At 45.3% G+C, this 72089-nt stretch overlaps 1 protein-coding gene across 1 annotated transcript; it reads left to right on the top strand.

Annotated features, from left to right (window-relative positions):
* The first annotated feature begins 26710 nt into the window (after window positions 1–26710).
* LOC142251358 (endoplasmic reticulum membrane adapter protein XK-like) lies at window positions 26711–55352 on the top strand. Its single transcript, XM_075324069.1, has 3 exons — window positions 26711–27179; window positions 45745–46007; window positions 49852–55352. Exons 1-3 carry the CDS (start codon window positions 26866–26868, stop codon window positions 50571–50573), a joined length of 1299 nt encoding a protein of 432 aa, XP_075180184.1. The 5' UTR covers window positions 26711–26865; the 3' UTR covers window positions 50574–55352.
* The last annotated feature ends 16737 nt before the right edge of the window (window positions 55353–72089 follow it).

Below are 72089 nucleotides of genomic sequence, written 5' to 3'. Positions count from 1 at the left end.
GTCAAAAGTTCAAAACATCGTTACCTTTTTGCTTGTCAGTGTACCTGGCTGTGGATCTGATGCTATGGTAGCTCTGACTAATTTTGGTCTATGGCTCTTTTTATGACTGGGAGAAGAAATCCCAGTACAAACAAGTTTGTGCATTCATAGGCTTCGTTAAACAATAGATGACAATAGATGACTTTACACCTTTGTTAAACAGAAGTTGAGGTTTTTACAAGGTGTTGTAAATTATACAGAGAGGGCAGGACTCAATTTCTTCAGAATAACTGAACAAATAGTGACACATTAAGTACACAAAGTTACTTGGCTCTGCTGATGAAGTGCAATTTATCCAATGGATTGTGTTTCTTAAAACCTTTGATGTATCCAAGAAATTGAGCTGCCCAAACACTAAAAAAAATAATAGCTGTTAGTCAAATGAATGAGTATGATACAAGCTACAGTATATGCTAGCAGGAAATCTTAAGTTTCTTTCAAATTAATTGATGCAAAAATAAATGCACCCCACATCAAAATCTACTACATCTAATATTTTGTATGACCTCCATGATTTTAAAGGACAGCATCAAGTCTTCTAGTCATGAAATAAACAAGTTGGTGACATATTGCAACATCTATCTTTTTTCATTCTTGAAGAACAAGCTTTTTTAGAGCCTGGATGCTGGATAAAGAGGGATGACAACCTTTCTCTTCCGAAGTTCCCATAGATGTTCGGTTGGGTTTAGACCAGGAGACACTTGGCCACTGAATGACTTTCACAGTGTTCGTCTTCAGAAATGCAACAAATGTGTGTTTTAGATCATTGTCATGTTGGAAAAGTGCACGTCTACCAAGGGCACGGAGTGATGGAGCATCTTCTCTTTCAATATAGAGCAGAATATCTGTGAATTCATACCATAAATGAAATGTAGCTCTCCAAACACAGCTCTCATGCAGCCACACATAATGACACTGCCGCCACCATGTTTCATTGTAGGCAAAATGTATTTTTCATTGTACTTCGTTCTCACCTTTATGATGCCATAGAGTTTTGAAGACATCAGTTCCAAAACCATTAATCTTGGTCTCATCACTCCAGAGTATAAAGTCCCAGCAGTCTTCCTATTTTCCGGGCTCTGGAAAATTATAGGTATGCTTTTTATGCATGGGCTAGGAGAAGCTCATGGACAACATCCATGTATGTCATTCCTCTGCAGTGTATTGTCACGCACGGACTTGGGGAAGGTCCAGAAAGGGGCAAAACACACAACACACAGGGGTTTCACCATGACAAACAAGGGGTACACCGAGGGCACTTTAATAACAGTGAGCCCTAGCGTTACTTAGGGGGATGATGGACACCTCCTCCACTTACCTGTAACTGTACCCTGTACTCCTAGCCAGTCCCTATACAGGTTCCTCACCTGTCATCGAGCAGGAACCTGAAGCTCTGAGAGATCCTGCAGTAAGCCCTGGCTAGAGAGTGGGAAGGTAAGGATCACTAGTCCCACCGCTGCACTAAAACAACACACCAGGGAAGGAAGATAGACTCCAACGTCTTAGCTACAGTCAGACACCAGTACTGCAGCCTACACCACAACAGACAGAAATTGTTCCACTAGCTCTTTCCACCTCCAAGCCGTCTCAGAATGAGGATTCAGTATAACCGCGCCCTCTACAGGGAGAAGAGGGTATACATAGGGACTGGTCCAAACCGGAAACACCTGGGAAAGTAATGAGACTGCTTGCTGGCAAGGAATACTGACATTAATCTTAATATTGAGTCTAGCATGGAAATGACTCTCAAGCCCTGAATCTGTCACTAGTCTCATAATGCAGAGAGACAGTCGTGACACGTACACCGTATGCTGTGATGGGAAACACTCGCCCCGGTTTGGCTTTCTATTTCTTTAGATAACTGCAGTGAACTTGCACGTTGATTTTTTTTCAATCCTTCTCATAAGAAGATGCTCCTCTTTGGATGGTAAATTCCGTGGTCAGCCTGGACGTCTCTGTGAGGTGGTTGCAGCTCCATCTTTGGTCCATTTTTGGATCACTGTTGCTACAGTATTCTGACTAATAAATAAAGGCTTGCTGATCTTCTTGTAGACTTCCTCCTATCTTTTGTAAAGAAATGGTTCTCTTTCTCTTTGACATTTTTCTTCCATGTCGTACCATTGTGTTGCCTGTTTAAATAGGGACAGCTTTAAAGGGAACCTTTTGTCATTTTTAGAAGATAAGCACATTGATTCCTGTAAGCCCCGACAGCAGTGCACCAGCGGTGAGAAATCATGTTTTGAAGTTCTGTATATAGGCAACTAGAAGTGCATTAAAGGCCCCTTTACACACTGAGACTTTCTAGCGATCCCAACCTGGCCGGGATCGCTACAAAGTCTCTGGTGAGTCTCTGGTGAGCTGTCAAACAGGCAAACCTGGCCAACGACGCAACAGCGATCCGGACCTGCAGAACGACCTAGCTGGTCATTGGGGACGTTGTAAAGCAGCTTTTTGAAAGAGAAGTCGCTAACGAAGTCGCTGTAAAGGCCCCTTTACACACTGAGACTTTCTAGCGATCATGCTGCACAGCGGGAAACAAAGGACCAAAGAATGGTCCTGAGAGATGTGTAGTGATCAGCAACTTCACAGCAGGGGTCAGGTCGCTGATGTGTTTCACACACTGCAATGTCGCTGGGGAGGTCGCTATTACGTCACAAAACCGGTGACGTTACAGCGATGTCATTTGCGATGTTGCAGTGTGTAAAGGGGCCTTAAGGCTTGTTGATGCACTTACAGCTCCTCAGCCTACGCTGTATTCCTTCCCTAGTGATCTTCTCCTCTGTCTGATTGACAGGTTGTTGGTGCGAATATATGAATGGAATTACAGAATAACGCACCACTCCAGGGTTTTTATTTCACCACTGGCATGGCACTTTAAATCTAAGGGCGGCTTTGCACGTTGCGACATTGCACGTGCGATGTCGTTGGGGCAAATCGAAAGTGACGCACATCCGGCGTCGCAGTCGATATCGCAACGTGTAAAACCTTTTTGATACGATGAACGAGCGCAAAAGCGTCGTTATCGTATCATCGCTGCAGCCTCCGACATTTCCATAATGCCGGTGCAGCGACAGGTACGATGTTGTTCCTAGCTCCTGCGGCAGCACACATCGCTGTTTGTGAAGCCGCAGGAGCGAGGAACTTCACCTTACCTGCCGCCGGCTGCAATGAGAAGGACGGAGGTGGGCGGGATGTTTACATCCTGCTCATCTCCGCCCCTCCACTTCAATTGGCCGCCTGCCGTGTGACGTCGCAGTGACGCCGCACGACCCGCCCCCTTAGGAAGGAGGCGGGTCGCCGGCCAGAGGGACGTCGCACGGCAGGTATGTGCGTGTGAAACTGCCGTAGCGATAATAATCGCTACGGCAGCTTTCACTAGATATTGCACATGCGACGGGGGCGGGACTATCGCTGCAGCATCGGTAACACATTGTTACCGATGTCGCAGCGTGCAAAGCCTGCCTTAGTCTCCTGCCCCCTGTGTTATACTCATTCTCCGGCATTTTCTTCTTCTATCACCACTCTTCATGTCGTTCACGTGTGATTTGTGACCTGCCAGCTGCTCCAGTGTTTCAGGAGGTCACAACGCAATACAAGTCTATGAGAGCCTCATTCTGGCTTTCATAGATTTGTACTGAGTAGAGATGAATGAAACCCGCAGAAGTTCAGGTTCTGTGGGTTAAGCTGGAATTAAGATAAAGTTCTATTCTGGACCTGAACTTAACCCAAACCTAATTGGAAATCACCGATTGGGCAGTTCAGCTCTTCACCGACATACAGCCAGCCATTAATAAAGCACTTTGAGGGGAGGAAGGGCGTTTTTTTTTGTACACACTACATCCAATTGGTAGGTTGTCACAGCACGAGAATTTAGAGTTTTGCCAATAGCAGATTAATTATTACACATCTGCAATACAAAAGTAAAAAACACTATAAAAACATGACAGTAGATATAATAGTCTTAACTAAACATTTTCTCATACACAAAAATGCAGGATTAGTGTGCATGGGCCGCCCAGCACCAGATATATCATGTGACATGATGCCTTACGGAGATCATGTGATAGGTTATGTGATGAACACACAAGTGCTCTGGTACAAATCTGCAGACATAAAGAGCCAGAAAAACTGAATTGTGCTTTACAGAACAGTAGAAGAGATACTGTATAATGCAGACCACAGCTTGCAGCTTCACCTTGGCTGGTAATCCAAAACAGAGGGCACTCCACACTGTTATTTTAAATTAAATTAAATAAATACTTTAAAACAAAAAATGTGGGGTCCCCCTCAAATTGGATCACCAGGCAAGGTAAAGCAGACAGCTGTGGTCTGGTATTCTCAGACTAGGGAGGTCCATGGTTAGTGGACCGTCCCCAGCCTAAAAATAGCAGACCGCATGTTACGGGGGAACCGGCAGATTAGGACCAGGGGGTATATATCCCAATCGCCGGTCGGGGCCAACCGTGCTCCAGATGGCGATGGAGCTGCTGGCACCCTGTGGGCTAGGCGGAAACTATAGAGCTGATGACTCAGAGATAACCCAGGAGACCTGGGATTTGGTCACGTGTGTAGGAACACGTCAAACCGGACGACAACCCAGTTAACGTTTCGGTGGAGTGGGTGCTACTCCGACCACGTGTGTAGGGAACACGTCAGGCCGGATGGTAACCAGTTAGCGTTGTCCGAGAAGACCGCTGCGACAGCGCCCTGTCGGCCACATGTGTAAGGCACGTCAGGCCGAGCGGTCCTTCGATTAGCGTTTCTGGTCACCACTCGACTGGCCACGTGTGTAAAGGACACGTTAGACCAGGTAGTCGCACCAGTAGCATTTGACTGGGAAGCCGAGAAGAGAAATAGGGTTCACGCACCCAATCCAGGAACACCCTGTTAACTCCACATAAGTTCTGGAATACGCTGTCCGTGTGCGTAGAGGGCACACTCGGACAGGTGACGCAGCAGGTATGCTGTCCGTGTGTGTAGCGGACATAACCGGACAAGTAACGCAACAGGTATGCTGTCCGTGTGCGTAGGAGGCACAAACAGACAGGTGACACAGCAGCCGCAGTCCAGTTAACGCCACTGGACTGCTGTAGCACAACTGGAACGGCAGCAAGGAAGCACGGCGCCTGTCCCTGATGTGCTGAGCCACGAATCTTGGCGTGACAGGCACCATTCGCCTAGCCCTACCTACCGCTTCCAACAAAGCTTATGCCACCATGAACTCTAAATGAAGACTGCGCACCTCCATGTTGTCTCCAGCCCCTTTTATAACCTGGGTTCACCCCAAACCTAGGGTGGAACCACCAAGGTCCAATAGCAGAAGAGTGCCATGTCAGCAGCGACGTCACCAGCGGCCTATCCGGAACCGCCACGTCATTGATGACCTCATGGCAGCCACGCCCCAAACACTTCACCAGTCATCGTCTGACGACCAATGGTGAGGTGCCAGATCATAGGGGCGGGCCTCTGCGAGCCAGTCCAGAGTGGCCACATCATCAGGACACCTGACACCCTCTGCCCTATCAGGGCCTGCCACCTCACGGACATGCTCAGTGAGGTCCTTACCGGACCTAGCCTCTAATGCACTAAGTGCCTGAGCATGCTCAGTAGCCTGAACAACAGACTCAGAAATCAGACTATCTGCCTGAGCATGCTCAGTAGGAACATCCCAGAACTTAGACACAGCACGAAGTCCAAATACCTGTGCAAAGAGGCTGTTAGGATTAATTGTGGGAGCATGCTCAGTAGCCTGAACTGAGGACTTAGTCTCAGAAATGACACAATCAGGTTGAGCATGCTCAGTAGGCAAAACACCAGACTTAGACTCTGGCTGGGGTAAATCGGCGCACGCATGCGCACTAGCCGCCTCTCCCTACTTAGACGTGGTGGAAGGAGCAGCCAACTGGATGACCCGAGGCACGGCCAAGAACGGCAGCTGGCGCCTGGGCACAACAGGAACCGCAGCAGGCTGCTTGCGGCTATGGCGGTGCCGGTTTGTAACACCGCAGCCACCCCAGAAGTGGCACATCCATTAGATGCGCCAATCCTGGCGCATCGCACCAGCTCATTACGTTGCCCTGTTGCAGTGGCAAACTGGTTAATATATGGGGTTGATATCAGCTGAGTAATGTCACCTGGCATCAAGCCCTGGCATTAGTGATGTCACAGCGTCTATCAGATACTAACCCATTCAGTAATAAATAAGTAATGAAAAAAATAGATGACAATAAACTCCCCAACACATTCCCTTTTTCACCAATTTATTGGAAAGAAAAAATAAATCCGGGTCCAGCGTAATCCAATAAGAGGGTCCCACGACATTTCATACCATACTCACTGTCCCAGTCAAAGAAGAACAGAATATTCCCCATTGGCTGGGAGAGCAGTGCAGTGACATGAACTAACATCATTAGGTCAGGCCAGGTCACTGCAGGGCATGATGAGTGCCGACATCATGAGGTTAGCTATGTACATTACTTGTGGTGATGAACGCTGCTGAACTCATGACATTAGTGCTCATCATTGAGTTCTATGGCCACCGCGTTCTCACGCGAACTGTCCCGTAAGCCCGTGACGTCACTGCTAGTCAAAGTCTCCGCCCACAAGACTTGATGTGAGAAAGAGGCAGGCATTGAAGTCAGTGACAAGTGCTGAAGACGTGAGTTCAGCGGAGATCATCACCACAGGTAATGAACTTAGCTAACCTCATGACGGCAGCGCTTGTCATCCCCGAAGCTGCTTGCACACTGCTGTGAGCTGCATCGGAGCTGGCAGGGGCACCTTACGGAAGCAACGCGGAAGTACTCGCTATTCGGAATGAATTCTGGAGTATTACAAGGTACTCGTTACGAGTATAGCGATTACGAATATTTCGGTACTTGCTCATCTCTAGGAATCCCCCTTGTTTAGCGGCTGAAAATCAGCCACGAAACAATGTGAGTGGGAACTAGAGCATGCCGCATGAGTGCTAGAATATTCAATTGAGTACCAAGCAGTGTCGAGCATACTCGTCCATCATTAATATTAACCCGTACAGTAAACGCCATAACTAACAAATAATAATGCGAGAATTAAGATTTTTTTTGGCCATCTGCAACTATAAAAAGAAGATAAGATCTTATCTATTCCAAAACAGATTACAGATCTGGAAAATCATATTCTCAGGTCATATTTTACTGCAGAATTAAGGCTGCACAAACTAAACCCAAAAAACAACGGCGGCATCACATTGCGTTTTTCTCAGTTTCTTCCCATTTGCTCATTTTTTTTCCTATTTCTAAGTACATTATATGTAGTGATGGGCGGATAGTGAAAAATTTGTGTTTGGATGATTTGTGCCAAATACCTAGTACTATTCCAAACTCAAATTTCTATCTGAATAGTTTCTTTCCGCTCACCTATTCAGTGTCCCTATTAGGCTGCATCCACACATCAGTTTTTTGGCATCGGGCATGATCCGGTGAAAAAACTGATGCGACAGACCCGGCAAAAAAACAGATCAGTTGCATCAGTTTTTTCCAACAGTTCCTTCAATTTTTTGACGGATCCGTTGTGTTACTGAGCATGCGCAGTTCAAAAAACCGGATCTGGCTGCCGTATCCGTTTTTTTTGCCGCATTACAACGGATTCGGCGTCCATAGGTTTCCATTATAAAACACGCCATAGGGCGCCAAATCCTGCGTGATACGGTTTTTCGCCGGAGACAAAAAACATTCCCCTCAGCATTCCATCTGGCCGCCAGACAAGCAAATTTTAAGCCAGATGGAACGCAAGGCCATCTGGCACAATCCGGCGCTAATTGAAGTCTATGGGGGAAAAACTGTTTTTTTAGGTTTTTGCGTGATTTTGCCTGATGGCAAAAAACTGATATGTGAAAGCAGCCTTAAGGCCGCTTTACATGCAACGATATTGCTAGCGATGTGGCACGCCCAGATCGTTGCTACGATTTGCCGAGATCGCTCATAGGTCGTTTTGTAGCGGTCACACGTACCCATCTCACAAATGACGCTACATCGTTCAGCGATATATTGTTTGACCAAGGCGGTCATGAGGACACTGTCACACAGCATTCCTCCCAACGATTCCGGCAACGACAGAGGTGTATAATTGCCCATAGCATACACCCTGGCGTGACACCAATCAGAGCAGAGGAGGCGTGGAGCATTGCTCGTAACGACATGCCCGTGTCGCTGATGACGGACGCACTAATGATGTTGTTCATCGTTGGCAGGGTGTCAAATGTTGCAATATGTCTGCTGCGTTCGCAACGACGAACAATATTTTTAAAATGAACAACGTGTCAACGATCAACGATTTTTGCTAGTTTTACGATCGTTATGAGTCGCTCGTAGGTGTCACACGCAACGACGAAGGAAGTGCGTCACGAAAACCGTGACCCAAACGATAAATCGTAGCGTGTAACGGGGACTTAACTGGCTGTGAATCCACTTGATAGTGGGCAGTGCAGAGAAAACAAGACACCGGGCAATCCAAGGTCCTTACTCATAGAATTGCTATGACTAAGGACCTCACGATCTGAAACGCGTCAGCGGTGTGTATTGGTGCCAGTACCTTGTTCTACTTTATGGGCCCTGTTTTTAATGATTTTTTGAAATAAAGGAATTGATTTTATCTAGACGAGTGCTGAATCTCCTTTTGCATACTAGTACTATTCCAGTATTCGTCAGAAATAAAAAGCTAATGCAAGTCAATGGGGAACCCGAGCATATTTCTGTGACATTTTTAAGAACAATGCTTGGGTTCCCCATTGATTTACATTAGGTTCGTTATTCGTGACACATACTGGAATAGCACTTTGTAATCAGAGCGAATAATTCAAACACGAATATTTCACTATTCGCCCATCCCTAATTATATGGTAAAATGAACAAACGTCAATCAAAATGACAACTCCTGCATAAAATAAGTCCTCAAAAATGTTATGGATCCTGAATAAGGGGAGGCAAAAAAAAAAGCCCAAAAAATAAAAAATGAAAAATTTTGAAAAATTAAAATTTATTGTGTCCTAAAGGGGTTAATGGAGAATTAAGGCTCCTCGATCTAGAGAAGATGAAAGCATTTACCACGAACTGTAAACGCCTGTTCTTTGGGAGTTGGCACATAACTTCTTCTTCACGTGAACAAACAGAACAGCCTTCATCGTATCGGTGCCAAGAACCATCCCAAGTCACAATTGCTAACGCAGGCTATAAGAATAGTTTTGCAGCGGAGCAATCTCATGCCGGGTAGTAAAGGGTTACATACGATGACAAGCTGCGCCTGTAGCTATATTAGGAAGCGGAGCTATCTACAGTATGTGGAGTGTCTGGAAAGTGAGACCTAAGAATATAAACTCCGGCACAGGCAACGGTCAAACATTAAACACACTACGAGTATGGCCGAATTCACATTAGCCGAAAAAAAGGACAACTTTTGTCCCATAAACAAAGGCAGGGATTACCTAAAATGAATTTTGGGCGCAAACTTTATATAAAACAAGTTTTAAAAAAATGGGAACTTTTGTTACTGGTGTCGAAAAAGCTAAGATTGTAAGGCTAAAGCTGGATAGTGAGTGACCTGACATCACATAAGAATACACAAACTCTGCGGAAGTGGTAGAAAACTAGAGTCACAAGGGAAATATCATATGAAACAAACTGTCACCTAGTCCTGATATAAATCAGTATGTTGTCAGATGTAGCTGACATGGTTTTACTTAAAGGGAACCAGTCACCAGATTTGTCCCCTAAAAGCTGCGGCCACCAAGAGTGAGCCCTTATATACAGTATTCTAGAATGCTGTATATAAGAGCCCAGACAGCCCTGTATAATGTAAAAAAAACACCTGGAGGGCAATCCGGTCTGACGGGCATCGTTGCTCGCGGGTCCGGTGCCTCCTGTCTGCTGCAGTCGCCGCCTTCCTTCTTCCCAGCCCCATGTGGATGATGAACCTGTTACTAGAATTTTCCCTTATAAACTGCCACCACCCCCTATAAGCTCTTATATACAGCATTCTAGAATACTGAGTGTATATAAGAGCCTGGGCCATGCTGTATTACTTAAAAAGCACCTTCATTTTTCTCTCCTGGGGGGAGATAGGGTCCAATGAGTGTCACTGCTCACGGGTCCGGTGCCTCCTCTATGCTGCTACCGCTGTCCTCCTTCTTCGCAGGCCCGTGTGGATGACGCATCCTACGTCATCCATACAAGCCAGCATTGTGGTCCTGCGCAGGCGCATTGTGATCTACCCTGCTGAGAGCAGCTCAAAGTACTGTAATGTACAGGCATGAGGTAAGGCCAAAGACCGCCGGCGCATGCTCACTACAATACTTTAAGTGCAAAGTGCACCTGTGCAATACCAAAATGCTTGCCTGTGTGGATGACGTAGGACGCATCATCCACACGGGCCTGCGAAGGAGGACAGAGGTCGCAGCAGAGAGGAGGCACTGAACCCGTGAGCATGAGCAGTGACACTCATCGGACCCTACCTCCCCACAGGTGAGTGTTTTTTACATTATACAGCGCGGCCCGCGCTCTTATTCTAAAATGCTGTATATAAGAGCTTACTGGGGGTGGCAGCAGCTTATAAGGGAAAATTCTGGTAACTGGTTCCCTTTAAAGATATCTTTCACATTGATTACATGATTGCTTGGTTCTCAATCTCTACATCAGGGTTCCCCAACTCCACTCTTCAAGGCACACCAACAGTGCATGTTTTCAGGATTTCCTTAGCATTGCATGGGTGTTGCAATAGATTAAATTATCACCTGTGCAATACTAAGAAAATTCTGAAAACATGCACTGTTGGTGGGTCTTGAGGACTGGCGTTGGAGAGCCCTCCTCTACATGCACCATGTATATTAGCCATAGGGTACGGTTCCACTTGCGTATGTCTCGTGCGAGTCTCGCATCAAATCACTCGGCACGGCCTCACACTCTCCGGACAGGAGCATGTCGGCTGCATGTATTTCTATGCAGCTGAGGCGCTCCTGTCAGGAGAGCGTCAGGCCGTGCCGAGTGATGCGATGCGAGACTCGCACGAGTCATATGCATGTGGAACCGTACCCATATGTTAAGGATATATCTGTGCATAGTATGTCAACCATGTACAGTTGTGGCCAAAAGTTTTGAGATTGGCAAAAATAATTTTGCCTGAAGTACAAGGATTGGGGCAAATTATTTTCTCTGATGAAGCCTTGACATCTGGAGGAATGATTGTCCTGAGAAGAGAAGGTGAGCACTACCATGAGACCTGGGTCATGTCAACAGTAAAGCATCCTGAGACCATTATTGTGTGGGGGCTTTCTCACCATTTTGCCAAAGAACATTGACATGAATAAAGAATGGGATCTAATCATCCTCCAACTCCAACTTCTCCCAACCATCCAGGAGCGATTTGGTGATGAATAAGGCAAAAGTGATAACTAAGTAGCTTGATGAACAAATCAGTTTTAATTTTGGGTCCATGGCCTGCAAATTCCCCAGATCTCAATCCAATTGAGAACCTGTGGTCAAGCTTAAAAAACCGGGGTGGACAAACAAAAATAGAAATTGTGATAAACTCTAAGGAGAAGAATGGGTATCAGTCAGGATTTGGAACACAAGCTCGTATCCAGCTGCCAGGGAAACGGAAATGTCGTGAGAAATAAGGGTCAACTCTATGCAAAGATTCAGTATTTACAAACTTGATCTATTTGAAATAAAAGTTTAAAAACTTATGAAGTGCTGATAACTGTACTCCAGTAACCATAAAAACATCTGTCTATATACTATGTATTACAGGTTCTCCTCCTGCACTTGTTCTTTCAGCCTTCCTCCAGCCAGACTGCACAGTTCTGTTGATTTCTGCAGCTCCGTAAAGTTCGGCTCTTCAAGAAATATAATCATATGGTATATACCCTTCAATGTCACCACTAATCTTGATCTGACAATCCATCTGTTTCATCCATAGGTTTGGTCTGCTTCCTTAATGCAATAGCCCATCAATTCATTGATCCTAATTCACACCTGTCTATTTCTCTCCATTTTAATATGTGTCAGCCACCCTTGCTGTGTAGCAAGCAATGCTGTCTCTTAATTTATCCCCTGCTATTCTCTGAACGGTTTCCTTGTGACTCCTCTCATGCTCACATCTGGTCTATTTCATGTCCAATTAAAGAAGTATAATTTTGGAGACACAGGTCTGTGATGACCAAGGCCTATGCTACTCCCAAAAGTGCGGGTCTATAAGCGCACAACAGAAATATACCACAAATGTCCCATAAGTGACCAGAAAGTAAGAGCTACGACTGCCGATTGTATCTACAACTTTACTTTCCCACTAAAGGCCCCGTCACACGCAGCAACATCGCTAGCGATATCACTAGCGATGCCACCCGCCCCCGTCGTTTGTGCGTCACGGGCGATTTGCTGCCCGTGGCGCACAATATCGTTCGGACCCGTCACACGGACTTACCTGCCTAGCAACGTCGCTGTAGCCGGCGAACCACCTCCTTTCTAAGGGGGCGGTTCATGCAGCGTCACAGCGGCGTCACTAAGAAGAGGGGCGGAGATGAGCGGCCGAAACATCCCGCCCACCTCCTTCCTTCCTCATTGCCGGCGACCGCAGGTAAGCTGTAGTTTGTTGTTCCTGAGGTGTCACACGTAGCGATGTGTGCTGCCTTGGGAACGTCGAACAACCTGCGACCTCAACAATCAACGATTTTTTGAAAATGAACGACGTGTCAACGATCAACAATAAGGTGAGTATTTTTGATTGTTAACAGACGCTCGGAGATGTTACACGCAACGACGTCGCTAACGATGCTGGATGTGCATCACGGAATTTGTGACCCCGGCGATATATCGTTAGAGACGTCGTTGCGTGTATCGGGGCCTTAATACTTTGACCATGCTTACTTATGCCCTAACAGATATTGCTCCGCTAATCATTACCCCCCTCCGCTATCTTCTCTATGTCTTAGCTTCCCTATTACCTCCCCCCCACCTGACCTCATCTGCTGACCTGCTCCTCAATCTCACATCCCTCCTGCAAAAGCACAAAACAAGCAGAGCATTCTCCTTCTTCCACCTAATTGCTCTCTCTTCAGCTGGTGACATATTTCCCAATCCTGGACCACCACAGCTGATACCCCCATTATTTCTCTCTCTCCTATCACCCACTAGAATCTAGTACAATCTCTAAAATATAAAACCCATTCCTTTGACCCCTACTGTCACACCCTCTCTTCTTCTTTGTCCTTCAAACTGCACATCCAAGCTCTCACCACCACCTGCTGCCTCCAACTCTAAAATATTTCCAGAATCTGTCATTTCCTCAAACTTCAATCTAGTGCATGCCCTCATCATCTCCCACCTCGACTACGACAATATTCTCTTCTGTGGCTTTCCTGATAAAACTCATGCACCTCTCCAGTCCGTCCTTAACTCTGCTGCCCGACTAATCCACCTCTCTCCTCATTACTCTTCCACCTCTCCCCTCTGCAAATCCCTTCATTGACTCCCAATTCCCCAACATATCCAATTCAATCTACTAACATTGACCTACAAAGCCATCCATAATCTGCCTTCCCTATCTATATCTGAACTAATCTCTGATATCTTCTAAAGCTGGGTTTACACGCTGCAACATCGCAAAGGACATCGCTGTAACGTCACCGGTTTGGTGACGCAATAGCAATCTCCATAAGTCTCTGCTAAGTCTCTGGTGAGCGTTCAACCCGGCAAACCTGGCCAACAACTTACCAGCGATCCGGACCTGCAGAGCGACCTAGCTGGTTGTTGGGGACGTTGATAAGCAGCCTTTTGAAAGGGAAGTTGCTAACAAAGTCGCTGAAAAGGATTCACACACTGAAACTTCATGCTGCACAGCGGGAAACAAAGGACCTAGGAATGGTCCTGAATGACTTGTAGTGCTCAGCAACTTCCAGCAACTTCACAGCAGGGGCCAGGTCGCTGATAGGTTTCACACACTGCAACATCGCAAACAACATCGCTATTGCGTCACAAAACCGGTGACGTTACAGCGATGTCGTTTGAGATGTTGCAGTGTGTAAACCCAGCTTAACACGTAATCTCCGGTCCTCCTAAGTACTCCTTTTCTCCTCCACACTTGTACAATCCTCACCCAATCAGCTGCATGACTTCTCAGAGTATCCGGGCCCCATCCTATGAAATTCTGTGCCACAACACGTCTGATTATCCACATTTGGAACTTTAAGACGGAACTTGAAAACCCATCTCTTCAGAAAGGCTTACAGCCTGCAACAACCCCGCTGCCGCCTCACCACCACCGGAGCTACTGCCTCACCATCACTGGAGATGCTGAAACCTTCCAACCTACCCTTTCCTTCCCCATTATCCTGTAGAGGGTAAGCCTGCAAGGGCCAAGCCCTCTCTCCTCTGTTCCGGTCTGTCACTAATAGTTTGCTCATTGTAACTTATATTTGGGTTTTGAACGTAATCCCCTCTCATATACATGGAATTAATGGTGATCAAAAAATAAATAATGATAAAAATAATCACAAAACATGTCCCTCGGCCATCTGAAAAACTGCTTTCCCAGTTGCAGAGTTTTTCCATCGAGAGAGGCTGATGGACAGGTCTAGTCACATGCTCCTCTAGCACCAGCTTTTTTTCGACAGTAGAGCTGTGCAAACTTTGAGGAAGGCTGAACTAACAAGGACAGAAGAAGACCCTGGACTACTTATATATCAGTGGCACTAAATCATGTCACTAACACATTTGTTGAAAGTAAAGAAAAAATGAACAAACCCTTTAAAAAGGAGATTGCTTGCAATAGGTTTGTTTTTCCTTCCTCCAGATCAGTAGAAGACAACAAATTTCTGACGTGTACCCTCCCCTTGTTCTCTACCCTCTCCCGTCTCTCACAAGCTTTGTCAGCTGTTTTCTCCCAACATTTTTACCTCATCTATAAGCTAATTTGTTCTGGGGCTGAAATGAATCATCCTCATATGCTCAAAATAAGAAATACATATTATTTTTGTGATCTTGAATCATAGACCTAGGTCAAGTTTGTTGAATAAAAGCTGGAAACCATGAACCTAAGACATAGAAAAAAAATTGTATAATATATATATATATATATATATATATATATATATATATAAATATACATATATATATAAATATATATATATATATATATATAAATATATATATATATATATATATATATATATATATATAAAAATATATATACAGTCATATGAAAAAGTTTGGGCACCCCTATTAATGTTAACCTTTTTTCTTTATAACAATTTGGGTTCTTGCACCAGCTATTTCAGTTTCATATATCTAATAACTGATGGACTGAGTAATATTTCTGGATTGAAATGAGGTTTATTGTACTAACAGAAAATGTGCAATCCGCATTTAAACAAAATTTGACCGGTGCAAAAGTATGGGCACCTCAACATAAAAGTGACATTAATATTTTGTAGATCCTCCTTTTGCAAAAATAATAGCGTCTAGTCGCTTCCTGTAGCTTTTAATGAGTTCCTGGATCCTGGATGAAGGTATATTTGACCATTCCTGTTTACAAAACCATTCCAGTTCAGTTAAGTTTGATGGTCGCCGAGCATGGACAGCACGCTTCAAATCATCCCACAGATGTTCAATGATATTCAGGTCTGGGGACTGGGATGGCCATTCCAGAACATTGCAATTGTTCCTCTGCATGAATGCCTGAGTAGATTTGGAGCGGTGTTTTGGATCATTGTCTTGCTGAAATATCCATCCCCTGCGTAACTTCAACTTCGTCACTGATTCTTGCACATTATTGTCAAGAATCTGCTGATACTGAGTTGAATCCATGCGACCCTCAACTTTAACAAGATTCCCGGTGCCGGCATTGGCTACACAGCCCCAAAACATGATGGAACCTCCACCAAATTTTACTGTGGTAGCAAGTGCTTTTCTTGGAATGCCGTGTTTTTTTTGCCTCCATGCATAACGCCTTTATGTACGACCAAACAACTCAATCTTTGTTTCATCAGTCCACAGGACCTTCTTCCAAAATGTAACTGGCTTGTCCAAATGTGCTTTTGCATACCTCAGGAGACTCTGTTTGTGGCGTGTTTGCAGAAACGGCTTCTTTCACATCACTCTCCCATATAGCTTCTCCTTGTGCAAAGTGCGCTGTATTGTTGACCGCTGCACATTGACACCATCTGCAGCAAGATGATGCTGCAGGTATTTGGAGGTGCTCTGTGGATTGTCCTTGACTGTTCTCACCATTCTTCTTCTCTGCCTTTCTGATATTTTTCTTGGCCTGTCACTTCTGGGCTTAACAAGAACTGTACCTGTGTTCTTCCATTTCCTTACTATGTTCCTCACAGTGGAAACTGACAGTTTAAATCTCTGAGACAACTTTTTGTATCCTTCCCCTGAACAACTATGTTGAATAATCTTTGTTTTCAGATCATTTGAGAGTTGTTTTGAGGAGCCCATGATGCCACTCTTCATAGGAGATTCAAATAGGAGAACAACTTGCAAGTGGCCACCTTAAATACCTTTTCTCATGATTGGATACACCTGCCTATGAAGTTCAAAGCTCAATGAGGTTACAAAACCAATTTAGTGGTTTAGTAAGTCAGTAAAAAGTAGTTAGGAGTGTTCAAATCAAGAAATTGATAAGGGTGCCCATACTTTTGCACCGGTCAAATTTTGTTTAAATGCGGATTGCACATTTTCTGTTAGTACAATAAACCTCATTTCAATCCAGAAATATTACTCAGTCCATCAGTTATTAGATATATGAAACTGAAATAGCTGTTGCAAAAACCCAAATTGTTATAAAGAAAAAAGGTTAACATTAATAGGGGTGCCCAAACTTTATCATATGACTGTATATACACCATATTTTTTTGTGTTATAAGACGCAATGGATTATAAGACGCACTTCAAATTTAGCGAAAAAAAAAGGTAAAAAAAAAAATTAGGTGCGACTTCTAATCCGGTGGTGTCTTACCGGGGCGAGCAGCAGTGGTGGTAGAGCCGGGTCACAGGAGGCAGGGTTGGTCATGGAGTACGTTGATAAAGCAAGTGGTGCGGCGGGTGTCCCGGATACTCTGTTGGTGGTGCAGGCTTCAAGGAAATGGCGCCCAGAGTCGGCGTGTGCACAGGTTGAGCTATCGGCTCTATGACGAGCCAAGATCTTATCTGTGCACACCCCACCTCGAGGTGCCATTTTCCTTAAGTCTACTGCTGGGAGATCAATAGGCTGGAGGCGGCATGTGCGTAGATGAGATCTTGAGCTGAGAGCTCCATCTGCGCACGCGCTGACCTCAGGCGCCATTATTTGAAGCTCGCACCACCGACAGAGCATCTCACCCACTACATCGCCTGCAGCTTCGCCCTACTCCATTCAGCCAGCACAGCGTCCGCAGCCAGCACAGCGCCCATTCTCCATCTCCCATTAAGCTACATTCGGATTATAAGGCTCACCTCACATTTTTCTCCCAAATTTTTGGCAGGAAAAGTGTGTCTTGTAAGACTGATTTTACACATCCGTTTTTCGCCGTCAGGCACGATCCGGCGAAAAAACGGATCTGTCGTATTAGTTTTTTCAATGCATTTCTTCCGTTTTTTTGACGGATCCGTTGGGATACTGAGCATGCTCTGTCCAAAAAAAACGGATCCGTCATTGGATTCCGTCATATGCCGGATGACGACGGATCCAGCACCCATAGGCTTCCATTATATATGCCGGACGGCGCCAGATCCAGCGTGGTCCGGTTTATTGACGGAGATAAAAAATGCTGCATGCTGCGTCCTTTCCGGCAGCCGGACGAAGAAATTTTGCTAGGTCCAGCGGACGTCGCATGCAACGCAAGGCCATCCGGCACAATCCGGCTCTAATACAAGTCAATGGAGAATAAAACGGATCCGGCGCCGGATCCGTTTTATCTGCATTTTGACGGATTGTGCCTGACGGCAAAAACCGGTTGTGTGAAAGCAGCCTAATCCGAAACATACAGTATATATATATATATATATATATATATATATATATATATATATATATATATTGGTGTGAAAAAGTGTTTCAACCCTGCCCGATTTCTTATTCTTTTGCATGTTTGTCACCCTTAAATGTTTCAGATTACTAAACAAATGTAAAAATTAGACAAAGATAACACAAGTAAACACAAAATGCAGTTTATAAATGAAGGTCTTTATTATTAAGGGAAAAACTGAACCAAATCTACAGGCCCCTGTGTAAAAACATGATTGCCCTCTAAACCTAATAACTGATTGGGCCACCCTAAGGCTGGGTTCACACATAGCGACAGCGACAACGACATCGCTGTTACGTCACCATTTTCTGTGACGCAACAGCGACCTTGTAAGTCGCTGTTATGATCGCTGCTTAGCTGTCAAACACAGCAGACGCAGTAGCGATCATAACGACATGCGTCGCTGTGGAAGCGATGCTGCGCTTGGTAACTAAGGTAAATATCGGGTAACCAACCAAAGTGCTTCTCTGGTTACCCGATATTTACCTTGGTTACAAGCGCACACCGCTTAGCGCTGGCTCCCTGCACTCATAGCCACAGTACACATCGGGTTAATAAGCAAACCTTTTCTTATTTCCCGATGTGTAGTCTGGCTATGTGTACAGGGAGCAGGAGCCGGCACTGGCAGCATGAGAGCGGCGGACGCTGAAACTAAAGTAAATATCGGGTAACCAAGGAAAGGGCTTCTTGGTTACCCGATGTTTACCGTGGTTACAGCTTACCGCAGCTGCCAGACGCCGGCTCCTGCTCCCTGCTCGCTTCAGTTCGTCGCTCTCTCGCTGTCACACACAGCGATGTGTGCTTCACAGCGGGAGAGCAATGAGCAAAAAATGAAGCTGGACATTCAGCAATGAGTGGCGACCTCACAGCAGAGGCCGGGTCGCTGCTGAATGTCACACACAACGACAGCGACGGGACGTCGCTGCTACGTCACAGAAACTGGTGACGTAACAGCGATGTCGTTGTCGCTATGTGAGAACCCAGCTTTAGCAGCAACAACTGCAATCAAGCATCTGCGATAACTGGCAATGAGTTTTTACAATGCTCTTGAGGAATTTTGGCCACTTATCTTTGCAGAATTGATATAATTCAGCCACATTGGAGGGTTTCCGAGCATAATGTCATGCCACAGCACCTCAATCGGATTAACGTCAGGACTTTGACTAGGCTACTCCAAAGTATTCATTTTGTTTTTCTAAAGCCATTCAGAGGTGGACTTGCTGGGGTTTTGGATTATCCTTGGCTGTGGTCCAAGGATGCACATTCATCTGAAAAAAGCACTAACGTCAGCAGTCCGCCTTCCTCCCTGGCTCTGGATACTGTTATACCTCTGGTTTATGATGCCCTGGGGACTGCACAATGCAGCCTCTGGGGTCCGCATGGGTCCCGTGTGCTCGAGACCCCTGGTTTAAGCGATCTATCTGCAACTATGCAAACAATACTGTGAACAATGTATTAATATGGCAAGAACTGAGGTTAGTTTTTAATCTAGGCGAGAAAAATAAGAACTGTGCGTCCGTCATCATCTCTGACTTGTTACCACGTTCCACTTGTACAGATTTTCTCCCATGACCTCGCTGGATGTTTCTTGACTGGATCAACGCTGCGGGGATTTCATGGTCATGTTAAAAGTATTCTACAATCACAGCCTTGTTATGTATAGAAATGTGTTGACTGTTGTCAAGTTGTGGAACACAAATAGTTACTTTATTGGTGCATTTATTGGACTATTATTTTGTAGATAATTTTTATTTGTAAACAAAGATAAAGAACACGGCGACACAATGTGAGTGAATTACACTGTAGTGTTAGGGTGAACTCTTACAAAGTTACACAAGTTGCCTACTGCCTGATTGTAATTGGTGTGGATCGAGTGCATGCTTGAAAAATGAGATCAGACACAGTCGGATACTCATCTTTCCTCGACCAAGGTCGGCCCAGACTCTGCTTTATTTCAACTGAAGCATGCCCTGATATAACCTTGGAAAGGGGCGTGTCCAGATGTGTTCATTGGTCAGGGAGTTGAACAATGTGTTAGTCCATGAGCTGATTGGTGGGCGTTATCGTAGGCGGGTCTATGTCATCTGGGGCCATCTTGGGTTCCTCTGATGGGTGGGTATTTGATGTCATCTGGGGCCATCTTGGGTTCCTCTGAAGACTGACTGGCTTATATATAGAGAATTGATTTTATTGAACACACTTTTCACAGTGCTCTATGTCCAGAGGTTAATTGGTTAATTAAGTGTCGCGGGCGGGGGGGACGCCGTCGCTGCTGCGCTCTCGCTAACGCTCTGGTCCGGCGCTGCTGCTGCTCGGTGGCTCGAGCGGTGGGCCAGATCCAGGGACTCGAGCGGCGCTCCTCGCCCGTGAGTGAAAGGGGTGGTTGGTTTGGGGAATTTAGTCCGTGACGCCACCCACGGGTCATGGTGAAGATAGGCACCACTGCTGCTGATGACGGGGATCCCAGGAGCGATGGTAAGGAGCAGCTGGGATGTTGTTTTCACCCTCCGTGGGTAGGGGTCGGTGGTCCCGGGGCCGGATGATGTGACGAGGAGGCAGGGTTGGCGAGGTGCAGGGTTGCAGGGACAGCGCGGCGCGGTGCCGGATGGCACGGGTGTACTCACTCAGCAAGAAAGGTACAAAGTCCTCGGTAAACCAAACGGCTGGATGGACGGGTCCCGCAGCCGGCTGCAGTGCTTCTCCCCGGATAGGTGATGGCGGCTGTCTTTCCCTGCACCTTGACGTTCTCCTTCTGACTACTATGGATTCCCAACGATAGTCCACTCCCCGGTGTATGGGTACCGGAGGAGCCTGTTTGCCCGCAGGCGCTGGCCCTTGGGTCTCTAGCCTTAGGCGGTAGCTGTATACCCTCACGGTGTGGGCGGTTGCCTTCAATCGTGACTTTTGCTGTTGTGAAACCCCTGGGGTTCCAGTCACATTCGGATCTGACTATTGTCGGCGGCTCCAAGCCTGGTCGGGGTCCGATGGCCCTGCCTGTGTGTGCTGGCTTCACTTCGCTCCCCGGTCGGTACTGGCGGGCCACCACCCGACCCCGGTCCTACGGTTCCGCGTTGCTCCACCACTCCTGCAGACGGCCACCACCGTCTGCCAACCTTGCTGTCAGTGCCTGGGCCACAAACCCAGACACCCAAGTGTTCACTCCTCTCACTTCAAACTCCAAACTCTATCTGTCACTTTTCCCGCCTCCAGGCCTGTGAACTCCTCGGTGGGTGGGGCCAACCGCTTGGCTCCGCCCCACCTGGTGTGGACATCAGACACTGGAGGGAGGCAACAAGGGTTTTTGTTTGGCTGGTGTCCCTGACTAATGGGGGTGGGGGTGTTTGTATGTTATCTGTGACGACCTGGCTAGGCCAGGGCGCCACATAAGTATTTCATCTTATGGCTCTCCTCAACAGTAGAATACAGTAACACTGGCTATCATGGGTCCATGTGTAATCCAAGGCGCACATGGGCAGCACACGGACTGATTCTACGCTCATCAGAATGAGCCCTAAGGTTTTGACCTGAGATATCCAAATTCTTGCTATGTTTACATGCACTATTACTAATATCAGAGGTCTGTCCTACCCCTCAAAATCAAGGGTTTGGACATTTTGCATCAGCCCAGTCCAGAGATATGTTCTTAGAACTGCTTTTATTGAAAAATGCAGCAATGTGCTCCATGTAAAAGCCCAGATCTTAATTCTTCAAAGCTGAAAATGTATTTCATAATGACTGATGTTGAAAAGCAGCAGCAAATGTCATACTTAAGTGTAAAAAATATAAATGTTCACTATATGGTAAAACTTTATTTTTTACATATATATATATATATAGTTAGGTCCAGAAATATTTGGACAGTGACACAAGTTTTGTTATTTTAGCTGTTTACAAAAACATGTTCAGAAATACAATTATATATATAATATGGGCTGAAAGTGCACACTCCCAGCTGCAATATGAGAGTTTTCACATCCAAATCGGAGAAAGGGTTTAGGAATCATAGCTCTGTAATGCATAGCCTCCTCTTTTTCAAGGGACCAAAAGTAATTGGACAAGGGACTCTAAGGGCTGCAATTAACTCTGAAGGCGTCTCCCTTGTTAACCTGTAATCAATGAAGTAGTTAAAAGGTCTGGGGTTGATTACAGGTGTGTGGTTTTGCATTTAGAAGCTGTTGCTGTGACCAGACAACATGCAGTGTAAGGAACTCTCAATTGAGGTGAAGCAGAACATCCTGAGGCTGAAAAAAAATAAAAAATCCATCAGAGAGATAGCAGACATGCTTGGAGTAGCAAAATCAACAGTCGGGTACATTCTGAGAAAAAAGGAATTGACTGGTGAGCTTGGGAACTCAAAAAGGCCTGGGCGTCCACGGATGACAACAGTGGTGGATGATCGCCGCATACTTTCTTTGGTGAAGAAGAACCCGTTCACAACATCAACTGAAGTCCAGAACACTCTCAGTGAAGTAGGTGTAATCTGTCTCTAAGTCAACAGTAAAGAGAAGACTCCATGAAAGTAAATACAAAGGGTTCACATCTAGATGCAAACCATTCATCAATTCCAAAAATAGACAAGCCAGAGTTAAATTTGCTGAAAAACACCTCATGAAGCCAGCTCAGTTCTGGAAAAGTATTCTATGGACAGATGAGACCAAGATCAACCTGTACCAGAATGATGAGAAGAAAAAAGTTTGGAGAAGAAAGGGAACGGCACATGATCCAAGGCACACCACATCCTCTGTAAAACATGGTGGAGGCAACGTGATGGCATGGGCATGCATGGCTTTCAATGGCACTGGGTCACTTGTGTTTATTGATGACATAACAGCAGACAAGAGTAGCCGGATGAATTCTGAAGTGTACCGGGATTTACTTTCAGCCCAGATTCAGCCAAATGCCGCAAAGTTGATCGGACGGCGCTTCATAGTACAGATGGACAATGACCCCAAGCATACAGCCAAAGGTACGCAGGAGTTCATGAGTGCAAAAAAGCGGAACATTCTGCAATGCCCAAGTCAATCACCAGATCTTAACCCAATTGAGCATGCATTTCACTTGCTCAAATCCAGACTTAAGACGGAAAGACCCACCAACAAGCAAGACCTGAAGGCTGCGGCTGTAAAGGCCTGGCAAAGCATTAAGAAGGAGGAAACCCAGCGTTTGGTGATGTCCATGGGTTCCAGACTTAAGGCAGTGATTGCCTCCAAAGGATTCGCAACAAAATATTGAAAATAAAAAATTTTTTTGGGGGTTTGGTTTATTTGTCCAATTACTTTTGACCTCCTAAAATGTGGAGTGTTTGTAAAGAAATGTGTACAATTCCTACAATTTCTATCAGATATTTTTGTTCAAACCGTCAAATTAAACGTTACAATCTGCACTTGAATTCTGTTGTAGAGATTTCATTTCATATCCAATGTGGTGGCATGCAGAGTCCAACTTGCGAAAATTGTGTCACTGTCCAAATATTTCTGGACCTAACTGTATATATATATATAGATATATATATATATATATATATACTAGAAGGTGGCCCGATTCTACGCATCGGGTATTCTAGAATTTACGTATTGTGTAGTTAATGTATGATTTTTGTTATATATATGTTTAATCTCTTTTTTTATTGAAAAATTATATATATAGATGTTGTTGTGTGTAGTTGCCAAGTGTTTGTGTAGGAGCTGTACATGTTCTGGGTGTTGTCTGGGTGTGGCGGGGGGTGTGAGCGGTGTTGTTTGTGTGTTGTGTTGTGTGTGTTGCGTTGTTTGTGGAGCGCTGTGTGTCTGCAGTGTTGTCTGTGTGCGTGTGTGTGTTTTGGGGGGAGGTATGTTTTGTGCAATGTGTGCGTTGTGCGGTATGTGCGTATATTTGTGTGTGCCGCGGTGTTTGTGTGTTGGCTGTTGTGTGTGTGCGGCGTTGTCTGTGTGTGTGTGGGTGTCTGTGTAGGCCGGTGTTTGTGGTTCCCAGTGTGTGTGTGTGTGGTGTGTTGTGCGGTGCGTGTGTGGCGGTGTGTGTGTGTTTTGGGGGGAGGTGTGCACCCGCCATCGTGCTCCATCCCCCATGCTGCGCACCCCCCATCATGCTCCATCCCCCATGCTGCGCACTCCCCATCGTGCTCCATCCCCCATGCTGCGCACTTCCCATCGTGCTCCATCCCCCATGCTGCGCACTCCTCATCGTGCTCCATCCGCCATGCTGCGCACCCCCCATCGTGCTCCATCCCCCATTCTGCGCACCCCCCATCGTGCTCCATCCCCCATTCTGCGCACCCCCCATCGTGCTCCATCCCCCATGCTGCGCACCCCCCATCGTGCTCCATCCCCCATTCTGCGCACCCCCAATCATGCTCCATCCCCCATTCTGCGCACCCCCCATCGTGCTCCATCCCCCATGCTGCACACTCCCCATCGTGCTCCAGCCCTCATGCTGCGCACCCCCATCGTGCTCCATCCCCCATCGTGCTCCATCCCCCATGCTGCGCACCCCCCATCATGCTCCAGCGGCCAATCCATGCGGGGGGTGGGGCCAGGCCGAGGCGAGCGGCCAATCCGTGGGGGTGGGCGGGGCCTGGCCGAGCCCGGCGGCCAATCCGAAAGTTGTCACTGTAAGGACACAATTTTGGAGCAAGACAGACAGACAGACAGACAGAATAAGGCAATTATATATATAGATATTTAAGTGGTGGGGAAAAAATGGTAAATCTGTAAAAAAAAAAATATTTTGCTTGTGTCACCATTTTTCGTGACCTGAAGTGTTCTCAATTTCGGAATCTGGGGCTGAGTGATGGCTTATTTTTTACGTCCTATGCTGACGTTTTCACTGATACCATTTTGGCGCAGATGGGATATTCTGATCGTATGGAGGATAATATACAGAAGCCTGAAGTGTCTGGATATGAATCAGCTCAGCCTGTTTCCTCTCCCTGCTCCTCACATATAGTATTAGTCTGCCTTGTCACATGAGGACACCATAGTAAGCCTGCAAGATAGCTTTTTTTTTTTTTTTTTTAGAGTGAATGAAGAACTGGTTTAAAATTGGGGAAGGAAGCAGATTGATCTGATAAAATATACTCACCTGTAATACTGCTGCATGCAAAGATTGGTGAAAGTACAGTTCCCACTTGAGGAGGATCTGTCATTTTCTCAAAAAATAGAATTAAATACCTTGTAAAACTCTCTGAGCTCCCCCGATTCTGAGGCCCTTTTCCGTTTTGCTCTACATCGCTCCGTTGCAGATATATTAAAATTAGAAAACTCTGAACACACGCCCAGTTGGCTGTCTGGGAGGGAGGGGCAATAGTGCACACCAGAGAGAAGACTCTGAAGACACACCCAGTTGGTGCATCTGGGAGGGGCAATAGTGCAAAATCCCAAGGAAGACTGAAGACACACCCAGTTGGATGCATCTTAGTGGGGCAATAGTGCACACCCCAGAAAAGATTCTGACACACGCCCAGTTGGATGTGTCTGGGAGGGGCAATAGTGGACACCTCAGGCACGACTCTGAAGACACGCCCAGTTGGATGCATCTGGGAGGGAGAGGCAATCGTGCAAAATCCCAAGGAAGACTCTGTAGACACACCCAGTTGGATGCATCTGGGAGGGAGATGCAATATTCCACACCCAAGGAAGACTCTGAAGACACGCCCAGTTGGATGCATCTAGGAGAGAGGGGCAATATTCCACACCCAGAGAAGACTCTGAAGACACGCCCAGTTGGATGCATCTAGGAGGGAGGGGCAATATTCCACACCCAGGGAGGACTCTGAAGACACGCCCAGTTGGATGCATCTGGGAGGGAGAGGCAATATTCCACACCCAGGGAAGACTCTGAAGACACGCCCAGTTGGATGCATCTGGGAGGGAGAGGCAATATTCCACACCCAGGGAGGACTCTGAAGACACGCCCAGTTGGATGCATCTGGGAGGGAGAGGCAATATTCCACACCCAGGGAAGACTCTGAAGACACGTCCAGTTGGATGCATCTAGGAGAGAGGGGCAATATTGCACACCCAGGGAAGACTCTGAAGACACGCCCAGTTGGATGCATCTAGGAGGGAGGGGCAATATTGCACACCCAGGGAAGACTCTGAAGACACGCCCAGTTGGATGCATCTAGGAGGGAGGGGCAATATTGCACACCCAGGGAAGACTCTGAAGACACGCCCAATTGGATGCATCTAGGAGAGAGGGGCAATATTGCACACCCAGGGAAGACTCTGAAGACACGCCCAGTTGCACAACAAGCAGAGATTTCACATACTGCGCTCCAGAGAAAAGAAATGTGAATATCTCTGCAATGGAGCGATGCAGAGCAAAACAGATAACAGCGGCAGAATCAGGAGCGCTCAGGGATATTTACACCCGACATGTTCATTCCCAGATCTTATACTAAACTGATAGTGGACACAAATGGCAGAGGTCCTCTCACCTCATGGGGGCACCAATGATATGACCTGTCTAAATTACAACGTGGCGTCTCAGAAGCTAAGTGTCCAGGATGCTGTAATATTATAAGTATGTGGCTAATACTAGAAGAAACAATAAAAACCCTGCGAATTAGCAGAGACCATCTTCTCAAGAACTTGTTGGTGCAACCCGAGCTGTGAGAGAACAGGGCGGGCGCTAGGACCCGGCGCGGAGGCAGACACACCTGCTGCTGCAGATCAGCGAGTACTCGGGACCGGCGGAGAGCGCGGCCGGAGCACCGGGGACATGAGCCGGCCGGGGACCGCCTGCAGCGTGCTGACCGAGCGGCCGTGTGCGGAGTGACGGGGGCGCCCAGCATGGAGAGCCTCCCCGAGCCCCCGCACAGCCCGCAGCCCCCGGAGCTCGGCGCCTACGTGTCTGAGCGCTCCCGGCCGCCGCTCAGCATCCTCACCTCCACCCTGCTGTTCTGCGCCGAGACCGTGGCCGCCTGCGTGGTGATCGCGGAGTACAGCAGCTCGGAGGACGCGGTGTGGATGGCGCTGACCATCGTCTTCATGCTGGTGCCCTCCATCATGGTGCAGCTCACCCTCACCTTCATCCACCGGGACCTGGGACGCGACCGGCCGCTCGTGCTGCTCCTGCACCTGCTGCAGCTGGGGCCGCTCATCAGGTGGGTGCGGGGTCGGGGAGTGCCCACTGCCGGGGGGGACCCGGGGAGTGCCCACTGCTGGGGGGGACCCGGGGAGTGCCCACTGCTGGGGGGGCCCGGGGAGTGCCCACTGCTGGGGGGACGTACACAGCGACTGCACGGGGCTGACATAAACAATCACAACAATGGAATCCAATGCAGTGATGTGGCATGGTAGGTATCGACTTTGGGCCACTGATCTCACACCACTACATTCAAAGGGATACCCCACATCAAAATTGGGCGCTCCTGCCTGGTTCAAATGGGTTCTGGGCATCAGAACTGCCATCTAAGTGGGCAAAGAGCCAATTTTCACAGTTGAATGAGTAACTGGTGTTTTTAAGGGGCTAAATGGCTGTTGGCCACTGATCTCACACCACCGACACACCGATAGTGGGCATACTGGCAGTATTGGGGAGTGGAAGTTAGTGGGCATCATTGGCTTAGTTGGCGGGCATAGTCCGGCATTGGTTGGTGTATCCATCACCTGCGTGCCGCAGCGGCCTCCTTGCCATAGACCGTGGGTGTACTTTCCTAGCGGTGTCCGGAGTGATAGGGTGTGGTGGGCGACTTAGTGAGTAGACATGACCGGTGCCTCCCGCATGATACGGCAGATCAACCGCTTATCGGGGCACACTCAGTGTCGGTCATTGGTAGCATAGTGGCAACAGGGTTTAGTCAGTCAGGGGAAAATGACCAGCCGAAGCGCACTGACTAACCAGGTAGAGAGCATGAAGGGAAATGCTGGGCCGCCAACGAAGGCCGGTCGTGGGCCACTAAATTCCAGTCTCGATACTGCAAGTATGCCCAGATAGTGATGCCACGCATCAAACTTGGGTCCCTCCTGTCTGGCCCAAATGGGTTCCGGGCACAACGCCATTTAGGCGTGTGGCAATGCTCTGAGAGCTGGCCCCGCCCACATCAAACTCTAGACAGAAGCTGCCAATCACAGAAGGGGCGGAGTCAGACTTCAACTCACTCACTAAGACTAATGATAAAGCTGCTGAAGCTAAATTAACATCAGAGGTAAACAAAAACACACTTTGTGATAAGAGACACAGGGCTGTAATCTGCATGTTAACCCTTGCAGCATGCTGTCTTCAGATTACACAGCAAAAACCTGCTGGCAGATTCCCTTTAAGGATGCAGTATCATAAAAAATGGCCTCTACTCTGCAGGCAGGAGGAGCGGATCACATGAATACACCTTGTTATATGAAGAGTTTCAGTGGGACGGGTAGTGGTGCAGCCAGTGACATAGGAGGATGTGTGACACCATGAAGGTGCAGTGTTAGGCAGCACTATTTATATCATACTGTTTTGGAGGGTGTATATCTCTGCAGTTTTTTGGCACTGACCATGAGAAAGTTTCCCAGATGTGGTGTGTACGGTGTCAGGTCTCCGGGTCCCTCTGGAATTTGGAAACGTGTTTGGCGTGGGACAGTATAGCAGCTGCAGTAGCGGTGTCGGTGTGCTCCGTGTGCCTCGTTGTAGCTGTCCAGATATATGGAGTAGCTCCCAGATTGGAGTGCAGCTGTCAGATGACAACACTTCATATCTAGAGCAAGGAACATGATTGTGTCGTATTGGGAAGTTTTCGTAAACTTTTATTTTTTTTTATTTTCCCTGTATTGTCAGACATCATGGATCCTATTATTGGAAGCTTTATTTCGGCAGAGTTCCCCCGTCGTTATTATATTGTGCTTGGACCACAGTCCTGGCCGGGTCATGGCTCTCAACAAATGATCATTCTCATACAGTCATGGCCGAAAGTATTGGCACCCTTGAAATTGTTCCAAAAAATTAAGTATTTCTCCAAGAAAATTATCACAATTACTGTACACACTTTGTTATACACTTGTTTATTTCCTTTGTGTGTATTCGAACAACACAAGAAAACAGAGGGAAAAAAGGGGCAAATTGGACAAAATTTCACACAAAAATGGTCCGGACAAAATTGTTGGCCCCCTCAATGTCATATTTGGTTGCACACCCTTTAGAATAATATTCTGCAGTGGATCACTTCCTATAACCATCCTCAAGCTTCTTACTCCTCTCACCTGGAATTTTGGAAACTGCTCCAGGTCTCTCATATTTGAAGACGCCTTCTCCCAACAGCAATTTTAAGATCTCTCCACAGGTGTCAATTGGATTTAGATCCAGACTCATTGCTGTCACTTCAGAGCTCTCCATCGCTTTGTTTCCATCCAATCCTGAGGGCTCCTCGAAGTATATTTGGGTCATTGTCCTGCTGGAAGACACATGACCTAGGATGCAAACTCAACTTTCTGACACTGGACACTACATTGCCACCCAAAATCCTTTGCTAATCTGCGATTTCATGATATCTTGCACACAGTCAAGGTCCCCAGTGCCAGATGCAACAAAAAAATCCCAAAAACAGCTTTAACCTGCAGCACATTTGACTGTAGGTACAGTGTTTTGGTTTTTTTTTTCTTTGTAGGCCTCATTCCGTGATCAAAAAGCGCTATTTTGTTCTTATCTGTTCACAAGACGCTTTCCCAGAAGGATTTTGGTTTACTCAAGTACATATTGACAATGCAATCTATTTTTTTATGTCTGTGTCAGCAGTGGGATCCTCCTGGGTCTCCTGCCATAGTGTTTCATTTCATTCGAATGTAAACAGTTCGCTCTGACACTGATGCCCCCTGAGCCTTTAGGAGGACCCATTCCAGAGGCAGCAAAACAAACACAAAATATCTTTGAACCTCCACCATATTTGACTGTAGGTGCTGTATTCTTTTCTTTGTAGGCCTTATTCAGTTTTTGATAAACAGTAAAATGATGTGCTTTACCAAAAAGCTCTTTCTTGGTTTTATCTGTCCGCAAGATGCTTTCCCCGAAGATTTTGGCTTATGCACATATTGGCAAACTGCAGTCTAGCTCTTTTATGGCTATGTCAGTAGTGAGGTCCTCCTGGGTCTCATCCATAGCATTTAATTTCATTCTAATGTGAACAGATAGTTTGCGCTGACACGGAGTCTGTAGGACAGCTTGGATTTCTTTGGAACTCGTTGGCAGATGCTTATCCGCCATCCGGACTATGCTGCCTTGTAAATGTGGGAAACTTACAAAATTGGCAGTGTATTAAATATTTATTTTCCCCACTTTAACTAGGTAACCATAGAAAAAGGACTAAAAACACTGAAGCACGTAGCTGTGAAAAACAAAATTTTTGTCAGGAGCAAAACTTTTCTTCATGACTATAGTGCAGCACAATTAATGCTCACTAAATAAACATTTCCGGTGTAATTTTCCTGGTTATCCTACTGGCAGCACTTCAATGTGTCATTGAGGATCGGCACTGCACTTGGCACAAAGTTGTCATACGCTTGTATTTTACACGTGTAATTCCAGGGTTCACTCCAACATTTAGTGTAATCTGCCCTTTGTCAGGCGTATGAAGGAAGGAGTAAAGGCTGGTGACTGTCATGAAGAGCTCCCTCGGGATTGTGCTTCCAAAGGGAGGTCCATTTGGCATTTGTCACATCAAGAAGCAACGCAGAATGGTCTGTCCTAGGAAAACGCAGCCCTACACCTGAAGTTTTTGACACTCTCCATTTGCTCCTTCCTTCATAAGCCTGACGAAGGGTAGATAACACAAAATGTTGAACTTTGGAACTCAACCATCAGAAAATGCTGTCAGAACTTACTTGGTGCCAAGTGTCATGCTGTTCCTCCACCCCTCATAATCTATGGGGCTGTTTACTTGTCCGTATTTGGGTTTTGGCCACCAAGTTTAAAGGGTGCTTTACATGTTGTGACATCGCTAACGATATATCGTCTGGGTCACGGTGTTTGTGACGCACATCCGGCGTTGTTAGTGACCGCAGCGTGTGACACCTCTGAGCGACCTAAAATGATCGCAAAAGCAGTAAAAATCGTTGGTATTGGAGAGGTCGTGCCAACACAAAATCGTTGACAGGTGAGTAGCGAGGTTGTTTGTCGTTCCTGCGGCTGCACAGATCGCTATGTGTGACACCGCAAGAACGAGGAAACTCGCCGTACCTGCGTCCTTCCTCATTGCTGGCGGGAAGAAGGTGGGTGCCATGTTACGGCTGCTCATCTCCGCCTCTCCTCTGCTATTGGGCGGCCACTTAGTGACGTCGCTATGACGCCGAACGAAAGGAGGCAGTTTGCCGGTCACAGCGACGTCGCTAGACAGGGAAGTGGTGTGACGGGTGTAAGCGATGTTGTGCGCCACGGGCAGCGTTTTGCCCGTGTTGCACAACCGACGGGGGCGGGTACGCTCGCTAGCGATATCGGTACCGATATCACAGCGTGTAAATTACCCTTCAGTCAAGGTATACATTTTGGCAAACTGCAGTCTAGCTTTTTTTTGTCAGTATCAGCAGTGGGGTCCTCCTGGGTCTCCTCCATATGCAAAGTTACTTCTGGGTTTGATCCTAGACACAGATCAAACCCGCACAATCAAGCCTATTGGGTGTAAAAAATTCTAATGGCAAAGTGATGGCGCTCTAGTTGTCTGATAGTAGAAGCTTGAGAAACCTCAGAATTTTTTTTCATGTTTTTTGCGTCGCTTTGACCTCTTGTGTGAAGAAGTCTTTATTCTATAATGGTGGTGATGGAACATCCGGCTTTTCTGCGTACAAGGACAATTCAATAAGGGTGAATTATTTAGTTTAGATTGTATTGCTGAATTACTGCCATACAGTTAACATGGGGAAATAGAAAACGAACAGCAGACTTACATTTTCATACAAGCCAGCTGGCCACGGTAAGGTCCGGCTGCTAAAACATAGCAAATAAATAAAAGATGGGACTGTGACAACACAGGCATGCCTGAGCTTTCTGTTTTAACCCTTACGGCATGCTGGCTTCAGCTTATATAGCAAAAACTTGCTGACCAAGTCCCTTTTTAAGAGTCTACTACAGATGAGCGGGTCCAGGTCATTGCTACTGGGCGGCTAAATCTTTACCTTCCAGATTTCCTCGGGCAGCATTTGATTTGTCAGGGGCTGGCGCAATGTCCTCTGTGATGTTTCACCACTAATCAAAGCTGCATCTGGGACTCTGGAAGGTAAGAAACTCGCGGCCTCTCATAGCTGCCGGATACCACCGACCTGGACCAGAGTCCTGCTCATCTCCAGTGCCTATCATAACAGTGGAGCCATCAATTAAGGGCAACCAGGGGGGCATTAGGCAGAATTTGCTGATGAGAGCTGAAATACTTTCCAAGCCTGGGGCTAAGTTAATTTGGCTGATATTAGTTTAGTGGGCACAAACCAACTGATGCACTCAATTTTAAAGGGTTTATCCAAGCACTACCAGGCAAATAGTTGCATCCTACGTACCTGTTGTGGCCGGTGCTTTTCTTTGCTGGCACAGACCGCGATATAGTGACTTCATCAACTGAGTGGCGGCTTCTCGTCCGCTCTGCTCTGTGGAAGGGGCGGGACAGCCGACAGCATCTTGATTGACAACTGGCTCACCGCTGCCTAACGGGGGGGCTGGGGCTGGCTTGCCAATCAGCATGACGTCAGCTGTCCCGCAGTCTACAGAGTAGGGCGGATGAGAAGCCACCGCTCAGTTGACATCAGGAGTGGTCTGTGCCGGTGAAGAACGGTGCCGGGCACAACAGGCAGGTAGATAGGATCAAGTCCTTGACATCCCCTTTTGAACAATGGGTCATGTTCTGATGACACATTCCCTTTCTTAGCATATTGCAGAACGTAATGCTGTAAACACAGCGGTGGGTCAATCTGTGTGCTGGTAATGCCAGCGAGGTGTATACAAGTGAAATGATGTGTATTGTTCTCGGCAGCATATCCCCTGTTTAAACAGGACAATGTGCTGCCGAGAATGATTTTGAAGCAACTTTAATATTCTTTTACTTTGCTCATTCCCTGGGTGATTGCTGACCTGTTACACAGGCTGATTATTGGGAAATAACCTTCCTAGCAGCGCTCTTCTTTTTTTTTTTTGGCTAGTGTAAATGCTCCCTTAGTTTCTGCTATTTTTTGCTACTTCCAACATTGGAATTATGAGGTGGTTCACTTCTCTGCAATAGTAGCCACATCCCTGTAAAACTGATAGGGGAGGCTTTTTTAAATACCTTGTTTAGCCAATTGTGCCTCTGAGTGGAGCTATTGAGGTCCTCTCATCCCCATCAAGTGATTCCCCCCCCCCCCCGGCTTTGTGACCTCTGAGATCCGGTGATGTCACGTCAACTTCTAGTTGACCCGACATCACCGAGCCTGGCCCCAGTCTTTCTCAGTGATTGGGCTGTGGGTGGTATTTCACAAGCAGTAAAACTTCGTCCACAGACCAGTCACTCACGGAGACTGTGGCCACCTCTGTGATGTCACGTTGACTGGAAGTTGACGTGACATCACCGGATCTCGGAGGTCAGGAGGTCATGGGATGGGGATGACCACAATAGCACCACTCAGAGGCAGCCGACAGCATGAATGTACTAGACAAGGTTGTGACGACATGGACTCTCATGGGTTAAAGTTTCTTAAAATCCAGCCAGACAGCATGATAGATTGTTTATAGATGGGGGAGAAGTCCCTCATTGTTTTTACAAGACTCTTGTTGACTCAATCTAATTGTGTTGGCCACTGAAAGCTAGACGTATTGTTCTCCAGACATTTCCAGTAACCATTGTATTGTAGTTGTGTATTGATAATGTAATTACCTTAGTAGCCATTGTCTAGTCGGTGACTCCCAGTTTACATGTACACCCTCAGTCTTTCTATGCACATCATTTAAATGAACATTGTCCTCCCTCACCCTGTGTTGTCTGAGTAGTGTTACGCCCACGGTTAAGGAGGCCGGCGTTCAGTTGGGATGAGCCCTGAGCCACGCTGTCTTTCTAAAGGCGGCGGGTTTTAGTGGACGAGAGCACCCACTGAGCCCCGTGTCTCCACAAAGGTATTTCAGAAAAACCTTCCCGATCAGTTTCCCGGGGATGTGGCCACTATTGTAGAGTAAGGAACCACTCCTTTTTAAGCTCCGTGCTTATCTTTACTCATCCCTTTTTGGGGATCAAAATTGTCCATTCAAGGCTGTTCAAAATTCTTTGTCGAAATGGAAGTGATCCATGTCTAAAAATTAATAAAAAGAAAGGTTTAGACAGCTAACCTAATTCCGTTTTTAAAAACAGATGACAAAAAAGGGAAAAAACCCTGAAACTGGTGTATGACCCTGCAAGGAGAGTGATCAGTACTGGATAAGTTTTGTTGGGTACACAATAAGACGAAATAACTGGAGATTTTGGATCGCTGCTCCCATGTTGGATGTTAATGGGGCCCTTTTTGTACCCCGAGAACGGGACTCCGTCTTGTGCCACGTACCGCACTCTGTTCACTTCCATGGGCGTTCCAAAAATTGGTGAGACAAAGCTGATCCCGACACAGCGACTTGTGCCATCTACATCTGGAAAGCCGCTAATCATCACACAACTATCTACCCCCAAAAAACGGTTCTCGATCTAAGAATATAGCGGCTAAAGTAAATTTATTTTTACACAATTTTGTGTTTTTTAAACTGGTTTGGCAAAAAAGGATGTGGTCTCGGCATAATGGGTCTGACCCATGGAACAAAGTGTTTGTACAAAGTGTACGGCGTAAAAAACAAGCTTTTGGGGGGGGGGTTTTCCCACCACTCAGAATTTTTGGTGCCCATTTTTCAATACATAGGATCCAATTAATAGGGTCGTTCAAAACTACAATTCGTCCTGCAAAGTAGAGACAAGCCGCCGTATGTCTTTGGTGGAAGATTAAAAGCAAAAAAAAATTGTGTATTCGTGAAAAGGGAAGAAAATTGAAACAAAAAAATGAAAAATGGCCACATTTCCAAAAGGTTAATAATGTGACTCGTCTGAATCTCTACATATAGTAGACAGACCGTATGGCAGACATTTGCAGCCGTGTGCGTGAGGCTCGGTGCACAAGTACGGGCAGCACACCGACAATGCCGTCACTGCTGGTTTTCGTGCTTCTGTTGGGCGTGCCCTTATCTGCTCTCAGCACTTGCTTAATACGTTAAGGGAAAAAAAAATGTCTGTCAAAGTTCAACTCTTCTTAGGAAACCGTCTACTGTGGCCAATTAAACTGTACAGTTTTTTTGGCTGAGCAGGCTTGTGGTGTTAAAAGGGCCTTAACTTGTTTTCACCCAAAACCCCTTTCCCTTTATCATCTGTCACGGGATAGGGATAAGTGATAACGTATTGATTAGTGGGGTCCGATCAGCCCCCTGTGCCAGCAGGCAGAATGGAGAACTTTTATCCCCCGTACAGTGGAGCAGTGTGCACGCTCGACCGCTGCTCCATTCATTCTATACCAGGCTTCCAAAAAAGCGGAGCGCAGTTTGGGGATTAAATAGAACAGAGATAATAGTGCCGCATTTTGACGATCAGTGGGGGTGCCAGCTGTTGGACCCCCACAACCAATACTTTCTCACCACTTACATGGATATTTGATAACAACTAGTGATGAGCGAGCACTCCAATGCTCGGGTGCTCAGTAGTAATGAGCGAGCACTACCATGCTCGGGTGCTCAGTAGTAATGAGCGAGCACTACCATGCTCGGGTGCTCAGTAGTAATGAGCGAGCACTACCATGCTCGGGTGCTCAGTAGTGATGAGCGAGCACTCCAATGCTCGGGTGCTCAGTAGTAATGAGCGAGCACTACCATGCTCGGGTGCTCAGTAGTAATGAGCGAGCACTACCATGCTCGGGTGCTCAGTAGTAATGAGCGAGCACTACCATGCTCGGGTGCTCAGTAGTAATGAGCGAGCACTACCATGCTCGGGTGCTCAGTAGTGATGAGTGAGCACTACCATGCTCGGGTGCTCATTAGTAATGAGCGAGCACTACCATGCTCGGGTGCTCAGTAGTAATGAGCATGCACTACCATGCTCTGGTGCTCAGTAGTAATGAGCGAGCACTACCATGCTGGGGTGTTCAGTAGTAATGAGCATGCACTACCATGCTCTGGTGCTCAGTAGTAATGAGCGAGCACTACCATGCTCGGGTGCTCAGTAGTAATGAGCGAGCACTACCATGCTCGGGTGCTCAGTAGTAATGAGCGAGCACTACCATGCTGGAGTGCTCAGTAGTAATGAGCGAGCACTACCATGCTCGGGTGCTCATTAGTAATGAGCGAGCACTACCATGCTCGGGTGCTCAGTAGTAATGAGCAAGCACTACCATGCTCTGGTGCTCAGTAGTAATGAGCGAGCACTACCATGCTCGGGTACTCAGCAGTGATGAGCGAGCACTACCATGCTCGGGTGCTCAGCAGTGATGAGTGAATACTACCTTGCTCGGGTGCTCGATAGTGATGAGTGAATACTACCATGCTCGGGTGTTCAGTAGTGATGAGCAAGCACTACCATGCTCTGGTGCTGAGTAGTAATGAGCGAGCACTACCATGCTCGGGTACTCAGCAGTGATGAGCGAGCACTACCATGCTCGGGTGCTCAGCAGTGATGAGCGATCACTATCATGCTCGGGTTCTCAGTAGTAATGAGCGAGCACTACCATGCTCGGGTGCTCAGTAGTAATGAGCGAGCACTACCATGCTGGGGTGTTCAGTAGTGATGAGCGAGCACTACCATGCTCGGGTTCTCAGTAGTAATGAGCGAGCACTACCATGCTCGGGTCCTCGGTAGTAATGAGCGAGCACTACCATGCTCGGGTACTCAGTAGTAATGAGCGAGCACTACCATGTTTGGGTCCTCGGTAGTAATGAGCGAGCACTACCATGCTCGGGTACTCAGCAGTGATGAGCGAGCACTACCATGCTTGGGTGCTCAGTAGTAATGAGCGAGCACTACCATGCTCGGGTGCTCAGTAGTGATGAGCGAGCACTACCATGCTCGGGTGCTCAGTAGTGATGAGTGAATACTACCTTGCTCGGGTGCTCGATAGTGATGAGCGAGCACTACCATGCTCGGGTGCTCAGTAGTGATGAGTGAATACTATCTTGCTCGGGTGCTCGATAGTGATGAGTGAATACTACCATGCTCGGGTGTTCAGTTGTAGTGATGAGCGAGCACTACCATGCTCTGGTGCTCAGTAGTAATGAGCGAGCACTACCATGCTCGGGTACTCAGCAGTGATGAGCGAGCACTACCATGCTCGGGTGCTCAGCAGTGATGAGCGATCACTATCATGCTCGGGTTCTCAGTAGTAATGAGCGAGCACTACCATGCTCGGGTGCTCAGTAGTAATGAGCGAGCACTACCATGCTGGGGTGTTCAGTAGTGATGAGCGAGCACTACCATGCTGGGGTGTTCAGTAGTGATGAGCGAGCACTACCATGCTGGGGTGTTCAGTAGTGATGAGCGAGCACTACCATGCTCGGGTGCTCAGTAGTGATGAGCGAGCACTACCATGCTTGGGTGCTCAGTGATGAGCGAGCACTACCATGCTCGGGTGCTCAGTAGTAGTGAGCGAGCGCTACCATGCTCGGGTGCTCAGTAGTGATGAGCGAGCACTACCATGCTCGGGTGCTCAGTGGTGATGAGTGAATACTACCTTGCTCGGGTGCTCGATAGTGATGAGCGAGCACTACCATGCTCGGGTGCTCAGTAGTGATGAGTGAATACTACCATGCTTGGGTGCTCAGTGATGAGCGAGCACTACTATGCTCGGGTGCTCAGTAGTAGTGAGCGAGCAGTGCCATGCTCCAGTGCTGGTCTGAGTTAGACGGATGGCGTAAACCTGTACTCGTCTCACACTCAAGGCGAGTCGTGGCAGACGCACTGGTGGCTTTGATATTTCTATGTTACATGTTGTGTAGCGAGTGTGTCTTGGTGTTTGCGCAGCTGTAATACACCCTCAAATAATGTTCTTTTCTGCTGTAATCATTAATAGTGCGCCAATATTACGTGCAGATGGAGAAATGGGAAAAACAGACTACAGATCTGAACGTGTTATCTGCGCAAAATGGAAACCTGTCACCACCTTGTCTGCTCCCGACCCGTCACCATAGTGGTATACGCCATCATTATAGGTCTGTAAAGGGGCCTAGATTACTAAAGAGGTGAAGTGCTGGGGTTGTTCCACCATTATATATCACATCCACTGTACAGGTCATGAAAAATGAGTCATTTTTGTAATTTACATGCAAGTAATGGTAAAAAGTCAGTACAAATACCTTCCCACTTGTCAATGAGCATGTGATTTCCCTTATTAAAGAGCATCTGTCAACAGGTTTTTGCTATCTCATCTGAGAACAGCATGATATAGGCTGAGAGATTCTGAATCCAATGATGTATCACTTAGATTACTGGCTGCAGCCATTCTCCCATAATCAGAGAATTGAATTTTAAGTATGTAGCAGAGCCCACATCAAGCTCTCAAGAGATTGACACCTCAAACAATGCTTAATCACAGCAGGGGGCACAAGCCAGCTAGACCTAGTAGTGATAATCACATGGTAATAAAGCCATTAGTTTAAGTAAACAACAGCTCACACACAGATAAGCAAGGCACAGTTGCTTTTTGTCTTTTAATCCCTGCAGCATCCTGTCCTCACCTTACATATCAAAAACCTGCTGACAGATTCCCTTTAAAGGGCACCTGTCACCCTGAACATGGCGTTTGATTTGTGCTTAGGACGTTATAGAGCATTAGAAGCTGAGCAGTTTAATATATGGCTTTGTGGGAAAGGATTCTAGAATTGTATGTTGTTCATTGAAATCCCTGGTATTATGTGCAGAGGAGTCCAGTGGGCGGTGCTACTGTCAATCACTAGTAGGACCGCCCACTGGACTTGTATACCCACAAACCACATGAATAAAATTGCTTTTCCTACAAACCCATATATCAAACTGCTCGGCTTCTCCTGGTCTACAACCTCCTGCCCACAGATCAGAAACCATTTTATAATGACCGACTCCTTTTAAATAGATCTGCACGTTGAAATACTTTGTGAACATCGGATTGGGGCCATAATATGTAATACAATCTTAGAATGGGGAAATGATTATATGATCAGGTTTACCCTGCAAAAATTATTTTAAAAAGGGGGCTTGATAATGCTCAGATACAGAAATACACATCCGTAGCTCATTAGATTGCAAGCTCAGAAGCCTTGCGTTACTCAGGCTTAAAGGGAATCTTACAGCAGGTTTTTTTCTATGTAATCTGAGTTCAGCATGATGTAGATGCAGAAACCCGTATTCCAATGATGTCACGTACTGTTATGTGTGCTGCTGTTTCAATAAAATCAGTGTATTAGTATGAGAGTATCACTACAGGCCTAGGTATCACGTGCCATGTAGTCCTCCTCCTCTGTGTAACCACACACCTAGCACTGATTGGCATCTTTCTGTCCATATACAGTGTACACAGAAAGCTGCTAATCAGTGATGTGGGCAGAGTTATACACAGCTCCGGCTTCTAAGCACTGCTAGTTCTGCAGCAGGGAAAACTGTGATTCTATTACAACTGCTGCATCCAGTAAACTAAGTGATACAGCACTGGAATCAGAGTCTCTGCCTGCAGCACTCAGATTACATAGCAAAAACCTGGCGACTTATTCCTTTGTGTCTACATTGCAGAGCCCCAGTGCTGCGCTCGGGTGACCGGTCAAGCAGGAGGAAGGCGCTGCTCTGTTGTCTGAGGTTTCTAGGTGGCAGACCAAACATATTAATCCTTCTCTAGGCAAGTGCACACATAAGAATATTCATGACCGATCCTGGGCAACGCCCGAGTGCTATTATGGTTTAGGCTTTTTTCTGGTAATCTGGGACATCTTGGATAGTAATTCTATAATTGCATTATCATTCTATTCAATTGTCTAGAACTCACAGAGCTGTAGTGCATCATCTGATTAGATCTGATAAGATTTGATCGTATTACATAGGACGGAATATTATGTGATCCTTATTCTGAGCATGCAAAACGAAACAAGTCATCTGCTCAGCACAGATCTGGAAGCCGAAGAGGAAAAACCAGTCTGACCAGTGCGCAACGTGTGTAATATTTATGTAACGTCTTATTCTACAACGCAAATACTGATAAAAGGTAAAGGGAAAATCTGTGGATCCTTCTATACACCCCTTCTTGAAGCATTGCAGGCCTTTCCTTTACATGTTTTAAAAGACATGTACAAGCAATAATGGAGACCCCAGCAGCTTAAGATTTTGATCATTTTGGTGTCGCATACAAAGGATGTAGGCGGTGAAGCCACCGTGCAGGCAGGGTGCAGGTGGTGAAGCCACCGTGCAGGCAGGGTGCAGGCGGTGAAGCTACCGTGCAGGCAGGGTGCAGGCGGTGAAGCCACCGTGCAGGGACGATGCCCCGGCGCAGGCAGGCGGCGAGGCCCCGGCGCAGGCAGGATGCAGGCGGTGAGGCCCTGGTGCAGGCAGGATGCAGGCGACGATGCCCCGGTGCAGGCAAGATGCAAAACATAAGATTGGAGTGCATTCCATTTTCCACTTTCCTGTCTATCATGTACAGTCCCATTAATAACTGCACGTAAATCTGATTCAGAATGGGCCCCGGAGTTGTTGCCCCCTTTGCTTGCCCCCCTGGTAGTTACACCTGTGCACATACACCTGAATGGAGACAGCTGGGTGAAAGTTGTTGCAGTTCTGGTTTACCCCTATAAAATTATGAATTTTGTGAACTACACTTTAAAGGGCGCCTATCACAGGGGTATTCCAGGGTATGTATCACGGGAGGAGGGTGGGTGCACCAAATTAGCATATGGACAGATGTGTTTCTTGCACTTCACAGAAACAGATTTATAAAAGAAAGGTTAGATTGTTATAGGGGCTAAGTCTGTGTCTGTGTGTAGTGTAAACACAATTTTGGAATGACAGAATCCCTTTAAACTTAATTGCTGGGTATGTCCTTAAACTGGAGTTTGCAATATCAGCAGTGACTCATGGGTTGTATGAACCCTGTAACCGTAGACACACATGGATCTGTATAGGAGCTGAACGGAAACATTTTCTGTTTTTTAAACTTTTATCCTAAGACATATGACAAGGCTCATTAAATGGGCGATACTGATCTTTAGGATTGGTATTTCCAATAGATGGCACTTAATTTCCGAGAAGCATGGAATGACTTATAAGTCTCCTTACACTGGCATGTCACTCTCCACAAGGAGAAATGTTACCCGGAGGAGCAACCCTTGTGATTTTTGATTTAGCATTTAGCAAGTGACTCAGCTCTTTAAAAAACTTTTAGAATTTCTACTTCCAATAGATGACTGTAGAGTTCTAGTCCTCTCTGAAGAAGCAATATTGAGATTGAAACGTTTAATTTAAAACCGGTTAGGCCATAATTTGTAAGATTAAGAGCAAATAAGAGATGGGATATAAGCCTTAAGGTACCGTCACACTAAGCAACATCGCTAGCAACATCGCTGCTGAGGCACAACTTGCTAGCGATGTTGCTGTGTGTGACATCCAGCAACAACCTGGCCCCTGCTGTGAGGTCGTTGGTTGTTGCTGAATGTCCTGGACCATTTTTTAGTTGTTGCTCTCCCGCTGTGAAGCACAGATCACTGTGTGTGACAGCGAGACAGCAACAACTGAATGTGCAGGCAGCAGGGAGCCGGCTTCTGCGGACGCTGGTAACCACGGTAAACATCGGGTAACCAAGAAGCCCTTTCCTTGCTTACCAGATATTTACCTTCGTTACCAGCGTCCGCCGCTCTCAGCTGTCAGTGCCGGCTCCCTGCTCCCTGCACACGTAGCCGGAGTACACATCGGGTAATTAACCCGATGTGTACTGTGGCTAGGAGTGCAGGGAACAGGGAGCCGGCACTGGCAGCGTGAGAGCGGCGGACGCTGGTAACGAAGGTAAATATCTGGTAACCAAGGAAAGGACTTCTTGGTTACCCGATGTTTACCGTGGTTACCAGCGTCCGCAGAAGCCGGCTCCCTGCTGCCTGCACACGTAGCAGAGTACACATCGGGTAATTAACCCGATGTGTACTGTGGCTAGGTGTGCAGGGAGCCAGCGCTAAGCGGTGTGCGCTGGTAACCAAGGTAAATATCAGGTTGGTTACCCGATATTTACCTTAGTTACCAAGCGCAGCATGCTTCCACGTGTAGCGACGCTCCAGCGATCCCTGCCAGGTCAGGTTCCTGGTGGGATCGCTGGAGCGTCGCTTAGTGTGACATCTCACCAGCGACCTCCTAGCAACTTGCCAACAATCCCTATCAGGTTGTATCGTTGTTGGGATCGCTGGTAAGTTTAGTGTGACTGGGCCTTTAGGAGCCCCATACATATTAGATGCTGGTAGGCCAGACAATGGTTCGGCTGATGGTTCAGCTGACTGTTATCTTTTCCATCTCCTCCATATATGGGACGAACAACTCTGTCATGCCCTACTATGTTCTCTACAATAACGCCAGATCCAGACTTCTAGTGGCGGCTTATCCTACCAAGAACAAAAGGATGGTGTCACAGGTGACAGTCATCTGGTTTCTGGCCATAGAAGGTCCAAGCATTTGGCTGTGCAGAATGCTCCCTGACTTTCTATTGTTCCTGCTGTCAGTATTCATTGGTATAGCTAGCTTTCCTGTTGGATCATCTCTTTACCTTTTGGACCCAGCAGGAGCTTGATTTTCAGTATTCCCTTAGTGTTTAAATACCCCTTCATTCCCTGGACTGGTGCTGGTGATATTTTCAGTTCCTTCAAGCTGAGGTTGCAGGCAGGTGATTTGAACTCCTCTGTGGTGTCGTTGCTGAAAGCTCTGCTGAACTACCTGAGACATCTAATGATGATAAGTAGTTCATGTTTTCCCCCCTATGTGTCCTCCTTGTGTCTTCTATAGTGTTTAGTGGGGATGACTAAAATCTCATCCCATCTGTTCCCTATTTAGGGCCCAGCACTAGGGATACCTAGGGTCAGGTATCCGGCTCGGCGCTTAGGTGAGGAACCTATCTAGGGTGGTGAGGGACCCCCAAGGACCAGCAGTAGGTTTGGTCAGGGATCACCTCTCCCCCCTTCTCTAAACACGGGGTTTCCCTTTTGCCGTGCGCTTGGTACTTCCTCAGACCTAGCGTGGCGGATGGGCATTCTGAAATTGAACATACTGGAGCCTTTCCTCCCTTGACATCATGTTGAGGAGAGTCGACAAGCCCCGGCGCTTACCCTACGAATATTGACGGGCTCGTTTGATTTTAGTCTGTGGGTTTTTCAAGTAATAACTTGTAATAGGTCCTGATGATATTACATCTTAAGTAATTTTTTTTTTTTTTTAGATTGGGACAATATTGCAAATATTTGCATAGGCCCTGAATAAACAAGAAGTCAATTGTGTTTCCTCCATAAGCATAAAACAACCGTAAACCTATTATGAAAAATCTCTTATAATAACCTTCAATATATTTTGTTTATTTATGTTAATTTACTAATCAAAGGATAAATATGCAAACAATCTTGGCCATTACAGACTAATACAGTATTCGACAATTCTAACACAGGGGCGAGGGACCTGCTCACAGGGAATTAAAATGTTTTTTTGGTGTAGTGCATTCCAGAGAACTGATGCAGCTTAAGAGAAGTCTTAAGAGACAGGCGTGAGAGGTGTGAAATATGGAGGATGTACGTTTTAATTATTAGTATAATTGGTAGGACAGTAGACTGAGGAGGGAGATGTAGGGCACCACATCACTGGACTGCTTGGTTGGTAAAGCCTTCACCCATACACCATACATACATTACTGTTGTAAGTCCTCTGTGGCGCCTCTGAATACATCAGGGTGCCACAAGGAACTGCATCCTGTCACCCAGGGTACAGGGCCTACCGCCCGTGGTTCCAGGTTCCCAGAAACCGGTGTCACTACCATCAGCACCACAAATCCCAATCAACACCTCACATCATGACCTATCACACACACCAGTGGGTTGGTCTAGCTGGAAAAGGGCCACCCACCTAGGGGTCAGGTAGACTGGTGGGAGGGAACTACAGGAGTCGAGTGAGCATACTCAGAGAGGAGCCTGGGGAGTGTGAGCTCCTGGGGAGCTAGACCGAGGTTGGGTCGCAGACAGTGGTCCGGGACCAGAGGAGCCGGGGACCAGTGGCAGTATCATTGTAAAAGGGTGTGATGGACATAGTCTAGGAGTACTGTCCGCATCAAAAAAAACAAAAGAACTGACCGGTACAGAGCACGGCGGGGTACAGGACCCTAGGTCAGGAACCGATTCAACATCCTGATAATTAACCTGGGAGGGAGAGTATCTTCACAAACTTCCCCAAGAGCTCTGAGATTGAAGGCATCAGCATACCGCCGGGGATAGGGTTTTCCAGTAAAGCAGCCCACTGAAATCTCAAGTGCCAGCCATCAAGAGCACAGCTACACTACACATAGTGAGGCCCTAACAGCTTAAAGCCAAGGGACAGCAAACAGACAACTAAATTGTGCACGGAGGTGGGCACCGGATTACCAAGTGACACCGGTGGAAGCGGATACCTGGACGGGCTCCCCGTAGTAACTGTTGTACACAGAGATTTTGGTTTACCTTCGGTGTGAGTGTCTACTTTATAATCCTCATCCAGCATCACGACTACCCACAGTGAGTACCCTGGTCCCCTGCACCCTGCGCTCCCAAATAACCACCAAACACCCTGAGCCTGGGGCTTTCCCTACCTGTGGAGGGACGAACATCAGGCTGCTTAACTCCATCTGCCCCGATACTCCTAACAGCAGCGGCGGTACTCCCATTACCGCAACCCACAGGTGGCGTCACTAATTTCTCCCCTGTAAATACCACTCTTTTGCGGATCAAAGTGTCTGCCAACCCGGGTCCAGGCCCCTCGAGCCACCACGATCCCGGATCCGAGCAGCCCGACCAACACCGGGGCAGTACACCTCCCTACACTCTCCGCCGTACGCTCCTGTGGTTTCTTCGAGACTCTCTTGCCGTTGATTCTTGGAGACCAAAAGGAGCGACCGATGGAGATCCGATGTAGGAGATCATTCTCTCCCCCAATATCATTTGTCAGGGGAGAGTCTATAAGACCGCCATACAAAGACTACTGTTGGCAGGCCCGGTTGATGTTAGCCCAATGTGTTTGGAGCCTTTATAGTGAATAGTTTATATGGCATTCACTAGCCTAAAGGTAACCGCTGTACTGACTGATCCCGTAGAGGGTTCTGTTCAGCAGTTGGACAGAAATGTGAGCCCGGCAGGATGGCCAAAGATTGCTATGAGTTGCCGCTGTATCTCCGTGCCATACAAGTGAATGAGGTGGCATGGTGACCTTCATAGTGCTATATCTCAGCACCATACAAGTGAATGAGGTGGCATGGTGACCTTCGTAGATGACCCAGTTGGATTTTTAGCGCCTTGCTTGTTGTGGTACCCTCAGGTATGCAATACAACCCCTTCTCTTATATTGCGCTGCAATATACTGTAGCACTAACTTGAGTGACAACCTCAGGGGATCAGGTTAGATGTGCTCATTGTTGATATTGATCATTTCCAATATTTTGTCAGCCGAAATCTGTAGCAGGCTGATTTTGTATTATGGGAAAACTATTCCGATCCATAACAAAATGTCTCCCTATCCTGTCCCCCAGGTGCGCGGAAGCCTTAATTGTATACTGTCAGATGGGTCGCGAGGAAGAGCCGTATGTGAGCATCTCTCGGAAAAAACACCTACGTGGCTGGGGAGAGTCCGAAGAAGAAGAACGTGAAGTCGGCCATTCACTGAGAAGACTGGCCACGCACCGCAATGCCTTTAAGCGCACAGCTGTTATTCAGGCCTTCCTTGGTTCCACTCCGCAGCTCACCCTTCAGCTGTACATCTGCGTGTTGCAGAGATACATCCCAGCAGCGCGAGGTAAGAAATGCTTCTCAGTAGAGCAACGATCTCCAATTCACTACAACCACAGCATGTCTCTACAGCCTGGGAAATGGGAGCAGGAGGTTTTGTTCCTATAGAGTCACTGGTGTTTATTCTTCTAATCTTTTTGATATCAGCACCTGGCATATTCTTAGAATCTTTGTTGTGTGTTGGCCTTGCTTGTCATTCACCCACCCTGTGTGACCTAGCCTTCTTTATTTACCAATGTGTTCCTGGCCGTTCATGTACCAGTTGTTAAAGAACATTTAGGATAAAGCGGAATTACCATCTCCAAGATATTAGCCAATACCTCCAATTAGAAATATAGAATGCCATATTTTTCAGACTGTAAGACACACTTAGGTTTTATAGGCGGAAAATAGGAATATTCACTACTCCCCACGCCCAGGATTATGCGCGTGGAAAGCAGTGAATATTCATTTTCTTTAAGAGCTAGCGGCTGAGGCAAACTATTTGTGCCCCCTATTAGAGAAAATGAATATTCACTGTCCCCATGCCCATAATCTCGCCCACCTCTTGGCACCGGCTTCAGTGCAGAGAGGTGGGCGAGATTATGGGTTTGGGGAGCAGTGAATACTCATTTTTTTTTTAACAGTTACTGCAGGAACCTGGGGGCTAGGGCAAACTCGGGTGCCCCCTGTTAAAGACAATAGCAAAAATAGTAGATTCCAGCACCAATTGGGATACTATCCAAAAATTATGTAAAAAATATAGAAAATTCTTTATTGGATCTTCATGTTAAAAAAAAAAATGAACACAAAATTTAAAAGTCCATAAATAACAGACGCGTTTCGGATCTAAAGATAAGATCCTTACTCAGTAAGGATCTTATCTTTAGATCCGAAACGCGTCAGGTGTTTATGGACTTTTAAATTCTTTGTTCATTTTTTTTAACATTAAGATCCAATAAAGAATTTTCTATATTTATGTATTTATTTATTTTTTTTTTACATAATTTTTGGATGGTATCCTAATTGGTGCTAGAATCAATCTACTATTTTTGCTGTTGCTCTATCCTGTGAACCCCAATCCTGGTGTTATCCGTGCATCACAATTGAATCCATATCACAGGCATTACGGTAGGCTGAAAACTATTTTTTCCTTTTCTCTACTTGTGTTAAAGACAATGAATATTCACCTACCCCGTGCCCATAATCCCAACTTTTGACAGCGGCTTCAGTGCAGAGAAGTGGGCGAGATTATAGGCTTGGGGAGCAGTGAATATTCATTCCCTTTAATAGGAGGCACACGTGTTCGTCACAGTTGCCGAGTTAGTGCAGCAGCGACCCTGTCTCATGTTACCCACTCCACTGCTGACCCACCCCGCACAGCGAGCCAGACATATCCAGTCGACAAGATGCACCCCCCGCTTCCCTCCCAAATTCAGGGGGAAACTGTGTGTCTTACAGTCTGAAAAAGTACAGTACTTCTCCTGTTTAGCTATGTCGCCTAAGCTTCATGTGCAGGGCATTACAGTATCCATGGTTATGACTACGAGGAACTATCACCGTGAGTGGTCGTAACCATGGATAACTAAGCTGCAATGCCCTGCATATGAGGTAGGTGACATGGATATATCAGAAGAGCTTCACTGCATTTCTAATTGGAGGTATTTGGTAATAGTTCTATTATTGCACAGGATCTTTGAAATGGAAATACCTCTTTAAGGTCCCAAAATCAATGTTTTGTTGAGTATTTCACACTGAGTATTTTCGCTGTGCCAAAAAACGAAGTGTATTACCATTCCATCAAAGTGGATGGGATTTATAGAAATCTCAGGCTAACTAGTTTACATAATGGGTGTAGAAATGCTGAAAAAAATCTGTAACTTTAAAAGCTCACCGAATATTCCTTGTGGGAATGAAGGCTTAATATGTTACAGTAGGAGGCTACTGAACCAGAACTGTCCCTGAAGGAGGAGTGGCTGCCATCCCCCGTCTACAAGGAAGTGAAAGAGACTGGAGAGCTGTGTGCTGCTCAAGACACAACATGAGAATGACCCTCTCTGGCCAGGTCACACGACCGTATAAAAAAAAATTGTCAGTTTTATACAGACAATTTTTTTTCTCACTTTTCATCCATGTGCAGTTTGTATGTAATTTTTTTTTTTTTTCTTCACCAAGAACTATTAACCCAGCGCAATTTAAATCGCCATAGTGGGGAACATGCCTTTCCTCGCTGCCATCGGAGGCCGAGTGACACGATCGCAGTGAACTTAATGATTGTCATGATAGTGATGGGTCATGTAATGACTCCTACCACTATCATGACATAGTTCCTGTTTTCCTGTTACAGCCGACAGAGCTCTGGCTTTAACAGGAAAGAAGCATTTCTGCTGATCAGAGCTGTGCAGCTCTGATCAACAGAAATGAATGACCGGTCAGACTGCTGATCCCTAGGGGGACTAGTAAAATAAAGTAAAAAAAAAAAAAAGTTCAAATACCCCCCCCCATTCGCCCCATTTGAAATTTAAAAGATAAAAAAAAATACACATATTTGGCATCGTAGAGTTCAGAAATGCCCGAACTATCAAAATATAAAATCAATTAAGCTGATCGTTACACTGCATAGCTGCAAAAAAAATTCGAAGCGCCAAAATTGCCGTTTTTTGGTCGTCGTAAAATGCAATTACAGGCGATCAAAACACAGTATCTGCGCAAAAATGGTATAATTAAACACGTAAACTTGAGAGGCAAACAGTAAGCCGTCACTGAGCCCCATATTTCGATAAATGAGAACACTATGGATTGCGGAAAATGGCGCAAATAGTGAGCCACTTTTTTTGGACAAACTTCTTAATATTATTAACCCCTTAGATAAAAGTAAACCTATACATGTTTGGTGTCTACGAACTCATACCGATCTGAGGCATCACACCCACACATCAGTTTTACCATATAGTGAACACAGTGAATAAAATACCTCAAAAACAATCGACATTTTTTTTTTTATTTTTTAATGTAATAAAATATATGTTGCTTTAAATATATATACTCGTATGTATTTGGGGCGAATAGTCATTTTTGCAATTGGATTTTGTAAAAAATGTTGCACTGGTAGGCTTTTTGTTTCCTTGGAAGCTTATCTTTAATATGTCCATAAATCCGTTGAGAGGGCGTCATAAAATAATAGACGTTGCAAATTCCTCTGAAATGTCACAGCTCGCTGACTGACAGATTCATAGTTAACTGATTCTGCAGCCAGCAATAGATGACAGTTCAACACAGGCTATAGGAGGCAACATTTTTGATGAAGCCAAAGTGTAAAATTGATCTTTAGACTCAATCACATGCATTTAAAGGGGCTCTGTCAGCAGATTTCTGCAATGTGACCTGAGGGCAGCATGATGCAGGAGTTAAAACAAAGAATTTAGCCTTGCATCTGTTATCTTAGTCCTTTTTTTTGTTTACTGCAATGGTAGCTTAAGCCTCTTATCTTTATCATTAGTGGATCTCAGCAGCAGTAATTGTAGTCTGGCTCCGCCCCTTGTCATTAGCAGCTTCTGTCTATGGAAATATACACTGAAAGTCTGGTGTGGGTGGGCACAGCTCTCAGAGCTCTGCTACATGCAAAGTCTAAAATCTTTCACTGTGTCAGAATGGCTGCAGCCAGTAATCTAAGTGATACATCATTGGATTCAGGATCTCTTTGCCAATATCATGCTGCTCTCAGATGAGGTAGCAAAAACTTGCTGACATTTTCTCTTTAAAAAATAAAACTGTTTCCAAAGGTGGACAACTTGTTAAATGTACAGAAAAAGTCCTGTTGTGTATCTTTTGTATACTTATTACATAAACTTGTTTTTTTCTTTCTCTCTTAGCGGTCCTCATGGCTATGTCCCTGGCTTCCACCACTTACGGGGCTTTGGTTCTGAACGTTTTAGCCATCCAAATCAAGTACGATGACTACAAGGTGCGCCTGAGCGTGCCCGCCTTCCTGTGCGTCATCATGTGGCGGTGTCTGGAGATCGCCACCCGGGTCACCGTACTGGTGCTCTTCTGTTCGGCACTTAAGGTCTGGGTGGCACTTGTGGCACTGGTGAACTTGATTGCCCTTTTCCTTTTACCGTGGGTGAACTTTTGGAGGAGCGGATCCAGCCTTCCGGAGAACGTGGACAAGAACTTCAGCTTGTTTGGCACAGTCTGCGTTCTGGGCACCATCACCCTGCTCTACTCGGCCATCAACATGTTCTGCTGGTCCGCAGTCCAGCTTAACTTAAGCGAAAGGGACTTAATCGATCAGTCTCAGAACTGGGGAAGACTGAGCGTCCATTACACCATCAGACTGCTGGAGAACGCAGCCCTCATTCTACTCTGGTACTTTTACAAGGAGGACGGCTTTGAGTACTTCTGTTCCCCATTACTGGTGGTGCAGCTGTTGGTCGGGTACTGTGCCGCCGTCTCATTCATGCTCCTTTTCTACCAATATTTTCACCCCTGCCGGTCTCTTTTTAGCCACAACGTTTCTGACTTTATATTATGCGTTTGCCTAAAAGCCAAGCCAACTCATATACTCGTGGAGGGAAAAGAGACGGATGTGTGATGGAGATGTCTTTTTCTTATTTATTTGCAAGAAAAAAAATGAGGCGCGTCCGCGTGCCGCATTGATCAATGTGAAGGAGTGCCATCCTACTGTATCCATGCTCTCCGGGGTCACACGCCCTACACCTTTGTACCACATTGTAGGCGATGTCGGCTGGTGCACAAATTGGTGACGTCTTCTCCATGTGAAAAAATGGTTTTGTTTCTCAAAACTTTCAGAAAAATGAGCATTGCTGTCTATAGCAACCAATCAGTTAAGGAAAACCCGAATTTAAAGGATCCACTATGTAAATTTGAGGCTTCAGATGCCGACATGTGTTGGCGAGGGCCAAAGATTACCATTGCATTTGTGCAGAATATTTTTTAATGTTATTTTTCCTCTTTTTTATGGTGGTAGAGAGGATGGAAGTTGTAATGGGGAAGGACCTGCTGTATTCCCATTATTGGTTAGGTTTTTTCTTAGTTTCTTACAGACCTAACAAACACCTGTTAAAGGCGTATAACTATATGAATTAAAAGCAAAAAAAAACCTCATATATGGCTTCATGGAATTCAAGGGGGTATTTACAACATTATTGCGTTTAAGGGAATCTGTTGGCAGGTTTTATTATGTAATCTGAGAGCAGTGTTAGGTTTAGTTTCAATATAATCAGTGTTTTATCACCAGGCAATTAGCACTGCAGGACTAGGTGTCATGTGCCAGGTAGTCCAGCTAATCTGTAACCACACCCCCACCACTGATTGCCAACTTCCTGTGTACATTGTGAATCAGGGGTATGGGCAGGTTATAGACAGCTCAGCATTCATCTACAGCAGACAAAACGGATTTTATCACAACTGCGCCAAGCAAAACAGTGACACATCACTGGAATCCGGGCCTAAGCCCCTACATCATGCTGCTGTCAGATTACAAGGCAAAAACCTGCTGACTGATTCCCTTTAAAGAGAACCTGTCACCAGTTTTTTCAGTAATGAACCAAAAGTGTTACCTTCTGCAGCTCCTGGGCTGCATTCTATGAAGGGTCACCTTGTGCCCTGACTCCCCATGCAGACCCCAGAAATTCCTTTATAAAATATGACCTCCACGTATGTAAATGAACCGTTCTAGTCTGATGGGCATCCTCTCTTTCGGCTCCCATCTCTCCTTTTGCCGCTGTTCACCGTCTTCCTTTGGTGATTGACGTGGATGATTCCTCAGTCATCGTCCACGGAGCTGGGCTGAATTGCGTGCCTGTGCAGTCAGTCGTGGCTCGCGCAGGCGCATTTCGCTCTGCCCCATTGCGGGCAGAGCTGAAAACATAGCTGTGCTTATACATGCCGGTGAGTTCTCTGCGCAGGTGCGTGATTGTGAGAGAGCCCACCAGCTCTCGCAAGTGCACCTATATGTTTTCGGCTCTGCCCGCCATGTGGCAGAGCTAAGTGGCCTGCGTGAGCCATTAGCCCAGCTAATGATGACGGAGGCGTCATCCACATCAATCATCAAAGGAGGACGGCGAACAGTGGCAAAAGGAGGGTCAGGAGCTGAAAAAGAGGATGCCCATCTGGCCAGAACGGTTCATTTACATATGTGGCGGCAGATTTTATAAAGGTAATTTATTTGTGAGGTCTGCAAGGAGGAGTCGGGGCACTAGGTGCACCTTCATAGAATGCAGCCCAGGAGCTGCAGAAGGTGACACTTTTGGTTTAACACTCCAATAACTGGTGACAGGGTCCCTTTAATAGAGAACTGGCCAAGGAAGAAACTGTCTGTAATGAGTCTGTTACATTGGAGGACACTTGACTTGCACGGATCATTGAGTTCACACTGAACATTGCGGCCCTTGGGTTTGTTCAAGGCCATTTTTCCAAAGCCAAAGTTGATCGCTGATTGGTTGCTCTGGACATCAGTTTTTTTCTGTCGTGATCAATGAGGTGCAGGGTGTTATAATATTGGCGATGGATCATTGTGGATTACAAGATCGAAACTAAAGTCACAAGAAACTTGAAAGAAAAAAAATTGCTAATTTTAAAATATAAATATTTACAGGTTACTGATGTATTAGGAGAATGATGTGCCCTGTCTGAAGATATCGTCACTGTTCCCGGCATGTCTGCGGTCACCCTGTATTGGGATAACGCCACCGGACGTGATGAGTGTGACGGGTGCTGAGCAGTGGCCATGACTTTGTAGCTTATCTGTAATCGTTGGAATTCTCTTCCTTTTTCACCAAGTGCTATCTCTGGATGTAGAAATGTTTTCAGATGCGGGGGAAATTTTCATTACACACAGTCTGTTCATACTTGTATTTCCTAATTCTGGTTCCGTCTGTCACAATGCAGAAATCTAAACATGTCACATTCCTTCTCATCTATGTCACCTCTCCGGTAGTATCACTGGTTAGTACACACATCAGATTGCTGCGTTTTGTTTTATTTTCAGTATTAAGGATGGTAGGACATAAAGTAGCTCTGTGGTAATAGAATATTTTGTCTTGTTGGAAAATATATAATCCATGCCAACCACGCCTCTTGGGCCGTGTCCATAGGCGATTTCTGGCATCATAGCCCCCACTCCCACCACTTGGATAATGCAGCACTATGGAAAGGCATGGCAAAGTTTTGGGGGGGAGGAGAAGCTTTTTTCCTAACCTCATACGAAGCCTTTTAAATGCTATGAAAAGAAAAAAAAACTAAGATGAGTTTTTGCTTTTTTTTTTTTTTTTTTTGCAATTTTCACCCATTTACATGAATAGGAAAAAAATCATGTATAAATGCATCAAGAAACAAAGGCAAAAATATATAAAAAAAAATTGTTACAGAAAAATCTGCTGCAGAAACCGAGCACACTGGATCAATCCTAATGTAATGGAAGTCCTTGCAGATTGCTGTAGGGAAAAAAGCACAATGATTTCCTTCCTGATACAATGAGACTGCAACCATTAAAATGAGAGGATGAAAGCTGATCAACTGTTAACAGGCGATCGTGATGGCCTTACAAGAATTTTCTATGAATACTTTTTTTTATTTTTATTAAATATACACCATGGTATGATTGAGGCTAGGATATCCGCTCCTGTACGTCTATTTTGCTATACTACTTTGTTAACATTAGTTCACCTAAAGTGGTGGTCTACCTAGCTATAAAACACATACAGATTGCACTAATCCAGGTTATAGTTGAAAAATAAATAGGCCTATTAAATATACACCATGTGATGATTGTGGCTAGGATATCCGCTTCTATACGACTTCTTCACTGAAAATGGCTATGCTACTTTATTAATGTTAGCTAGGTAGACCGCCACTTTAGGTGAACTAACATTAATAAAGTAGCATAGCCATTTTCAGTGAAGAAGTCGTATAGGAGCGGATATCCTAACCACAATCATCACATGGTGTATATTTAATAGGCCTATTTATTTTTCAACTATAACCTGGCTTAGTGCAATCCGTATGTGTTTAATAGCTAGGTAGGCCACCACTTTAGGTGAACTAATGATAATAAAGTAGCAAAACGAAGGAGTCGTACAGGAGCGAATATCCTAGCCACAATAATGCCATGGTGTATATTTAATAGTCTTATTTATTTTTCAACTATAACCTGAATTAGTGCAATCCGTATGTGTTTGATAGCTAGGTAGACCGCCACTTTAGGTGAACTATCAAACACATACGGATTGCACTAATTCAGGTTATAGTTGAAAAATAAATAAGACTATTCAATATATACCATGTGATGATTGTGGCTAGGATATCTGCTCCTATACAAATCCTTCACTGAAAATGGCTATGCTACTTTATTGAAATTTAGTTCACCTAAAGTGGCGGCCTACCTAGCTATCAAACACAAACGGATTGCACTAATCCAGGTTATAGTTGAAAAATAAATACGATTATTAACTATACACCATGGGATAATTGTGGCTAGGATATCCGTTCCTGTACGACTCCTTTATTGGAAATAGCTATGTTACTTTATTAACATTAGTTCACCTAAAGTGGCGGTCTACCTAGCTGCCAATAATCCAGGTTGTAGTTTAAAAATTAGGCTTTATCCAGCAGATGTGGGGGTTTCTGGTAAACCTTCTCCCCTTACATCGCTGTACATTTCGGGAAGCATACTAATTTTAGGATAAAGGAAAGATCATTCTGTGGAGGTCAAAAATAAGAGGAGCCAAGTTGTTTTTGTTTTCTTGAATCCGCCATTGATGTATAGATCTCTGCTGGTCTGCTGCCAGTTTTTGTTTACAGGCTGTTAGTAAGGGTGAATCTGAGCATGTGACCGCTGCAGCCAATCAGGGGCAGCTTGGTGGTGGCAGTAGGTGCGGTGCTAAAAGTTTACAGGCTGCCCCAGAGGACTTCATCCGATCTTGTTAGATTGGCGAGAATTGAAGGTCCGATCTCGTATGTATCATTACATATGTCCACCGACACATTCACCACCGCGGAAGGATTACAGTTCACGCCTGGTCTCAGATTCCTTAGATCCTCCATCCTGTAGCACATAATGTTGACAAAAAAGGAGACATCTTGAAAATGAGAAATAATAGAACATAGTGCAAGAAGCTGACACAAGAAAGCTATGGAGTTTCCTGATAATTTTCACTGTTCGATGACTAAAGATGTTTACTGTGTGTTTGTAGTTCTATACAAGTATGTCACCTCTACATTTACATCCCGCATCAATCACTGTGTCCGTTTTTGTTAAGTTATACGTTGTACAAGTTTATAAAGGTACAGCTGATCATTTGAAGTAAAACATTTAATAAATTATGTATTAAAGAACAAGGAAGCAAGTTAATTGGCATCTTAATCACTTACAAAGACTATAATTACTAATTATTATTAGCCTCCCTGCTTTTAGCATGACCGGTAAATGATTAAAGGGGTTTTCCCGCAAAGTTGATTTTAATCAATAGATCTTGGAATAATAATAATTTACACAAGTGGAAGTGGTTACAAAATTTTTTCCTGTGCTGAGATAATCTTATAAATGTGGCCCTGCTGTGTACTGTGTAATGCCTGTGTCAGACCGTACAGGAACATAGTCTGATTATACCACAGCTCCTTGGCCGGGGAGAAAAAAAAAAAAATTATTCTAACAACATAGCAGGAGCTTATAACTGCTGCTTTCTGTGAGGTAAAACCTTTCTCTGCCTGTTTTATCACAGGAGCAAGCATGTCTGTCATATCTTCCGTTCTTGAAGTTCATTATAAGTCAAGTCAGTGGGGTAGGAGCTAGGGCTGTCACTGAGTTTATATGTCATTGCTATTTATTAGGCGTTAAGAGTGCTAGAGATACAACAGAAACACTCACTCCTGTGATTATACAGGCAGGGAAATGTTTTATCTCACAGAACGAATCAGTTATGTGTAATGTCGGGTCGCATACACCTGCTGTTTGATGTGACCTCACAGAAAGAAGTCCAATGGGGTCAGGTCAGGTGAGCGTGGAGGCCACTCCACACAGCCACCATACACAATGACTTGTAGGAAGGTCTCCATGAGGTATCACTTCACGTCCGCAGCCTTGTGAGTTTTACACGTTCTAATCATAGCATTTCTGTATGCAAGGTGTCGATTCGTATTGAATTGATGATATCCTACAACTTTGTAATTCAGTTTTTTTCTCTATCTCGTTCTGTTTTCGAGATAAAAATGCTAACTCCGTTGTTTTCCACCAGGTGGCGCTATAGGTGGTTTCATTGCGCAGCGCATGGCTACTTTACTATACCTAGACACCACTTCTATCCCTATAGCTGCTGCCGTTCTCAAGTTAATGGCGGTGGACAGGATATGGGTGGACACACTGTATATTGTGTATTGTTATATACACAATACAAACTCAGCTCTGCTTATAGTACTGTTCATGCATTCCCATTTTCCGGAGGTTTGAATAAATGTAATGTCAACATAGCTGAAGTTACAATATATGCATATCAGTGTAAACACAGCCCTAGTCACTTCCCTTAAAGGGACACTGTCAGCACAGAATGACTGTTCAAACCAACTACAGCCGCTCGGTATATCAGGGCGGGGCCAAATATTTAAGTGCACTTTCCCACCTGCTGGTTTTCCCTCTATCACCTCCCCTTTCTGGGTCTATGAAGCCATAGCTCTCAAAGAAGAGAAGGGGGGTGGAGATAGAGGGAAAACAAGCAGGTGGGAAGGTGCACTAAAATGTGTGGCCCCGCCCTGATGCACCAAGCGCCTATGCTTTTTTTGAACAGTCGTTCCGTCCTTTAAATACTGTTTCTGCTTCTGAACAATTAATATTGCAACTATGAATCCAGTTCTTTCACAGACCTTTCCAATAATAGACCATGTAACGTCTGACATATACACTAGATGGCTGTTGGCCAAGCAATACTTCGAATGATGTTTAAGCCGATGGGCATCGCAACCGTCTCTCCCATACCCAGTTGTGCTGATTCGTCCCAGTGCTTCTATGTTCTCTATAAGAACAGCCATCCCAGCTCTCAGCCAACGGCTTATATTTGGGAGAACAATGGGATCTACAGTCCGAAATGGGATATCTGCAATAGACAACTCTCCATACCATCAGTTGGCCGGGGCTCCCATACACATTAGACTGTTGGTCAAACTCATTGATATCAGTGAGTTTGGCCAACATTAGTCTACTGTGCATAGGGGCCTTAAGAGTTGCTTGACAGCTCACCAGCTGCCGAAACAATGGCGACTCCTACGCTTTTAGTCTGGTCAGCCCGTCCTCCATACTACCAACTGAATTTGCTGCCATAGTGGAAGTGCGGAGGAATTCAGCCACCACCTCATCGCCGTCTCCTGAGCTTCTCCGTGCTGTGGTTGCCGGTCACATCCAACGAAAGTAACCAGAGTGAGCGGTCTATATCACAAATGCCAGTCCAGCCTTGGACCCAACCGGCCTTTGCAGAGGTGAAAAAAGCTGAGCAGTGATTTACAGATGAGGGGTTAACACATCCAAGTAACATGCAAAATGTAACAATCTTTATTATACAGACCAAACATCCAAATAGATTGTAGTAAATCTGTCAGAGCACTCAACCCCAAACTATTTAGCTTGCCACAATGATCTCTGAAAGATAAGATATGGCGATGGTTTGCTTGGACACAGATTTTTCGGAGGATCCATGACTAGTTTTTAAAGGGCATCCCTCAGCACAATCCAACCCTCAATATTGCCCTATATAAGATAGTGCCTTTGCTGATACTTTCTGTTGTTTCCTAAAAAACAAAAAAAAAAACAAAAAAAACAATTATATGCAAATTAGTCTTAAAGGGAATCTGTCACCAGGTTTTTGCTCCCTTATCTGAGAGCAGCATAATGTAGAAGCAGAGACCCTGATTCCAGCGATGTGTCACTTACTGAACTGTTTTGCTGTCAACTCAATGTTTTCTCAGCTGCAGATCTAGCAGTTATACAGAGCTCATGAATATGCTAGACTACCTGGCAGCACGCCAAGTAGTCCTCTAATGATAATCTACTGCTGATTAATCAGTGATTTTATCAAAATTATAGTAAGCAGCCTAGTAAGTGACACACCGCTGGAATCAGGATCTCTGCTCCTGTATTATGCTGCTCTCAGATTAGGTGGCAAAAACCTGGTGACAAATGCCTTTTAAGTTGTCTGGGCATGATACGAACCCTTCTAAAGCTGACTATTCCCTACCCTACTCCTCATGCCTCTGCCTGACTGAGCTCCCTGCTTCACTACATCACCACTGAGCTGTTACTCATATAGAGGAAGGTAGGGCAGGGCAGGGAGTAAAGGCATTAACTTGGGAAGTGCTCTGACCACACCCACAGCATTTAAGCCTAATTTGCATCTGAATAAAAACTTTTTTTTTTCTCCAATCAGTAAGCAGCAGATAACATCAGTAAAGCTCTGAGCGACCTAATATGGTCACAAACAGTTTGGGGAGGTGAATTATTCTGACAGAATATACGTTTCTGCAGACTGACACCCGAACGTAGATGGTCTACGTTCGGGTGTCCGTCTGCAGAAACGTATATTTACACAAAATGGCACAAAACAGAGCACACGCTAACGCAGTGCGCTCCATAGCAGTGAATGGCCCTGTCGGGCGCATGCGTCCGGAGCACGCTTAGCAGAATGGGGGAGGGGCGGTCCGGACGGATGCTCCGACGGGACCTGTGGACGTATGGCAAAACGCAATCTGAAAGGGGCCTAAGAGGGCAACACAAGAATGGTACGTGTCCAAACAAAACCTCTCCTTACCAAACAGGGCAGGAATAAAATGTCAAGGCATGAAAAAGAGCACATGTAAGAAAACAATATAGGTTAATACAAAAATTTTGTCAGGATTAAAGGCAGCAGTTGGGGATAAGTCTTCAGGACCCACGCGTTTTGTGCACACAACTTCAGGGACAAGAATAGTTATATTTTTGCATTACCACTACCCTGTATCCAGTAATTCTTGGCGCTCCCAATGGTCTCTTCTTCCTGGTCTTTCTCGACATAGGGAGAATAACAGGATACAAACAAGTCACTGTTATTTTTCGGTGAAGTTTTTGGACATAAAGTCTCGGCTAATAGGGGGATTCCTAAGGCGAGGATTGCATCTTTTATTTCTGAAACCATTCTAAAACCTTCTAAAAAAAATTATCAAAATAGAAAACTCCTTTAAACCCCAGGCAGTGAGCTGAAACGTGATTTATATGGCAGGGACATAGTGTATTTTGGCTCTGACCTGGGAGGGGGGCAGAGTGGATAAAATGTTCTGCGGTGACATTAATGACCCTTTGTCCTAGATTAGGAGTAGATAGATGACGATATGTTCTCATGATGGCTCTGTGTATTTTCATGTATTTGTGTGTGCGTTTTTATCTATTGGGGTAATGTATTGTCATTTTTACTTATTTTTTTTTTTTTTTTTTTAAATTACCAGACCTTAAAAAAAATATTTTTTAGCCATGGATTAATTGAAAATAATATATTCAATATTAATAAAATTTTAGGAGTAGATAGATGACGATATGTTCTCATGATGGCTCTCAGTATTTTCATGTATTTGTGTGTGCGTTTTTATCTATTGGGGTAATGTATTGTCATTTTTACTTATTTTATTTTTTTTTTAAATTACCAGACCTTAAAAAAAATATTTTTTAGCCATGGATTAATTGAAAATAATATATTCAATATTAATAAAATTTTAGGAGTAGATAGATGACGATATGTTCTCATGATGGCTCTCAGTATTTTCATGTATTTGTGTGTGCGTTTTTATCTATTGGGGTAATGTATTGTCATTTTTACTTTTTTTTTTTTTTTTTTTTTAAATTACCAGACCTTAAAAAAAAATATTTTTTTAGCCATTGATTAATTGAAAATAATATTATATTCAATGTTAATAAAATTTGAAAATATTAAACCGTTGAATACAAACCTTCCGGCTTCATCGCGGATTTATCCTGGGCCGTTTCTGAGGTTTCCAAAAATTTGTATGGAAAGAAAAATAATGCAAAAGTCAACCGAACCCTCCAAAAAATCAACATTTCAGTCTTAAGGGAACTTTTGCATTAATTCTTGTTAAGCACCTGAATGTTTAACAAATGTCTTAAAAGCAGTTTTGAATATATTAAGGGGTTCAGTTTTTAAAATGGTGTTACTTTTGGGGGGTTTTCCACTATATAGGCCCCTCAAAGTCATTTTAAACGAGAATAGGTGTCTAAAAAAAACAAAAACTATTAATTCTTCTAAAACCCTAACAAAATAAAAGGACGATTAAAAATGGACACGGGAATGTTGTTTATTATCTGCTCATAAATAACTAAAAAATGGACAAATGCATGTCCAAAATGTAAAAAGATCAATTTTATTCATATCATTTATAATATAGGAAATAGTTTTTCCATTGAGGAATTTAAAACACAGGTAAGGCTTATTTGAAACATTTCTCTAAAGTAGGGGTCTCAAACTCAGCTGGGGGAACGGGCCGCACGTAGCAAAAAAAATTGAGGGGGGCCGCATTCTTTGCAGGGCAAAGTGACATTTTTAATGATACCATGTTTTTTTTCTATACACCTTTGGATCACTATTTTGAACATTTTTTGCTTGATTATAACAAACCTGCACTTTTTTGTGTGTATATATATATATATATATATATATATATATATAGATAGATAGATAGATATAAAATCATTTTTAATGGCAAAAAAGTCATGCTTTTTTTTAATATTTATTTTACATTTTATCCCCTTCTTCTATTATTGTTTTAGAATTAGAAGCATCATACAGTCATCTTAGCCAACATCTTGTAGTAATGTTCCCCATCCTGTAGTAATCTCTCCCATCCTGTAGTAATTTCCCCCTTGTGTCCGACTCCTGTATAATATGCACATCCTTCCTTGTGTCCTGTAGTTATGTCCCCTGTACTGTAGCAATGTCCCCATCCTTGTGCCCTATAGTAATGTCCCCCATCCTTGTCCTCTGTAGTAATGTCCCTATCCTTGTGCCCTACAGTAATGTACCTTTTCCTTGTACCCTGAGTAATGTGCCCATCTTTTTGCCCTGTAGTAATGTCTCCAATCCTTGTGCCTTGTAGTATTGTGCCAATCCTTGTAGTATTGTCCAAACTTGTGCCCTGTAGTATTCTGCCCATCCTTGTAGTATTGTGCCGATCCTTGTAGTATTGTGTCTATCCTTTTGCCTTGTAGTACTGTGCCCATCCTTGTAGTATCGTGTCCATCCTCGTGCCTATCCTTGTAGTATTGTGCCCATCCTTGTAGTATTGTGCCCATCCTTGTAGTATTGTGCCCATCCTTGTAGTATTGTGCCCATCCTTGTAGTATTGTGCTCAACCTTGTAGTATTGTGCCCATCCTTGTAGTATTGTGCCCATCCTTGTAGTATTGTGCCCATCCTTGTAGTATTGTGCCCATCCTTGTAGTATTGTGCTCAACCTTGTAGTATTGTGCTCATCCTTGTAGCACTGTGCCAATCCTTATAGTATTGTGCCCATCCTTGTAGTATTGTGCCCAGTATTGTGCCCATCCTTGTAGTATCGTGCCCATCCTTGTAGTATCATGCCCATCCTTGTAGTATCGTGCCCATCCTTGTAGTATCGTGCCCATCCTTGTAGTATTGTGCTCATCTTTGTAGTATCGTGCCCATCCTTGTAGTATCGTGCCCATCCTTGTAGTATCGTGCCCATCCTTGTAGTATCGTGCCCATCCTTGTAGTATCGTGCTAATCCTTGTAGTATTGTGCCCATCCTTGTAGTATCGTGCCCATCCTTGTAGTATCGTGCCCATCCTTGTGCCCTCATTCTTGTCCCCATTATGCCGCTCTTCACAAAAGCAAAAAAAAATTCTCACCTTTCCTCTCGTTCCCTCAGGGCTGCGTGCTGATTGGTGTTTGCAGCGTTTTGGAGGCAGCATGTTTCAGCTGCGTCCAGAGCGCTGGTTGTACAGTACAAGTAGAGTGGATGGGATTTCTAGAAATCACATCCACTGTGCGTGTGCGGGTCCCAGAAAACACTGACTTGCGGTACGGCTTTCAGAGTCACAAGTGTCCTCTGTACTGAGAATACAGCGAGGAGACAGCAGCGGCCCAAACCCAGATCGTGAGTACGAACAGCTGCGGTCTCCTGCATTCTCCAGTTGAGGAGACTCAAGGCCCCGCAGTCAGGACCCGCCGCGTCCAAAACAAAGCGAGTCCTGATCGTGGCCACATACCTGATTTTTGCGGCCACAGACCCCGTGACGATCACAGCTCTATGCCGGTGCCAGCAGGCAGGGTTTTACTACAGTTGAATCATTTGTGGTGCTGCGCAGAGGAGCTCTGATCACTATACTAATGGCACCTGATGGCCAATCAGAAGCAAGGGGTGACGTCATAGATCGACATCACCTCTTTGCATCTGATTGGCCGCATCATCCATTGTTATAGCGCTCAGAGCTCCACTGTGCGGCACTGCAAATGATTCAACTGTAGTAAAACACTGCCTGTCGGCACCAGCTCCCGGCATAGAGCTGCGATCGTCACGGGGCCTGCGGGCCGCAAAAAGCAGCCTCTGGCCGCATGCAGCCCACAGGCCACCTGTTTGAGACCTCTGCTTTAAAGCATCATATGAGCCATTTTTGAACATGACACCATCAAGCCACGTTCCTCAGGCTACTGTGAGCAGTGTACGTAGCCTGTAGTGCCCCGAAAGAGCACACCTGGGACATTGTTGAAAATGTTTCCTTTTTTAATATTTTGCATTTCATCAATACAAAAACTCCACGACTTTTCCTTCTTGGTGTTTCAATTTCAATGTTGAGGAGCGTCAAACTATACACCAGCGCGTTTCAAAGGAAATCTAACTGGCTGCGATTCTACAATTCATGATGCCTATATGGTGATCTGTTTTTCAGAGTGAATGATGAGTAGTGGTAAGAATTGTGTCCTAAAATATATAAGATATATTTCAATGTTTCTTATATTCGATTGTAACATTCAAATCTGCAAAATACCATAAAACTGTATGGAAACAAAATGCTGGCAGATATGTGTCAAAGTCAGCAATGAAGAGAAGGCTTCACGAAAGAAACACCACGGGTTTATCAGTTTATCACACGGTGTAGCCCTTTAGCAAACCTCAAAAACAGGAAGACCAGAATAGAATTTGAAAACAATAATATGAAAATTCTAAAAATAACATGTAGTGTACAGATAAGAGAAAAACTGTCTGAAAAAATGAGCAGAGTATGGACTAAGGAAGGATCCGCTCCTAATACAAAGCACATCACCTTATCGAGAACGCTCCGGGTCTTTACTGAATGCCTCATTCTACATTATGTTTATATATATATATATATATATATATATATATATATATATATATATACACACACACACACACACACAATGTGTGCAGAATTATTAGATAAATGAGCATTTTGATCCCATGATACTTTTTATACATGTCGTCCTACTCCAAGCTGTATAGGCTGAGAGCCAACTACCAATTAAGTAAATCAGTTGATGTGCATCTCTGTAATGAGGAGGGGTGCGGTGCAATGACATCAGCACCCTATATAAGGTGTGCTTAATTATTAGGCAACTTCCATTTCTTTGGCAAAATGGGTCAGAAGAGAGATTTGACGCTCTCTGAAAAGTCCAAAATTGTGAGATGTCTTGCAGAGGGATGCAGCAGTCTTGAAATTGCCAAACCTTTGAAGCGCGATCACCGAACAATCAAGCGTTTCATGGCAAATAGCCAACAGGGTCGCAAGAAGCGTGTTGGGCAAAAAAGGCGCAAAATAACTGCCCATGAATTGAGGAAAATCAAGCGTGAAGCTGCCAAGATGCCATTTGCCACCAGTTTGGCCATATTTCAGAGCTGCAACGTTACTGGAATATCAAAAAGCACAAGGTGTGCCATACTCAGGGACATGGCCAAGGTAAGGAAGGCTGAAAAACCACCACCTCTGAACAAGAAACATAAGATAAAATGTCAAGACTGGGCCAAGAAATATCTTAAGACTGATTTTTCAAAGGTTTTATGGACTGATGGAATGAGAGTGACTCTTGATGGGCCAGATGGTTGGGCCAGAGGCTGGATCTGTAAAGGGCAGAGAGCTCCGCTCCGACTCAGACACCAGCAAGGTGGAGGTGGGGTACTGGTATGGGCTGGGATCATCAAAGATGAACTTGTGGGACCTTTTTGGGTTGAGGATGGAGTAAAGCTCAATTCCCAGACCCACTGCCAGTTTCTGGAAGATAACTTCTTCAAGCAATGGTACAGGAAGAAGTCGGTATCGTTCAAGAAAAACATTATTTTCATGCAGGACAATGCTCCATCACATGCATCCAACTACTCCACAGCGTGGCTGGCCAGTAAAGATCTAAAAGATGAAAAAATAATGACATGTCTCTCCTGTTCACCTGATCTGAACCGCATAGAGAACCTGTGATCCCTCATAAAATGTGAAATCTACAGGGAGGGAAAACAGTACACCTCTGGGAACAGTGTCTGGAGGCTGTGGTGGCTGCTGCACGCAATGTTGATCGTAAACAGATCAAGCAACTGACAGAATCTATGGATGGTCGGCTGCTGAGTGTCATCATAAAGAAAGGTGGCTATATTGGTCACTAATGTTTTTGGGGTTTTGTTTTTGCATGTCAGAAATGTTTATTTCTAAATTTTGTGCAGTTATATTGTTTTACCTGGTGAAAATAAACAAGTGAGATGGGAATATATTTGTTTTTTATTAAGTTGCCTAATAATTCTGCACAGTAATAGTTACCTGCACAAACAGATATCCTCCTAAGATAGCCAAATCTAAAAAAAAACCCTCCAACTTCCAAAAATATTAAGCTATGATATATATGAGTCTTTTGGGTTGATTGAGAACATTGTTTTTGATGAATAATAAAAAAAATCCTCTAAAATACAACTTGCCTAATAGTTCTGCACACGGTGTATATATATATATATATATATATATATATATATATATATATATATATATATATATATATATATATATGCATCGACGATCTTCAGAACAACAACCACTCTCGGTCATGTAAGATGTTCCCCATCATTGGTGCTGAAGTGGCCTGTTTTAAATTTGGCAACCCAGTTCTTATTTGTGGAATATGAAGGGCATTGATCCCCCAATGTCTGCGACATATCACCATGAATATCCTTCTCAGACTTTCCTTGCAGAAACAAGAATGTTATCACTCCTCTGCTCTCAGTTGTTGTGGATATTGCATTAGCCTCCGCCATTTTGCTTTCCCGCGTGTGTAGAACACTGTTGCCATAAGCAACAAACACAAAATTTTGAAAACATATATTAGACACATAAGGCTTTCATGTGATGTAATATTTGTTGCCATAGAAACAAAAAAAGATCACTAAGCCAAAGACCTATCAGCAGTCCCTCGTAATGTTATGTAGGAAAGTAATGTAAAATATAGGAAGGCAGAAGAGGTAGTTAATGTATGGATGTAGCAGTGCTGGCAGTGATATAACATAGGATGTGGGTGACTGCAGGGGAAGTGACAGTTGGCTATGGAATTGGCCCATGGTGGAGGAGCTCGTGCTGAAGGAAAGGACAGATGCCATTTTAGAGTTCAATTAGGGAATGACCAGAGATGAGTGTGGACATACAGGTCTGTCACGTCGTTTTGGTCACATTCTTTTGGTGACTTGTGGCAGGATGAAATGAAAGACCAAGTAAGGGTAGCGAGAATGGACCATGTGATTTCAGAAGGTGGTTACACTCAGAGACGAGACTGGCAGTGAAATCTGAGACTGGTCAAGGAGCCGAAAGCGATTCTTGTGGGTGGGTGTGTGGACGGACGCTTAAGCTGGTGTCACACATAACGACGACGACAACGACGTCGCTGCTACGTCACCATTTTCTGTGACGTTGCAGCGACGTCCCGTCGCTGTCGCTGTGTGTGACATCCAGCAACGACCTGGCCCCTGCTGTGAGGTCGCCGGTCGTTGCTGAATGTCCAGCTTCATTTTTTGGTCGTCACTCTCCCGCTGTGACACACACATCGCTGTGTGTGACAGCGAGAGAGCGACGAAATGAAGCGATCAGGAGCCGGCACTGGCAGCTGCGGTAAGCTGTAACCAGCGTAAACATCGGGTAACCAAGGGAAGACCTTTCCCTGGTTACCCGATGTTTACGCTGGTTACCAGCCTCCGCTCTTGCTGCCAGTGCCGGCTCCTGCACTGTGACATGTGGCTGCAGTACGCATCGGGTAATTAACCCGATGTATACTGTAGCAAGGAGAGCAAGGAGCCAGCGCTAAGCAGTGCGCGCGGCTCCCTGCTCTCTGCACTGTGACATGTAGCTGCAGCACACATCGGGTTAATTAACCCGATGTGTGCTGCAGGAGAGCAAGGAGCCAGCGCTAAGCGCGGCTCCCTGCTCTCTGAACATGTAGCACAGCGACCTTATGATCGCTGCTTCTGCTGTGTTTGACAGCTAAGCAGCGATCATAACAGCGACTTACAAGGTCGCTGTTACGTCACCGAAAATGGTGACGTAACAGCGACGTCGTTGTCGCTGTCGTTTAGTGTGACACCAGCTTTAGTTACAGGTCCCAGGAAGATTGCAGCTGAAAGAAAATGGAATGACACGGTGGTGAATGTTAGAGGAGATTGCAGTACTGGGAGCGGCAGATCTAGGACCGTCGCTACTCCCTGTTGTTGAGAGGAGGTGGAACCGCGTATGGACTAGAGGGACTCTCTCATGAACAATAATTTTGTGCTAAGCTGGGTTGTGGCAGAAGGTCTGTGAATAACTGGGACAGTAACATCTAAAGTGAACGTTGAGGAACTTTGTCTTGTGGTACTTTGTGTAAAGGAAACATCCAATAAGTTATGTACCCGCTACGTATTGTGCTTGGTCATTAAACCTTGTTCATGAAGAACCAGTGGTCTCCTTCCTTGAACTCTAAAACAACTGGTCCTGGCCAGCCCATGCAACCACAACGTGCGGCCTACAGGTGCATACCAACCGATGTGCTAAAGCAAAGAACACATACCCAGCTAGGATCACAACACATTTCCTGTGAAGTGGGCCCTGGGGCAACTACTGGAGGGAATCCTTCACCCGCGACTCCCACCCCGCACCCCCGTTTTACACCCGCACGTGAGGTGAGTACAGACTGGTGTCGCGGGCGGGGGCGCAGACCACTGGAAGGGGTCCGGGATCGTGGCTGTGGCTCGAGTGACAGCCGGATCTGGGACCCTTGCAGCAGCCCATCACCCACAACAATATAAATGGGTTATTTACAAGGGAGAGTTTGTCAGTGACGCCACCCGTGGGTTGCGGTGAGTGTTGGTGGCACCGCCGCTGCCTTGGTATGGGGCACCCAGGGCTGATGGAGCAGGGCAGCAGGATGGTATCCCCTCCATGGGTATGGGAGGTGTTGTCCCTTGGCCTAGGTGTAGGTGGTGTAGAACACTGGGGCACAGTTTGCAGGCTGGACCGGATGATACCGGTGTACTCACTGTTGTACAATAATTCATACAGAGTCCAAGTAGTAAACTAAGTGCCGGATACCGGTAGCCTCTGGAGGGGTGTGCTCGGGTCCCGCACACCGGTGAGCAGAACAGGGGCCCTTCCTCCTGCACTTCAGTATTTTGTCTTGTGTGTTGACTAGTCCGCATGGAACAAGAAAAGTCCACTCCTGGTGTCTTTGCTGTGGGAGCTGTGGCCTGCGAGATCTGACCCTTGGGATCATTGTAGGCATTTGCAGACGCCCTATCCCCCGCGTTGGGCTTCCATCTCGCTCTATCCGGGCTGCTGGTGGGACAAGACGTGGACTCTTGTCCCCTGCTGGCTAATTGACAAGGTGCTTGCAGCTGTCCTCGCCCTAAGGTCCAGGTACCCCAACTGTGCATGGCCTCCGGACCGGATTCCTGCTGTTGGCATCGGCGGGCCACAACCCTTCCCTGGTTCACTTAAGGTCTACAGCGACCTTATCTCCGCCGCCTGTGGCCCTGCTCTGCCGTCTGCCACCTAGTCAGCTCAGGTAGTCCGGGAGCTACAACCCCCGACTACCACTTCACTCTTCTCACTTCCTCTGCTAGACTCTTTCTGCTGTGTTCCCTCCCCTGACACCTCAGGACCCCTAGGTGGGCGTCACCATCTGCCTGGCCCCGTCCACTGGTGTGTCCCTATTGTAAAGTGGGGGGTGACTAGTCTTTGTGGCTGGTGTATGTACCTGTGTGTGGGTTTGTGTTGGTAGGACAAGGAGGATGGAGTCCTGCACCTGGAAGATTTGTGCAGTCTCTGTGACAACCTGGTTTTGCCAGGGCGTCACACTGGGGGTTGTCCGAGCAGTGCATAAACCCTTGAAAGATGCAAATAATTTTCATTTTTGCAGTTTTGTTTTATTTTTCCTCCCCATCTTCCAAAAGCTATAACTTTTTTTTATCTTTCATTTGAGATAGCTGTCCGATGACTTGTGGTTTTGAATGACACCATTCACTTTACCATATATTGTGCTAAGAATGGGAAAAATGAAAAAAAAAAAGATGAAAAAAAGCTAAACAACCTAGCAACTTGATTCTCCAAGTAAGTACAATTACGGTGACACCAAACTTGTATAACTTAATTATTATAGTTATTTACAATAATTATGAACGTTGTAAAGAAAACATGTTTTTTGTTTTGTGTCCCCATTTTCCAAGACCCATAACCAATCTCTGATTGTCTTTACCTTTGCAAGTGTGTGCTATGTGACAGAGTTCTGGTGTTCCCCTGTCTGTCTTTATCTATGGGTTTTATGATCACACTCTGGTCCCGTCACGTCCCTCCCTGGAGGGAGAGGGAAACACATCAGGACTGGTCAGGAGCAGGGCCAGGAAGGAGACTCAGACATCCCCACCATTAGAAGTATCCCTGAGATTAGGGATACTATAGAGACCCCTAGCTTGAGGGACAGCCTAGGTGCCCTGGTTCCCCACTATCCCATAGCCATGGTGACACTAACATGCCAAAGAAAGAAATTGTCTTAGGAAAAAATAATGGCAACACAAAATAGACGTATAGTAAATGTTAATTACTAACCTTTTTTATCCTATGAAAAAGCGACGGCGAAACGTTCGTCAGGTACGTATCAGTAGGAAATACTAATTTAGATAAACATCTTTCTATTCTTTGTGCTCCTGTTGCATTGATTTCTTGTGCTAATTCCAGTATGTACCTTATTAAGCACTGAGCTCTTTATGGCTCTAGGGTCTAGTTATTCAGCAATATAAATTTATGGTTCCCTCCTTATGGTTGATTATACTAGTATCTATGTGTATGTTTGCACATAGATTATGATTATTTACCTTTCTACTTGGGAGATACATGATTACTGAAATACTTGGATTTCTACATATCTCTAATATATGAACTCCACTTTACAGCTTTACTTATCTGTTCATCTATTTGTCCTTGCTATAGTATAACCTTCTCTCTTAACAGGTTTTAATATTCTAAATGAATATATTGACTTAGTATTTGAAGTTAATCATCTAACCAATATATACACTTAATATTTATGTTTTGGTAGTAATTTCTATATGTGTATAATTAAGGCTTTAACGCTGATAATACACAGCTGATACATGTTCCTTCATTCATTAGTTACCTATTTATGGTCACTTTATCCTTTAGCTCTGTTATTATATATATTGCCAAGCAATGAAGCACTCCGAAAAAAGTAAGGCTTTGTTCCCATTGCATTTTCGTTTGTGGTCAGTGGCTCCTTTGGGGCTTACGTTGACGAGGGGCCATTGGTTGTAATGACGTAGATGGAGTCAATTTGTGCTCTACTGGACATCATTTTTGACCGTATTCGAGATGGGTTCCAAGATGTGGTAGATTGTGCCTTGGATCCCTACTGAAACAGGTGGATATGGCCAAATATTATATCAAATTGCCTCATCAGCACAAACATCCGAATACCATTTTCCAGGGGTTCATACATAACCCATGAAGGAACCACTGACCGTAGGCTAAAATGCAATGTGAACTTAGCCTTAATAAGATGGGGTCTATTCCCCCATGAGTTGTGAACAAACTATGTCTGAACCTTTCCAAAGAGAAATGATCACTCATGATTGTGGAGGCTGGTACCCATGTGTAACAAGACTAATGAGAGTGCCATCCCTAACTCCTTGTCTTCTCTAGTTTTCTCTATATATTACCCAGATACTGTATATACTATATGGCCAAAATGATTGGACTACCTACAAACATTACACCTTTTATGAAATCTCATGCTAAATTTATAGGCATAAATATGGAGAGCTTTCCCCCTTTACAGCTGTAACAGCTTCCATTTTTGTGGGAAGGCTTTCTACAAGATTACGGAGGGTGTCTGTTGGAGTTTTTGCTTATTTTATATACTTTATCTAGATTTGCATGGTCAGACACTGATGATGGACAAGAGGGATTGTTTTGCAATCTCCAGTCTAGTTCATCCCAAAGGGCTTTGTTAGTTTTATGGTCAAGTTCTCCTTAGAAAACTCCCCCAGCCATGCCTTTATGGATTATCATCCCCAATTATGCACCCTTTCACTGGCAAACATATGAGGCTGGAGACGAGTGGGTTAAGAATCTGCGCTGCCAATGATTTAGTGGTGAGTTGGAGACAAGAAATATTGAAATGTGGTTTATTGCTCAACGTGTTTGAAAGTGATACACTTCTTCATCAGGACCAACTACAATGATGGGTCTTCGTAGTTTGTCCTGATGAAGAAGAGTGCCACTTCGAGACTTGTTGACCAATATACTACATTTCAAAATTTCTTGTCTCCAACTCATCACTGAACCAATGACAGCATAGATTTTTTAGCTACTCGTCTCCAGCCTCATATGTTCTCCCCATTGTGGATCTGCAGCAACCTTTCCTAAGCTCTTACAGGGGTTGGGACTTCACCAGGTGAGCACTACTGCCTTTTGTCTCCCTGTGTCTTATATAAAACCCTATTATGCTTATTGTCTTTCCAGTTTCTCTTGCTTGTCCCTTCACTGGTAGACATAGACAGAAGAGGCTCCGGTGCAAAGACCGATTATGGGCCCTTTGCTCATCATAATGCACAATTTCACCTGCTCTGGATGTGGAATGCCCAAGATCTCTTGGGCCCAGGTTTGGCTGCATAGGTTGCACCAATGATATGCCCAGCCCAGCCCCATTTGCTAAAAAGTAAGTCACAAGAAATTCTAGGTTTGTAGGTACACGTATGTGAGGATCTGAGGTTGTGGCTTGTATTATTCACCTAGGCAGGTTAATGGTGCAACAATTTTTATTTTTTCCGTACACGATTTTACATCAACCATAGATCTTATGGGCCTCCAGATGACAGTTATTACAACCGTAGCCTGCTTTTCCAACTCCAGCTGGCAACAATAGTCCTTATGCTCCTCGAGATGATGGATACCTCAACTGTTGCACGTGTATCCAACTACAGTGGGCAACAATAGTCCTTATTCTCCTCCAGATGATGGATACTACAACTGTTGCACGTGTATCCAACTACAGTGGGCAACAATAGTCCTTATTCTCCTCCAGATGATGGATACTACAACTGTTGCACGTGTATCCAACTACAGTGGGCAACAATAGTCCTTATTCTCCTCCAGATGATGGATACTACAACTGCTGCACGTGTATCCAACTACAGTGGGCAACAATAGTCCTTATGCTCCTCCAGATGACGGCTATCACAACCGTAGCGCGTGTTTCCAGCTCCAGACGGCAACAATAGTCCTTATGCTCCTCCAGACGACGAATACCACAAACGTTACACATGTATCCAACTACAGCTAGCAACATAAGTCCTTATACTCCTCCAGATGATGGATATCACAACTGTAGCACGGGTATCCAGCTCCAAACTCTATAGTCCATTCGTGGGCACCAGGCTCTGACCGCAACAACAGATCCTCACCCCTCCAAATCTCAGCACCAACTCCCTCACTAACCAAAGAAGTGGCTTATTGTTGTACCTCAATAGGATCAGCCACCTGGAAGTACTCATCACACCCACCCCTTAGACATTTT

Source organism: Anomaloglossus baeobatrachus, chromosome 9, assembly GCF_048569485.1.
Source record: "Anomaloglossus baeobatrachus isolate aAnoBae1 chromosome 9, aAnoBae1.hap1, whole genome shotgun sequence".
NCBI classification, from domain to species: Eukaryota; Metazoa; Chordata; class Amphibia; order Anura; family Aromobatidae; genus Anomaloglossus; species Anomaloglossus baeobatrachus.
Note: the sequence above shows the minus strand (reverse complement) of the source record. Positions and strands in the feature narration are given on the sequence as shown.

Bases quoted from the DNA above. Each gene is read 5' to 3' on its own strand.
- LOC142251358 (XM_075324069.1), top strand. From the start codon at position 26,866: ATGGAGAGCCTCCCCGAGCCCCCGCACAGCCCGCAGCCCCCGGAGCTC. The intron at 27,180-45,744 runs GTGGGTGCGGGG...CCTGTCCCCCAG, and splicing joins CAGCTGGGGCCGCTCATCAG to GTGCGCGGAAGCCTTAATTG. The intron at 46,008-49,851 runs GTAAGAAATGCT...TTTCTCTCTTAG, and splicing joins ATACATCCCAGCAGCGCGAG to CGGTCCTCATGGCTATGTCC.